Source organism: Lycium barbarum, chromosome 9 (assembly GCF_019175385.1).
Source record: "Lycium barbarum isolate Lr01 chromosome 9, ASM1917538v2, whole genome shotgun sequence".
NCBI lineage: Eukaryota > Viridiplantae > Streptophyta > Magnoliopsida > Solanales > Solanaceae > Lycium > Lycium barbarum.
In genome coordinates, this window is record NC_083345.1 from 26,713,719 (window position 1) to 26,785,807 (window position 72,089).

Below are 72,089 nucleotides of genomic sequence, written 5' to 3' on the forward strand. Positions count from 1 at the left end.
TGGAAGAAATACAAGGCAAGTCATCCGATACTCTCAAGAATGACTCGAGATATCCTTACGGTTCAAGTATTAACCGTGGCTTCGGAGAATGCATTTAGCCAAGGAAGACAACAAATTGGAGACCATAGACACTCATTATCCGGCTTTAGCTTACAAGTACTAGTGTGCATTCGCGATTGGATTAGATCGGAGCGACGCAACCAAAACTTAGAAGTGGAGGAAGGCGAAGAGGAAGAGATTGAAGATTTGATAGAAAGTGGACCGGACCAAATGGAAGACTTTGAAGATATCTCCATGGCCGAATATGATATGGGGGAAATTAACCAAATGATTGAGAATTGGTGATTTTATTATTCTACTATTTCTTTGCAACTCATGTATTATTTGCAAGTTAAAAAAAATTACAATTTGCAAATAAATGTTATCCAAGAATGAATAAAATATATGGCTCATTGAGCTTTCTTCTATTTACTTGTGTTCATATTTTTACTTATATTAAGTTAGGAATATACCTAAAATATACTAAGAATATACTTATAATATACATCTACTTAAATTAAAAACTAGAAAATTATATACTTGAAAAATAACTAAAATATACTAAGAATATACCTATAATATATAGTATACATATAACTTAAACCGGAACCGGTGGTCGGTTCCGGTTTTTTAACCGGAAACCGGCCGGTTTGTTAACCGGTTACCGGTCCGGTCCGGTTCAAACCGGTTAACACGTCTAGGGCGTAATGACATAAATTCACCCTCGGAAAGAACTTTATCAATTTAGGGCCTAATCAAATCAAAATCTGAAACAAAATATATTTCTTTTAAAATTGTTACTTGGCAAGAATTTTACTCCAGCTCGTATTCAACTTACCTCATGATTATTCATTTTCATTTTAACAAGCGAAAGACGGATTTTTGAGATATCTATACAATCTCACATTGGCATCCATCTGGAGAGATACTTCATAAATGCTAGAGTTATCAAATTAATTTTTGAAATAAGAAACTACTCAATTTTACTTAAATATCACAAGAGTCACTAAACTTTTTTTTATTTTAAAAATCACTCAAAATGGACCTATTATTTTATCCACTTTATTATCTCTAATAAAAATAGGATAAAAGAGGTAACACGAATTCAAATTAACTTTGACAAACTTAACATAGTGAAAACACCATGTAACTTAGGATGTTTATCTTCCGTTTAAGTTGCAGCTGACATTAGGTATTTGACTCTCATACTTCTATCATGATATTCAGTCCAATAAATTATTGAAATAAATTTTAATTTTGAATCTCTCGATTACACCTTCAATAAAAAATTAAATTCGAAATAAGTGCTCAAAATGACATAATCTTATTATAAATGAGCAAAAAAGCTAAGTTTGCCCCAAAAATATAGGAACAGAGGATACAATTAATCTACTTCGAATAATGGCAAAATTAGCTATTTTCATCCGAGTTAGGGTAATTATTAGCAACATGGGCATTTTTGAGTCAAAAAATTAACGAGGGTAGTTTGATGGAGGAGAAGACATATAACAAAAGGGTGGAGTAGGTTTATTCCTACGAGGCAGTCCATATCACCAATTAAATAAGCTTAAAATGGGTTAAAGAATGACATGGAGGTCTGTTAGTCTTTACGAGTAGATATGACTCAATTTATTAACGGAGGTATATTTGACCCCATTTCCAAACGGAGGGTAAAAATGGCCCTTTTTCTATAGTTTAGGGTATTTTTGGCCCTTTTTCCTTTATTGTATAAAAATCGAATAATCCATAAGCAAAGTTAGGCCTCATTTGTTTTCATTAAGATTAAGACGTCTGAATCTGAATGCACATCTGAATGATTAAGATGTTGACTCTAAATCTGAACACTGAATGATTAAGACTGTTTGTTTTTCAACATCTGAATGTGCATAACATTTTTTAAAACATAATAAATATATAATTTAATTTAAAAAGTAACAGAATATTAGAAAATAAAAACAAATTTTAATAAAATAAATATATTATATGACAAAAAATTGAAATATTTATATTCGCTAGTAATGGTGGAGATGCTTTGTAGTAGTAGTGGGTGGGGTTAGTGTGTGGTGGTGAGTGAGGCAGGGTGTAGGGGTGGTAGGTGGGTGGTGGTGGGAGGGTTAGGGGGCTGGGTTGTAGGTGGAGGGTTGTGGGGGGTGAGTGGTGGTGGTTTGGGGGGTCTTCGGTTAGAGTTGGGGTGGGTGGTGGTGAGGGGGTGGTTGGGGGTAAGGTAGGTGGGTGGTCGTGGTGTGGCGGGTCTGGGGTTAGGGTGGTGGTGGGTGGTGGTGAGGAGGGTGATTGGGGCTAACATTGGTGGGTGGTGGGGGTATGGTAAGGGTTAGGTGAAGGGGGTATGGCAAGGGTTAGGTGGTGGTGGTAAGTGGGTTGTTCGGGTGGTGGGTGATGGTGGGTAAGTAGGGGTGGGCTGTGGTGGTGGGTAGGTGGGGTTAGGGTGGTGTTAGTGGTGAGGGGGTAGGGTTGGGAAGTGGGTGGTGGGGGTTGGTATAGGGGGTGGGATAGAGCCGGTGGTAAAAATTATCCATACAAAATACATCTTAATGATATTCAGACTTTATTCAAGATCTTAATGATTAAGATCTATTCAGACCAAATAAGTAGTTAGATCTTAATGTAAACAAATACACTTAATGACTTAATATCTGAATCATTCAGATTCAGACTTCCATTAGTCAATTTTCCAATAATAAATATATATAAACAAATAAATAAAAGAAAGATAAGAGAATTTTAGTTTGAACACCTATTTTGGGATATTTTCAAGAATCTCGGTTTCCCATATATATACACACTAGTTATGTGAGGCCCGAGCTAACTCAATATATAAAAGTAAATATTTTAATTAAAGAAATATAATTTGTGTTAGTACAAGTGTACAACAATAATAACCATATACCCATTGTAGTCCCACGAGTGGGTAATTACATTAGTAATAATTAAATTTCATATAAGTATATTTTCAATATATGAAAGCAAAACTTTTATTCCACTCCTTTAATATTTTAACTTTCATTTTGATGAAATTATTTACTTCAAATCAAATGCGGAGCCAGAATTTGACATTCATAAGTTATGTATCCTAATTTTCTGAAGTTATTTAGTTCTAAATAAATGATCTATACATAGTTAATGAACTTTTAAGACAAATACATAATTTAACTTGTGCAGCGGATGGAGCTGCTCCTCCCTTAATTAGGGATTAGGGGTTTGAACATGGATATGGAAAAAATCTTTGGAGGGAGCGCTTCCCCCGAATGGGCGCGATACAGTGCGAATTATCTGGATTAATTGGGCTCAAATGCGGATATCGAGCACCAAACAGAAAACCAAAGAACATGAAAAATGAGGCAGGAGATTCAATAGCTTTTAAAAAGTAGACCTTGAAAATAAAATAAATAAATTTGACTTAAATAAATAAGATTAGGACCTAAAAGTAATTAATTAAAAAGTTTAAAAAAAATTGAAAATTCTTGTGAGAACTACAAAAGTCCATAAGTTTGCGCTATATATATATATATACACACACACTAGTGACTCTAGGCCGGTGCTAAGTCCGGGCCCAAATTTAACTTTAATTTGTTATATAAAAATAACTTATTATAAAATTTTCCTTTGCCCTTAATAAAATAATTTGTAGTCATACAAATATTTTAGACATCAAAATTTAAAACTCTTAATTTCTTCTAAACTTTATCCATAGTCTAACAATGTTATACATAACTTGAGACGAAGTGAATAATAAATGATTGGTGTACATGTACCCATTAGCCAAATTGGCAAGATCACTTGCACAAAATGGCCGTAAACATCACTCCCGACTCAATATATCAATAGTTCATTATATTGGTCAGTAAACTTCATTTAGACATCAGAATTATAACCTGTTCCAATTGAGCACATCACCTTATAAAGTGATCCTATTAGACACTTTCGATTCAAATTTTTAAAAAACTTTTGCGAGTGCTAGCATCTGTTAGGTAATTAACTACATAAAATATGACATCTCCTTTATTAAACACAACATTATGATTTGTTGAGGCTAATATGTATACTTACAGGAGGAGACATATTGACATTTGAAAACACACACAAAAGTATTTTTCAAAATTTGCCGTTATCACATATTCAGATGCTCAATTGGAATAACTCTTAGTTCAAATGTTTAAATGAAATTTAGCAACAATTTTAAAAGGCTATCGATGTATTAAATTTTTTTTAAAAAATAGTAAATTAAGGTAACACCATTAAAATTAAATGAGAAGTTACTTAGAGCCCGTTTGGATTGGCTTATAAGTTGCTTATAAGCTATTTTCAGCTTTTTTGAGTATTTAACTGGCCAGCTTATAAGCCATTTTGTGCTAAAATAAGCCCAAAAAAATAATTTAGCCCGTTTGGCTTAGTTTATCTAAAGCAGCTTATAAGCTGTGTTTTCAGCTTATAAGGCAAAATAAATAAATTGGGCTACACCAACTTATTTTTTTTTAGTTATAAGCTGTTTTAAATAAGCTAAGTCAAACGGACTTATAAACAGTTTTTTCTAAGCCCATCCAAACAGGCTCTTATGCGATTGTTCTAAACTTCTAATGGGTGTCAAGCCAATTTTTTTAGGCATTGGGTTTTTAAGAAAAGAAAAAAGGCTATTGGGACCCACTTCTTTGCTTGGAGGCGATAGATTTCACCGTGAAAGAAGAAAGAGGACAAACAAATTGGTTATCGGACCCACTACCATATGTCTAGAGAAGACAACTTCAGCAGCCATGTGTAGCCACTTCAGTGCATAAAAAATCCAATAAAATTACTATCCTACCCCTGTGAGGTCGACAAAAAAGCCAAGATGTGCGTTTATATATAGTAGTAAAGTAATCTGTGACCAAAAAAACACACCCAGCCATGGCTACATCCCTAAGCACACCAAAACTCAGCACAACAACTTTTCAGAGTCTCTACAAAACCAAATTCTCTTCCTTCTCTCTTCTCTCTCTCTCTAATAACAACCCCATCATCAAACCCCGTATTACCCCATCATCATCATTATCTTATGGCCGTCGATTCACTACCCCTCGTGCTGAGTCATCATCATCATCATCCACCAATGGCGACCCTCCACGTCACTACGACTTTGACTTGTTTACAATAGGCGCAGGTAGTGGTGGAGTTAGGGCTTCACGTTTTGCATCTAATTTTGGGGCTAATGTTGCTGTTTGTGAGATGCCTTTCTCTACTATTTCTTCTGATTCTACTGGTGGCGTTGGTGGCACGTGAGTTAACTATTTACTTGCCCCTTTTTTCACTTCCTAGTATAGGGTATATGTGAAGCAAAATCAAGAAAATTATAGACTAGTGGAATAGATGCGTGATTTTGAATCATTTTATCTGTCTCAATTTACTTTTTTACTTGGCAGTAGTAGAAAAAAATGCTATCTTTAGTTATTATTAGATAGGGAATTATGTGAAGGAGAATCAAGAAATTGCCTAATTATAGACTAGTTGAGAAGATGGGTGATTATGAATCATTTTATCTGTCTCAATATACTTTTTTACTTGGTAGTAAAAATTTGGATTTTTTTTTTCCATTTTTGGTCGTGTCCGTCAAAATTAGTAACGGGGTGCTAGCCGAAATATAGTACACTGATTGATTATGTATATTGTATGTATGTTTATACTTAAAAAACCTATACATTTGCTGGGTATTGTGTAAATTAGATACCGAAAGGCATTGGACTGTAATTATCTTTAGTTTTGTGCTATTATTAAATGGGGAAAAATCAAGAATTGTTTTAGTCTAGTTATAGAGTAGTGGAGAAGATGGGTGATTATGAACTATTTTAATCTGTCTCAAATATGTCTTGAGCTAAGTATACTGTTGTCTTATGATATTGTTGCTAATGCTTGAACTGGATGAACTATGTGATTCATAAATGAAGTGATGATTAGCTTGAGTAGGGAATTTTGTACCTCTACTATAGTTCCAGGATCACTTTATGAATATGGGTTAAAGGATCTATTCACGAAAGTTCCTGATACCAAAAGTCCTTCATAATGCTTTGGGGATAGTGAGGTTGTCTTTGGGTAACTAGACTATGATTGGCATGAATATAAGAAAATAGTATGTACAGTAACGTGGTAAATGCCTGTGTTGTTAAGAAAGCTGTAAATTGGAATGTAATAGTGGCGGTAAGTTTTCATCGACGTAAATCTTCTCAAAAAAAAAAAAAAAAGTAAAGAAAGGTGATAGAGGAACGAAAGGAATCGACTTAGGTGAAAGAATATGCATGTTGCATGTATGCTGGACAATGAATGGTATTCATTCTATGTACAAAATGTCCTATTTTTTTTATCTACGGGTCTAGCCTTTATGGGCCTAAACAACTTCCTATTGTACACCGATTTTTTCTCTAAAAGATCGGATGTTTTAGTTAATACTGTGGTAGTTGGTTGTCTCCTTTTCACGTCGACTGACCGCCTTAACTCTGAGAGGGGTGGGCGTTCGGTATTCAGCTCGGTATTTCCAAAGTTCGGTTCGGTAATTGAAAGTAGATACCAAATACCGAACCGGAAAAGTTCGATTCGGCTCGGTAAATCAAACTTCGGTTCGGTAAATCCCGATACGGTATTCGGGATTTACCATTCAAGAGAGCAACTATTAATAATAAAGCATCATTTACTTCAGGAGCCATGAAGTAAATTGAGACTGGTTAATGAAGTTTGGATGTGTCTAGGCTAAAAGGTTGTAGAAAGAGTAATCTGATGGTGTATCCGCAAATACATTGAGACTTGTAAATTTGACATTTAGTTTATTCTTTTGCTTTATGATCAAGCTTTTTGGCAACATTGTTTACCATGGTACATTTTAATCTGTCTGAAAGAATGTCGAGATGTGATCAGTCTGATCAAATGTATTAGCAAGTGAAAGTTGAACTTCTTTCTAGATAAATTATGGTCATGCGTGTAGTTTTAATATTTCTATTCCCAATTTGAACTGGATTGTCTAGAACTGCCTTCTTGATAGAACTCATGTTCTTATTACAGTTCAGTTATTGATTGTTACTCAACTAGTCAGCAATGCATCTTAAAAAGACAAGTGCTAACCAATGGTGATTGTTGCGTAATGCTTTCAACTGTCAAGTAGAGTTTCCTAGATTGACTTTCTTTTCTTTTCTTCTTCTTTGTTTTTTTTTTTGTGTGTGTGTGTGTGGGGGGGGGGGGGGGGGGGGAGATAAAGGTAGGTGTAAATTTTATTAGTGAAGTACCAAGCTGGTACAGAAATTACAACAGAAAGAAGAACTCAGACCAATCAACCATTACATGCTTCTCCCTAACAACTCTAGAAAATCAAGATATTGATCCCTATCCTCTAACAAACCCTCCTTACACCAATAGTACAAATACTGGATACACTTGTTTTTTACCACTGATATGTGACTCTTTTTGCCTTCAAAGCATCTCTTATTTCTCTCCAACCATAAAGTCCATAAAATACAGAGTGGGATTGTTTTCCAAATCTGCTTCAGCCTTTTCGTTGTCTTCTGATTCTGCCAGCATTCCAACAGGTTCTTAACATTGTGCGGCATCACCCAGGCTACACCGCATATACTCAAAAAGAGATTCCAGCACTGCCTTGAAAACTTACAATGGAGAAGAAGATGATTCACAGTCTCCTGGGCTTCCTCACATAAAAAGCATCTATTACCCAATGCAAAACCTCTCTTTTGTAGGTTGTCGGGTGTTAAACAGGCCTCCAAAGAAGCAATCCATCCAAAGCATGCAACCTTGGTTGGAGCCTTTGTCTTCCAGAGCATTTTCCATGGCCACATTACATCCCATTGCCCCTCTTGCTTCTGCAAGTTTTTATAACTACTTTTGACAGAAAATTTCTTGTCCTTGCTAGCAATCCAAATCAGAGTATCTGCTCTATTGTCCACCATAATAGTACTCCCTCCATTCCATAATAAGTGACTTTTTAGGCTTTTCATTTTTGTTTCAAAATAAGTGGTGCTTTAGGATTTCAAGAAGAAACTAATCTTCTTCTTCTTCCAAAATGACCCTTATTTACATAATCAAAAATCATTAAGTTTCTTTTTCTAGGCATTTAATTAGGGGTAAATTAGTAAAAACACTCCTAATTTTCTAGGAGTGAGTACTTTCTTAAGGGGTGTGCGTAAGCCTAAAAAGTCACTTATTATGGAATGGAGGGAGTAGTATTTAACTGCTGTAACAATTGACAGAACTCGTCTATCTCCCAGTCATTTAATCCTTCCCTAGAATTGATCTGCCATCCTGAATTTGAGTAAAATTCAGCCAGAAATCCTTCCTTGTTTGTTGAACAGTTATACATCACTGAAAATTTTGTTTTAAAGCATTCATTTCCTGCCCAGACATCTGTCAATCTTGCAACCATTGCCCACCTCTATTCTTATACACTTCTGGAATTCTGTCCATAATTTGCTTATATTCCTTCAAACTCCACCTCTATCCGAAACTGGGACTGGACCAGGGATCCAGATATCATGTGTCATATTTGGCATCGATTAAATTTTTCCACATGGCATTGGTTTCTGCATTGTACCTCCATAACCATTTGAACAATAGGCTCTTCTTGGCAATTTCAAATTTCTAACTCCCATTCCACCTCCCTCCTTATCTCTTGTTACCTTTTGCCATCTAACCAAATGCATCTTTTTATTCTTTGAGTTCCCTTCCCATAGAAATTGATTTCTCATCGAACTCAGCTTTTCTCCACAGCATAAGGAATTGGAAGTAATGACATTAAGTAGGTGGGAATTCCGTCCAAAGAGACAAGTATTTTTTCTTCCATGGAGTTAACTTGTTTGCACACTTATCCATGACTCCTTGCCATAAGCACTGGTCATTTTCCTAGATTGACTTTACAATTAGAAGTCAAATAGAAAGAGTTCAGTGAAGTTCTTTGCATCTCTAACGAAAGGTTCGTTGTGCCTTGTGGCTTCATACTGGAATGCTAATTGAGCCTTAATCTCGGTATTGGACCAACACCTAATTTTACTGCACTTATTAGGTGCTCAATACCAACTTGTTTGGGGATTTACTTGTATATAATTGGAAATGATGACATAACTTACACACAACCATCCATGGAAATGTCATCGCAAGTATTGACTACCAAATCTTAAGAAAACACCACTTTAAGCAAATATAACCGGATAATTTCACCAAAGATAGCAGAGAGTGCGTGTAACAGGGGCAAGCGGTATTTGGGATATCCCGGATACCGAACGGGCCTAATGTCTCGAACCGAACCTGAATACTGTAATTCTGAAATTTTATTCCTGAATACTGTACCGAATACCGAATTACCGAATCCCGGATTACCAGAATTCCCGGTTTGGGTCGGTAATTCGGTTTTCGTAATATATGGTCAGCCCTAACGGAGAGGCAGTTACTTGTATAATGACTTGGTCAGGCACAGTAATTATTCTATCTGGTCAGGCACGGTAATTATTCTATCTTATCCAATCCTTTGAAATGGATATTGGAATTAGTCCATTTAGGCCAGGTTGTCGTGAATGATACGAAAACCAGTGAGTTTTTGTCGGGCTTGTTTCGTATCTGACAGATCGAAAGGGCCATGGTCCAAATGAGCAGACGGAGGAGAAACTCAAATATTCCTAGTCTCAAAATTTGTGTTAACAGATGGAAGAGATTTAAAGGAAAAGCAAGAACTTTTCTTATTATTGTGGAGTAGAGAAGATAATATTGGGTAGCTGAGAGCACTTCTGTCCCCAAAAGAATGCTGAGTTTGATGGTCAAATACCTAGGCCGACAGAGTTATCCGGTACCTGGATGGTGGGAGGTAGCAGGTACCCGTGGAATTAGTTGGGGTGCGCGCAAGCTGGACTGGACACCACAGTTATCAAAAAGATAAAAAATAAAGGTGTTTCTAGTGGGAATGATAGCTTGGCTTGGATATTGGTGACTTTCTTAGTGCGTTTACATAACTTGTAATGGCTCATCTTTTGGTGGTAACCTCTCGCAGCATTCACTGGTATTTCAATAAAGTTACACTTCACCTATAAAAAGTAAGTGCTTTAAATCATAGTTTTCTATCTTAATGTATCCAAATAATTTTTAGAGAATCATAATTAAAAAAAAAAGAAAAGAATTGCTTGATTTCCTCAGTCTCCATTTTATTTTATATGACCGTTTGTACTAGGTATGTAGTTTAAAATATTAGTTGACTTCTGTATTGTATCAGTGACATTGGAAGAAAAATATCATCGTAATGGTTGAAAAACTAGTTTGATAGTGAAAAGTGAAAACATCACATCAAATTATAAAATCAGAATAGTTTAATATATTGAATTCTTGATAATTGTGAACGTTGTATAGAAATAGAATGGTGTCAAACATCTTGGGACATCCCAAAATGAAAAGAATATCATATGAATTGGAATTAAGGGATTATTAATTTTATATAAAGTGTAACATAAAGAATATTGTTTTTATTAAATTTAATCGTTTCTTGATTTCTCTAATAAAGGTGTGTGCTGCGTGGATGTGTACCCAAGAAATTACTCGTGTACGCATCAAAATATTCTCATGAGTTTGAGGAGAGTTGTGGTTTCGGATGGAGTTATGAGGCGGAACCTAAACATGATTGGAGCACCCTCATTGCTAATAAAAATGCCGAGTTGCAGCGCCTAACGGGTATTTACAAGAATATTCTGAAGAATGCCAATGTTACACTGATTGAAGGGCGAGGAAAGGTTGGGAAATGTTACAAGTTAAAGCATACTACCTTGTGTAAGGCTTCAGGTTAAAGCACATTACCTTGTGTTTGACTGTACTTTCAGGTTGTGGATCCTCATACGGTGGATGTGGATGGAAAACTCTACTCGGCTAAGAACATACTAATTTCAGTTGGGGGCCGTCCATTTATCCCAGACGTTCCTGGAAGCGAGTATGCTATAGATTCTGATGCTGCCCTTGATTTGCCAACGAAGCCTAACAAAATTGCCATTGTTGGAGGCGGTTACATTGCAGTTGAATTTGCTGGAATCTTCAATGGCTTGAAAAGTGAGGTCCATGTTTTTATAAGACAAAAGAAGGTTCTGAGAGGCTTTGATGAAGAAGTGAGTCATTTTTCCCCAACATGCAGAGTACTTTTTGTTAATTAACTTCTCTCATAATCCAAAATCTTGATGTTGCACTCAACTTCTTTTGTATATGCAGATCAGGGATTTTGTTGGTGAACAGATGTCATTGAGAGGAATTGAGTTCCATACCGAGGAGTCGCCTCAGGCTATTGTCAAGTCAGCAGATGGCTCACTGTCATTAAAGACTAACAGAGGAACAGTTGAAGGTTTCTCTCATATCATGTTTGCAACAGGACGAAGACCAAATACAAAGGTTTATTCTGCTTCCTGTTGGTAGCTTATCTCTGATAGACCTCATAGGTTAATGCAGTTAATTGCTAGGGTGGTTCTAGTTCAATACTGACCTCGATTGAAACCTTGTGGAGGAAGAGCATGGTAATTTTTCCTCATAGCAAACCACTCTCCCTCCCCCCAAAGTTGGCAAAATTCTTTGATATTGTTGATGATGTAATGGCATCATATTATCTCGAAGTATATCGTTTCTCTTATTACTGCTTTCATCATCGTTTTTCAACACGTGGTTTCTTTTATTGGATTTGATTGGATATTCAAGTTGTAACCATACCGAGGACATGACCTTAATTACGAAGATATTGAAGGTCGCGGATTAGGGTAGAAGGTTAGTGGGTAGTTGAGCGTTTTCTCACTCTCCCGTGGGATAGGCTTGGTGGGTAGATAGTATTAGCATTATTCAGGTAGTTTATTTTGCTCTGGATGCTATGTTGCTTTCTCTATTGTTGGTTATGTCTTACTTGCTATGCCTTTCTAATTCTGTATTGTGTTTTTCTAACTTCCTTGTTATGTGTCATTTGAGCCGGGGGTCTTTCGGAAACAGCCTCTCTATCTCCTCGAGGTAGGGGTAAGGTCTGCGAACACTCCACCCTCTCCAGACCCCACTTTTGGAAATTTACTGGGTATGTTATTGTTGTTCTATTCAAGTTGTAACCACCAGTTACTTAAGTTTCTTTTTGTTTGAACACGTTGCAGAATTTAGGATTAGATACAGTAGGAGTGAAAATGACAAAGAATGGAGCCATAGAGGTGACTGCCTTTCTCTACCTTTTTTTTATTCTAATTTGCTAGAACTATCTAGAGCATGTGTTCTTGAATGAGAGTTTCATTTCCGAATTGTTTTTACAGGTTGACGAGTATTCTCGTACATCAGTGCCATCAATTTGGGCAGTTGGAGATGTTACTGATAGAATTAATTTAACTCCAGTTGCTTTGATGGAGGGAGGAGCTTTGGCAAAAACTATTTTTGCTGATGAACCCACAAAACCCGATTATAGGTACGTCTCCTTTCTTCTGAGAATTCATGTGATGACTTAAAAGTTTGGCAAGGACTGTCAAAGATGCACATTGTCCAATTATTTTCGACTACAAATTGTTACAATGTGCTTCATGACGTGTCGTTCTACCATGTCAAATGCATAAGCTCTTACAGCTGAATTTTAGTTTGTTTTACAAGAAAATTCTATAACTGCTCTCTGATCTGAGTGTTCTGTTCTCCCAAATAGGAATGTACCATGTGCAGTATTTTCCCAACCACCTATTGGACTAGTTGGTCTGACGGAAGAAGAGGTATAATAGCGAGAGCTTGTGAGTTGACAATTAATTAATATGATTAATGATTTGGATTGTTTTTGCAGGCCATCAAAGAATATGGCGACATTGATGTTTATACAGCAAATTTTAGGCCATTAAAAGCTACTATTTCTGGTCTTCCAGATCGGGTCTTCATGAAACTAATAGTATGTGCAAAGTCAAGCAAAGTTCTGGGGTTGCACATGTGTGGAGATGATGCACCAGAAATTGTACAGGTTGCAATTTCTATTTAATTCATTGGTGCATATTTCAGATTCATTATAAAATATGCGAGTAATGTTTTTTGTCATCATGAAACTTCCAGGGATTTGCGGTTGCAGTAAAAGCCGGGTTGACCAAAGCGGACTTTGATGCCACTGTGGGTATTCACCCTACATCAGCAGAGGAGTTTGTCACCATGCGAACCCCTACAAGGAAGGTTCGAAGTAGTCCATCTGAGGTTAGTCATTTACCTGAGATTGTCGTGCTTTCCTCCTTGTAATTCTTTTGTTGTAGTATTTGTGAAGAAACAGCTTTCACTTCTCCGTCTCTCTCTCTCAGTGAAACTGAAGCCTGAAACGAGAAAATTGTATCAACCAGTATGCTCGTAATTAGGACACTACCTCGACTGAACTGAATATCTCCCTTTACTTAAGCGAATGATCGATCTTTCATCTCTTCTTCTTCTGATAAATAAGATCGATCTTTAAAATAATTATTACTTCATACTCTGGAAATTTTGATAGATTTTTTATGTCATAACTAGTATACGTACCCGTGCGATGCGCGGATCGTTTCAAAGAAAATAAATTATAATATGTTATGCGTGGAGAATAGTGTAACCACAAAGTTGTATGGCAAATTTATGGTTAGAACGAAAAGTGCTTGTTCGTGATGGCCTAGTGTATGGTTCCAAAAGAGCCAAGCAAATTTGAACAGATGGTATAACAGGCTGAATGGAACAATAGTACAGAAATCAAAGCTCTAATCGTCGAACTTCACTTCAATTCTTCAAGCTTTTATATGCTCCCCAAACTACATAACATACAGAAAACCCAACAATTCATCAAACTTACAAACACTGATATGTATGAAGAACAAATCAAACGTGCAAATTTCAAAATAGGTAATTACAAAGGTGAAATCCTCAACCAATTCTTTTTAAAGAGAAAGATCAAGAAAAGATTCGTTAAGTTGCGGAACTTCTCTTATCAACTGGTTAGTATGATGCTCACCGTCTTGACAGAGTAGCTTCTTCTTCAATTTCCCAGTTTTGAAGCCAACTACTAAAAATCAATAACTAAAGCCACAATTCTGCTTCAATAGTCCATACCTTTAGTATCTGATCTTCTTCTTTTTCCTCAACTTGGTACGATCCTGTTTCAGAAGAGGGAAAAATATAAGTATGAAATCACGACAAATGAATAGATCAAAAAACATGAACAGTGGATTTTTTTTTTTTTTTACTCAAATTAGGAGACTCTAAAAAACTCGTGTGCAACTTTAGCGTGTCATTCCAACAGGGAATGCACTGCAACTACGACCGAAGAACGATAAACCAAGCCTGGTGTAAATCAACATTTCGCCTCGGGTCATCCAACTCAGTACATTAAAGTATTCAGAAAGGTCAAAAATACCAAGACAATAAAGCCTCCGACACATTAACACCAGTGAGAAGGATGGAGGACTTGGCATTAGAGATCCCAAAATCCAAAACCAAAGCTTACTTATGAAGTGGTTATGGAGATATAACATGGAGGCCAATGCATTATGGAGGAGGTTTGTGCATGATAAATATGGCCAAGAAGAACAATAGTGCTCTAATACAGTGAATAGCCCCTTTGGAGTTGGGGTTTGGAAAGCTATTAGATCATTGTGGCCATCTCTGGCTGAAAATATCAGTTTAAAAGTGGGCAATGGAAGGAAAATTTTCTTTTGGCATGACAACTGGATTGGGCATGGTTCTTTAAAAGATTTGTTCCCCGAGTTCTATAATATTGTTACTCTACCAGATGCAAAACTTGCATGGATGGAATATTACTTTCAGAAGATTATTACATGACTGGGAATTGGAAAGATCGGCGGATTTGTTCAAGACCTTGGAACCATTTCAAGGTTTTTAAGAATTTGAGGACTCTTTGTGCTGGAAACTTGGCAATAATGGTGTCTTTACTGTCAAATCAGCATATAATTATCAGCTTATTAGGCAATATACACAATCTGATCAGTGGCCATGGAAATTGGAAATTCATTTGGAAGACTAAGGCTCCTTAAAGGTTTCGTGTTTCTCTTGGCTGGTAGCAAGAGAAGCATGTCTCACCCAGGAAAACTTAAGGAGAAGAGGTTTTCATCTATGCACTAGATGCGTTCTGTGTGATGCAGCCAGAGAAAGTAACTCTCATTTATTTCTATATTGTCCTTTCACTGTACAATTGTGGCAACTCTTCTTGAACATGGTAGGACTAAGTTGGACTATGCCGGCAACCAGCTGTGAGCTATTGAAGTGCTGGAACTATAATGGGGGAGCAGTAAGACAAAAGAGTTGGTGGAAACTTGTTCCAGCTGTTATTTGGTGGATAATTTGGAAGGAGAGGAACAATAGAGTTTTTGAAGACAAATGCAATTCTGTGCAGAAAATCAATGGATGGATTAAGGGATATGGAGGAGAAGAGCCAGTACGTATCAGTTCCTAAGCACTCACTTTTTTAGATCAGAACTCACTTTTTTAGGTCAACTGCATAACTTATTTTTGATCAAGTAAGTAAGATCAATTGCAGAATTTTCAACTTAAACTATATTTTATATATAAAAAAAACAATGCTTAACCGTTTAATGAATTTATTTATGTCCCGCCCACCTTTTCTGATAAAAGATGCCCCTGCCACCTTCCACCACAAAATACTGATAAAAAGTATTTCATTCTTCTCATATACCCGTGTGCATATTTCCATTCTTATTCTCTTGTTCAGTTTATACCCTTCATATTTATTCTTTACCATTTAACATCCGCTACTTACATTACGCAATGTGAGTTACCAATACAAAGAGGTCATCATTTAGCAAAGAGAAAGACTATCTGGCTGTAATTGAACACAAAGAAACGAACATTCAGCAGTAGGTTTTAGCCAGCATAAGAGAATGAATTATCAGTGCTACTCATCTAACTAAGGCTAACCAAAAATCTAATATAAAATGGAAATGTACTCCCTCTATTCTCTGTTTGTCCTTCCTTGACGGCATTTCTAGTTTCATTTTAATTCAGTGTTCCTCAATCCCGCCCCTTTATTGAATTCTCAAGCTTAGTTAGACAATCCAGACATAATAAGAAAGAGGAAAGGAACTAAAATGAAGAAAGAGAGAGTAAAAGTGAACTCACCTGGAACTCCAATGTCTTTCCAACTGACTTGTTAAAGTGCTGAGCTTGTTGAATTCATATACTTACAGCGATAACGGAAAATGTGGAAGGGAAAGCTTCAATACGGGAAAGCGCTAATTTTATTGTAAAAATAGGTTTGGTAATTCCAACACCAAAAAAATGTCACCTAACTCAATATAGCACACAACTTTTTCTCTCACATCCTGTAACTAATAAGTAGTAACATTAAGTCACCAGGTAAACCCAACATCTAATGGAAGTCAGCATGCAATTAAGCAAAACAAAGTCTAAAGGAAGGAGGAACCAAAGTGTGCATTACTCTCAACCTAATTTGCCTTGACTAATTATGGAGCATTCTTGAAAAAGTTCACATATGTACCAAGATCTTCAGCAGATTAGGGAAGATCAACATACAGCTCCAACAATTGACTGATGAAGGTGTCACAATGTTATAAAACACCTACAAAAACAGTGTAAACCTAGAAATTGCTGATCGAAAATTGAAAAACTAAATTAAAAGAATAAATTGTCAATAAAACTTAAAGATGCTAAACCAAAAGAATGAAAGTTCCATGAACAGAGTGCATAGAGAAGGATATGTTTCCACAAAGACCAATAAACACAACACGACAAATAACTAAGGTGATAATCCTTGAATTCGCAGAATGTTCATTGCATGCCATTCTGTCCTTTTTGTTATACCAAATAATTTTTTTTGAACCGGACCAGCTTGATTGTATTGAACATTATATATATATATATATATCATTTGGAATAGCTAGCTAAACGGGTAAGTTCACATGAAATGCCTTTTTGTATAGGTAAAAGATGTGCAACAGAAATTCACATGAAGTGCGTCTTCTGATAAGGTAAATCAAATGAAATACATAGAAAGGATATTAGTGTGATTCTGAAAGTGAATGAATGAGAAAACTTTCATAAATACTTAAATAGTCAGTTATATTAGTGATACAAAGTAAAAATTACTCAACAACCCTATTATCATAACTTCAACACAAGTTCTATAGATGTATGATCAGACACATGAGACATGAGACAGATGATCACTGTTATTAACTTACTTTCTCTAAAGCTTTTACTGCCTCGGACTCAAGTTAATCCACACCATAATTTATTGTCCTATTCACTGAACTTAGCAACTTATTTTTTTCCAAAAAATAAATAAAATTCAAAGTGGGGTCATTCAAACCACATTCAGCAAATTTTCTTAAGTCGTTAGTTCCTGCTATCCTTATTTGTGTGGATTTGAATCGTAATCGTTTTGGAGATTTAACATAGGTGAACAAAGTTTAACTGAGTTTGCTATTAAGAATTTGATTTCATTACCCCTTCCCCAAAACCCACACCGCCCCCAAAAGGAAAAATTGACATAGAAACCTAAATGGTAGAAACTCAGAAATAGAAGATTAAAAGAATATGTTGAATCCAATAGCTTAAGACTAAAATATTAGCGATCACATAAAAGTTTCTACTTCTCCCAAAAAATTGAGAAATCACTCAAAAAGGTATCTTTACTCTTGAAATTCCTATAATAACAACAAATCGCCGGCTGATCCAACAGTTGTGCAACACTTCAAATTAGCAACAAACATAGACGATCTTTTTGCCGCACTCGGCACTGTTGATAAATTATTGAACGTGTGCAACAAACCACTAAAATAAATAAAACAAACAATAAACGAACTGAGTAAGATTGTAAGAAGAAAATCACATTATCTGATCATTGTGTAGACATTTCTAATATATATTCTTTTGTTCCCAGTGCGTTGGTGATGTTCAGATAATTTTTATTTTTTTTAAATGTAGTCCGCAACGTGGGTCGGATTTTGGCTGCACGATTACCACAGAGATAAGAAACTTTCATTCTGTTAGATAAGGAGAGGGAAGAAAGCAGTTGTTCACCGGTAGAGAGAAAACCTCCTGCGGTTTTTTCTTCTATCAGTTGTAGGAGTCTGCAGTAAAACACGTTATTCTTTTTTAATTAAATTAAATCGTAGGAGAGTTTTTAAAAATTACTACGGTTACCCATAAGTTTCTGAAGCATTTTTTTCAGTTAGTTAATTAGTTATTAGTTAATAGTTAAGTAGTTAATAAGTACATGTGGCTAATTTTAAGTCTGCCACTTGGCTTAAGATGAGGCTTTTTCCTCTGCTTTTAATAATAGATAGATGTTGCGTCATGCTCTTTTGTGCTACTCAATAGGCTGTGCATTTTGTCATTTTTCCAGGGTAAGGCAGAGCACGACATTAAAGCTGCCGCCGGAGTTTGATGTGCGGCGATAAAGGCTCAATTTGTTGAATGACATTGAAGAATACATGTGGGTAAGAAAGGGTTCCTTCTGTGATGCACAAATAGGAAACTGTTCGTAATTTAACATGTCTTGTGTCTCATAACCTGTTGTTTCCTAAGGTGCTTCTTGTTTATGCCACTTAGATTGTACTGTTAGCCACCGTCCTCTTGTTGCCGTGCGTCACGTAATCAAAGGCTGAGTGCAATAATAGTTACCTCTGTCTCTCATGTGAAGGAGGAAACTTCTTGTTTATGCCACTTAGATTGTACTGTTAGCCACCGTCCTCTTGTTGCCATGCGTCATGTAATCAAAGGTTGAGTGCAATAATAGTTACCTCTGTCTCTCATGTGAAGGAGGAACATGGAGACCACTACATGATGACGGTAGTTTGTATTTATTTTGCCTCCAACATTCTTAGCTATATTCAATTAGCATACTAGTCTCAGTTGTGAAGTCTGAACTGAGATCACAATTTAGAAATTTTAGTTTTGTGATTAATATTCATTGGCAAATAGAAAATCCAATAACATAATTCCTGACAGAAGTAACTCTTCTGAAACTACGGTATTGAACATGACGGAAAACCATAATCAGATTCAACATGGCGCAAAGTCATTGACATTGTCCATACATAGTAAGATCTATCAAATTGTGAATGATCAAATAAAATGTGAGACTTAGATGGGTAACTGTGGGATTAATTAGTTTTTCCATAACCTTAGTAGGTTCACCTATGGATTATGGCTGAAGCAAACAGATTTCAAGTCTCTAATGACTAACGGATATGCATATGCAGAGCTAGAAGCTTGAGATGTTTGAAGTGGTGGATGGAGGAATATACTGCCTATGGTAATTTGCCAGTTTGTAGTGTTGCAATCAGGGATAATGGTTTTATGAGGATAGGGCTGCAAAGTTCAGAGGACTGGATATGGGATATTGCAACTGCACAACTCTATCATGACATATCTAATTTAATATTCAAGTTTTTGGTATCTTTTCTATTCTCTTACAACTGAGGTGATTGGTGGTGTCCAAAATGATTGCTACTCCCTCTGTTCCAGTTTATGTGACATTGTTTCCTTATTAGTATGTTTCAAAAAGGACATATTTATATATTTGGAAACAAATTAACTTTTTCTTCCTTTTTTATCCTCAATGAGAAGCTTTATAGCCATACAAATGATATGTCATGTTTTAAACCACAAGTTTCAAAAGTTTTATAGCCACACAAATTTATGGCATGTTTAAGTTTAAGACCACTAGTTTCAAAAGTCTTTTTTCTAAACTCCGGGCGGAGTCAAACTGTCACATAAATTGGAATGGAAGGAGTACATCATTCCAATTCTGTACGACCTTAGGAATTAGACTTGCAACTTGATTGCACTCATTGTCATTTAGCTGTAGCAAGTTCTTTTACGATTTCCTTATCTATTCAACTGGCTTTGCGCCATATATGAGATGGACTACGTGGTGTCCCAAAGTTTGAAATGCTCAATATATTGACGGCTGGTATCATTATGATGAAAACATTTGTACCAAAACCCCATATGTGAAGATTGTGTATTCCACCCTTCCTCAACCAATTCAGTATGTAGTATCTTGTTCTTTAACCAGTATATATATTGTCCATTTATCATGTGCAACAACTGTTTATATTGTGCGGACAATACATTTGCAGGTACAATTTTGAAAGAGGTTTTAGACTGATTGGGAGCTTATGGAACATCAGTTATGGACTCACACATGCAAAAAACTATCTCAACAGCGAGTCGCTAATACTTGTCGGAACAAATGCTAACTTTACTACTTGAAAAAGTGCCTTCAAGGTGGTTGTGCTGATGCTAGATATGCATTCATCCATTGGCTTGCATCTTGTCAACAATATTTCCTTTTATCAAAGTAACAGGTTTAAACATTTTCTGTCCAAATTTTCCTTAGGGGGGTCCAGAGGGATTGACTACTAATATCTCGATAATGTTTTCTCTATTATTGTACTTTTCTGCTGGGGTTTGAGGCCACATTTGGGCAGTGTAATTATAACATTGCTTATTAGATATTGTTTCCGTGTAACGATAAAATTAGTTGATATTCTGCAATAAAAGCAGTTAAGCAGATTGCTCAATGGCTTTTATATACAATATGTAGCAGGTACAGGAAATATTCATTTGCTTAAAACAACTACTATCAGTGAACACCTCTTTCATTACTTGTCAGGTGTTTGATATTGTAAAAAATTAGCTTATACACGCTAGCTAATGGAGACAATTTGTTGAGAAAGTGAGCGAAAAGTGACACGCTGGGATTGCAACTGTGAGATGGCTATGATAGTTAGTAACTGACAGGCAAAAGTTAGTTAGACAATCAGTTAGACTGTTAGTTTGTTAAGTGGACAATTAGTAGACTTAACAGTGCATGCATGTAGCTAGATGTAGTTGGACATTTTCATTTTGAGTCGGTTCGTTTCCCAGTCAATTCTTATTTCTTGTTAGTTTAATTGTCCTTGAGCAGTTAAGGTAACTAGAGTTTGTGAAGTACAGCTCAAATAAACTGTCAATGGTGATTGAAGAAGGATTGAGTAATGAGACATCAATTGAGCAAAATCACCCTTTGTCTTTTTTTTTTTTTAATTATTTTTTATCAAATGGTCGTGAAAGGACACTCTTTGCGTCTTCAACCTGCTGAGACACCAGGTAATTTGTTAATCTACTCAATAACTATGCACTGTGGAGTAGATCTAGTACTTGGCAAAAACTAGTTAGATTTTGTCGATGGTCAGATCACTCAGGATAGGTTTTGACCTGAACTGCATGAATAGTGGGAGAAGATTAATATTGTAGTCCTCTCCTGGATTATGGATATTTGTGAGTGTCTATGCTTTTAATGCTCGCAAAATGTGGAATGATTTGAAGGAGAGTTTTGACAATGTGAACTGACTCTCGAATCTTCTACTTGTATAAAGAGATTGCTACCTTATGACAGGGTACCATGTTTGTATCAAATTATTTTTCTAAACTGAAAGGTGTTTGGTATGTGTTTGATGCCCTCATGCTCTATCTTGAATGTGCACGTCCAGAATCTAACAACTACAAGAAGTACAGAACATCTTGAAAAATAAAGACCTCTACAATTCCTAATGTCCTTTAATGAGTATTATTCTCAATCTAGAAGTCAAATACTGGTTATGCCACTACTTTCTACTATTAACTTGGTATACTCGATAGTTTCAGAGGTTACTTAGACATCTTTTGGCAAACTTTTGTAGAGGTAAGAGGGGTGGTATGCTTCAGCTCTTTTAACTTTTTCATGTATCAAAAGGTATACTACATCTTAATGAGTTATTTTTCCTCTCTTCAAGTTGACAATAAACGCAGTTAACGGCATGTCAAACTGTGTGATTTTGCTTATATTTTCTTAAGTCCTCGTGGGTCACGATATGTCTGAAGTGAACTTTCAAGAAGTCGCATGTCATTCACCAATTAGAGGTCCCCTCCATGTTAGTGACTAATTAAATTTAAATGTCATGCATTTGAAATTGTGAGAGTAAGCATACGAAATCGTAAGACTAAGTTCTGCAATGCTTAATAAACTTTATATTATATATACTCCTCCCGTTCCATTTCAATTGTCGTTTTAGCTGAAAATTTTGTTTCAAAATAATTTTCCCTCAAGGAATTTAAGACTAAAGTCGATATTTATTTTTAACTATATCTTTAACATTAAAGAAGTATGCATAATATTTAAAAGAAAAAATCAATCTACCTTTATTAAATAGGGATAAGTTAGTAAGTTAAGCTGTGCATTTATTATTTACTTAAAAAAGGACGTGAAAGTTGCTAAAGTGACCGTTAAAATGAGATGGTCGGATTATTTAGTTTTTGTGTATATACCCACGAACTCATGGTTGAGTCTAGAAACCGCCTCGTGATGTCTGTCCACATAGAGCCAAATCAAATGTCAATGATCCCTACTTTATCATATGCAAGTGCTTTGTGCGCACTTTTCTAATACCTGGATATCAATGAAACCTAGGAAATAAGAAATCTTACATAATTGGCCAAGTGTTGGAAGTTGGAACAACGAAAAATATGTTCAATAGTGATTGATTTGAAAGAACCAGGCTGGATCCTTTAGCAAGTCAATTAGTACTCTGTATGGTGGTTGAGGTAATGATGCTGGGGATATGTATTCTTCCACTTCCCAATAGATTCAAACAGTTGTCCACGTTTTCTCTAATCTATATATAATATAAAGCTAGGCATAAAAATGGTGATGTGACTCTCTAAAGTCAAGAAACCTATTTATCTTTTTTCTCCTTTTTTTACAATTTTTTCCTCTTCATTCTATTAATTTAGCTTATTTAAAACAGCCACAATCATTTTTTTTTTTTTAATTAACCTGAACATTTAATTCATGTCTATGCCTTTTCATGTCATCCGTTTTGCTCTTTTCTTGGTTCATGGATCAACATTCAACAACCATTTTAATCTCCAATTAAATTGAGCAATTAATGCAGTCTAATGTCTATTCTTTTTGTCTTCTTCCATATTAGTTTCTCCTCAATTTTTTCATTCATGTGGTGTGACACCATCCCAAAAGTAACGTTTTATATTTTAATGTTTTCTTGATTTGAAATTGTGAAGAAGATTGAGGTGTTGAATTGTGATGTATTGAAGAAGGAAAAGATTATGTTTGAGGGTAAAAGTAGAGAGAGTTTCGGACAAGAGTGAGTAATGGAGCTGCATGGCTGCCAAATGGGAAAACAAAAAGTGCAATATGAAGTTTAGTAGTCTTTTTTTTGTTCTTCTTCTTCTTCTTCAGTTTGATCAAGTGAAGGTTTAAGCCTTTTTTCAAGTTTAGTTTTGTAATAAGTTCACTCTATATTATTATGTATGATAAATTATATGTAGTCGTTTCAATAAATTATTTGATTTGTTATTATTTTGTGTTAGATTGAGATAAGATTATGTATTATGTACAAGAAGATAGAGAAGTCAAAGGAATTAGAATGTAGATCTTTACTTTGCATGGTCAATGTATTTTACTTTTTATTTTGCATAATCACAATTTGATTTGTGAGATTCATGTGTTATTAGATATTCTATCTTGGTTGAACATATTTGTATCTATCATCTTCCAGCATATTCAAATGGACCCATTTCTTTACAGTGAAAGGTATGCAACGTTTTAGTTGAAAACTTTACTCTTTTGAATCTCATAATTAATCTTACTCAACATTTGTTAAATTTTAGAAATTTGTGTTATGTCATCTACACCGAGGAGCCTGCTCGATGGCATCTACCTCAACATTGGATGCATTTCTTCTAAGGTAATTATATACTCTTCAAATTCATGATTTTTTTCTACTTCTTAGTTTGCTTTAATTTCTTTTACAAATAACAATTTTTTTTGATTAGATATGTTGTGGATATGATTAATTAGATATGTTCAAAAATTGAAAGTTGTTTTGAAACTTAGTATATGAAAAAAGAGGCAAAAATCTAATTTCTTAACAAGAAATGATGATTTGCCTAATATTAATGTGTGGCTCTCAACAATCATCAACCAAACATAAGTCACAATTGTATAGCAATTAAAAAGACCAAAGCTTATGGTAAATCAAAAAATTTAAAAAGAAGGAAACGGCTACCAACACGAAGAAGACCTCCGGATTAATGTTAGAATTTAAAGAGAATTTGTTATATTAATATTTAGTGATCAAAAAGAAAATTATTAAACTAATCTCATATTTTTTTGGGTTCTTTTCGTATTCTTAATGATTTGTTCACCAATTAAATTATTTATTCTTTTTCCTTTTCCTAAGTATATCGGTTATTTTCATATACTCTAATTAAATTGAATAAATAGTGCGTAATAATATCTATGGTTATCAATATTTTATAATATATTTTTATGCACTATTATTTAATATATTTTCTTATAGTTCATGTTGAGATTTGAGAATAATATTTTAATTACTTGTTTTTTATTGTTAGGATGTTAAAAGAGAAAGAAAATAAAATTTGATATTTTTTAAAAGAAAATGAGTGATTGTGTAGGGAAGTAAAAAGGTCAAAAAGAAAAAAGAAAAAAAGATATAAAGGTTAGAAATGGGAAAAGAAAAGAAAAAAAAGGAATTACAGAAGAGATTCATATAATTAGATACTTAAATACATGCAACAAATGTACAAAGAACTAACTGTATTTTAAAGTTTGAATATATATGCACAAAAATAGATTGGTTTTTTGAATACTTTATTTCTTTACTTTGCTTTAAGAAAAACAAAAAAAATTGTTTCACTTGCACGTAGACTATACAAGTAATTATAGAAGACTAAAAATTCTTAAGTGACGGAAATCACAGAAAAATATATAAATTAAGCACTTATAATATAATTGGTTAAAATTTAAATTATTTTACTTTGAAAATTAAAAATTTAAGAACTTTAATATTTGAAAGTCAAATTCGTGCGAAGCGCGGATAAATTCACTAGTTATAGAATAATGCTGGATATGTAAGGTGGTTGTCCATTACTTCTTGTCCGGTATATTAAAAATAAATGTCAATTTTTACTTATTTAATTTGGAAAATTAAAAGATAATTTATCATTTCATATTTATTTTATCCTTGTTATTAATTATTGGGTTGAAACTTCAAAAAATTATTAGTAGCTGCATAATTTTTAAAATATTTTGATTGATTTCAACTATTAGATGAGTTAGTAATAATAACGGATGATATAGTAAAATTATTATTCTATTTATGACTCCTTAAGGGATGTGCCAAGTCAATATAGGATAAGTAAAATGGAGGGAAGGTGTAATTTTCTCTCTGTCACTACCCTTTTATATTTGGGTGATTTAAGCATAGACATAGCTTTTTAGATAATGCTTGTGTAATTATAACAGTTGTTGATATTATTCACCAATGCAATCTACGTCCCAAATTGACAAGTCTACCTTCACTAATTAAGTTGTAAGTAAGGGGAATTTTAGTAAGCTTATAATCTACTGACAGAGGATAAGGACAGTTTCGTCTCTTTTCTTATCAATCATCAGCGTTTCACACTAAGTGTCACGTCCTTAGTCTTCAACTAAGCGCATATGCGACACTTGATAACTCGCTCACGTTCTTGCACAATTTGCTCACGATTTTGCTATGCCAAGTTAGCCTAGATTACTACACTCAAGATCGCTAAGGGAATAGTAGGTGAATAAGACAAGAAAAATTTGCTAGAAAGAAGTTTTTTATTAAAGAAAACTTGATTGATTTTTTTGCTTGATGATTTATAAATTAATGACCCTCCTATTTATACTACTCACCTAGGGACTAGTATGTAAATAATAATTATTGTACAAGTCCCTACATATTTACAAATAAGCTCCTATTCTAAAAATCTCTACACAATTTGATTATTTCAAAGACTTTTCATGCAATTTCATAAAATTCTAATGTCTTCCATGAGAAATCTCCATATTTCTCTAGAACCTTCTCACATAAGCTAGTTTCCTTTTCATATAAGCATCTACATAAGCTTCCCATACCAAAAATAGTTTCATGTGACGCCTAGATGGCATGATGATGTGGCAAGTCATCACAATATTCTTTATAGATTTCATGGGAGTTAGTAAGTAAGATTTGTCAAGATAATCCAAAACAACAAGATAATTTGCCGATTAAACAAATGGATGACTCATCTATTTTTCTCATTATATTTAAAAAAAAAAAAAAAAAAAAAACGATGGTGCCTGCGTACTTGCCTTTTGATCACTTTCTAGTTCTGTTGGTCTCGAGTATAAAAAATTACAGATATTGTCAATCTGACAGCTACCTTTACTCTATGATATATGCCCATCCAACTATATTCTGTTATGACTTAAATGCATAGGCAGCTCTCCGAACTTTTTTAAATTTTTTTTTAATTTTGACATCTTAATTAACGAAATATTGTTTTCATTAAAGTCCTGAACTCATCCTTAAATGTGTCTATCAAATACAATTTGACTTATATAGTATTTTATCTTCGACGTAGCAACATGTTAATATATATTCTAATTTAATTATGCTATCTTTTAACTAAGATTAGCAACATTTGAGAGGGAAAAAAAAAAAGTAAGCTCTTAATTAAGCTGGCAGTGGAAGAGCAGAACCAGCAGAAACCGATACATCCATGACCTAAAGAATAGTTTACCACACGTCTAAATATTACTTCATCTTCATTATCACAATTTAATTTTTGCTTCTAATAAAAATTAGATTTAGAGGGTTTGATAGACACACTTGAGGACGAGTTTAGAAATTTAATAGGAACAACACTTAGTTGAGGTGCTAAAATAAAAAAAAATAAAAAAACAAGTTTAGGTGGCTGCATATGCATTAAGCCTTCTGATATTTACAAGCTTTTTAAGATGATCTCATCTCAACCTCCTAACTAGTCCGACCCGACGTGGTATTTGATTCAAATTCTTGAACTAATGTTAATTTGTTCTAAGAAATGCCAAGTTCTTTTTAATACTTACTGTAGTTAATTATGTTAGGGTGTTTGACTAAGCTTATGAACTTACCAAATTGATTTATAAGTTCTTTTTAGTTTATCTTAGGTTTGGTAAGCAACTATAGCTTTTCAGCAAGTATTATATTATTTTATCCTCAATAAATTTCCTAATTTTCAAAATATCTTTTGCAACAACAAAATTTATAACTTGCTTTTCACGCCGTATCTGTCGTTCCTTTTTATATATATATATATATATATTTATATTTTTTTTGCAACAAATTTAAGGGTATTCTAGTTATTCTAACAAAAGAACAATTTGTACACATTGTTTTTATCAAACACATTAACTTCTTATTACCAGTTTCAACATTTATATCCAAACACATAACTATTTATTTAGTATAAAAGCAGTTTCAGATCCTAAAAATACTTTTAAGCACTTAAAGCTTGTCAACTACTTATTTACAATAAACTAATTCAAACCGTCTCTAAGAAAGCTCAAATTTAATAAGGAAAACAAGAAACGGAAAACATTGAATTAAATAGTACTACTCCCTCTATCCCAATTTGTGTGACATTTTTTCCTTTTAAGTCATTCAAAAAAGAATGATACGTTTTATATTTAGTAATGACAATTCAACTTTATAAGCTTTTTATTTTATGCTTAATGAGATGATTTATATATAGAGTAGTACTCCCTCTATCACAATTTATAATTATTTGCACAAAGAAAAAAAATCATAGAAAGAAGTTTTATTAAGTGCCTTTGAATGGCTAAATTCTTGGACGATGCTATGATTTTCTGGAAGCTACATGCATATGTAACTTGATTATATACATAGTTCTTTCTTTGCTTAAGGAATAATTGGTTCGGTAGTGTTATGATGCAATATGGTCAATCCAGTCTGTCTTTGAAAGTATATTGTCATATTCAAAAAAAAAAATCAATTAACCGAAAAATTAGACAAACCGAAGCATTAAAAACCCGATCGAAACCGACCCATGAACAACCATACTCTTGTGAATTGTTCAAATATCAAAAGCCAAACGACTTGCAACTTAGTGACTTTTTCCTCTCCATGCCCGTTGAATGTAGCCATATGTTTAATCTCCAAACATTACTCGTTACCATAACATATATACGTTGAGATTTACAACCTATATAATTTGATCGAAATCATGAAATCCCATGTGCACTGGCAGTTCATGGTACATGATCAAACTGTGTAGTTTGCATATATTAAATCCTCCATGAGCCTTTGTGGGTTACCAATATTTCTAAACGAGTGCGCTCTGAGTGGTGTTTTATTTTCGCCTTCATTATCAAGAAGATGAAAGGCCTAGATGTTGAAGGTGAAGGTGAATATCAGAAGGGTGATCATCCAATCTGGGACGTTCAGGCTGAATCCAACGGCCATCCTTATCTCTAATCATGCCTTTGTTTTCATCCTGTCTCCAACTGGGAGGAACACAGTAGTGATCTTTCAAGAAATCACATGCTTTATTTACCAATGCTATATCCCTTCCCGTTGTAAGCACGAACCTTCTCCCTTTTCCATGATATCTGTCCACATAAAATGCCAAATCAACAGTCAACTACATTAATCCTTTATTAAAATATTAAAATATAGGTACATTGCAAAGGGATCTTACACTATTTGTATAATTAATTTGTTCTAGCAAGTACAATTTATACTTATTTTCTAAGTTATTACTATATTCCACTTCTTATAAACATGTAGTTATCATTTGATGTAATAAAGTATGTGATCATCTAGGACACTTTTAATATTTAATTATATTTTCAGTACGTTCCGTCACGTGCAAGTTAGATTTTTTATGAGCTAAGCAGGTACATATTCCTTCGGATAGTCGAGGCAATGACATCAAAATCATTGCATGTTTTAATATTATGTTGAAGTGTGTGATCATTTTATCTAAAAGTTTAAGTTTTTAGATAGAGCGTACTTCTTCAATATAAAGAATTGATAGTGTAAAATTTTGAAAAACTAACGGCATTATAAAAATTAATTTTATACCATTCGTGCATAGAAGTTAAAACTCTAGGAATGAAGTACTAATGTTTTGCAGGAACGAGCAACGGGTCCCCTAAGCAAATTGTTTACTCGGAGGGAAAGGATTATTTTTCTTTGAAAATTTTCTGTTTTTGTTATCAGAGTTTACACACGGTGGATTCGTGTGAATAAGATTTGAATGTCTATAAACTCCGGAACAATATGATTATTCTGATTAAACAAATGGATGATTGATGACTCATAATCTTTTCCTATTGATAGAAAAAAAAGGTGATAAGATTTGTCTGCGCACTTGCCTTTGTTTACTACTTCTATCATTTTCCATTTTGAAGTCTTCGTCCACGCATCTGTTCAAGATATGTGCTGAACTTTAATTAATTAGAGATCCCCAGTTGTCTACTTCAAAAGTCACAACTACCTTTAATATGATTCATATATGCACTACAATATATTTTCTCTTATGCAGAAGATTTTAAGATGATCTCTCTCCATTAATTATTTCGTACCAGAATCCACTAATGCGTAGACTTCTTTCAGACGTGAACTTATTTATTAACTTATGGTGTTTGAAGTTTTCATATGTCCACCGCAACTTGATTAATTATTATCCGGGTAGGTAACTTTGATATTTATTTATTTTGAACAGAACTTTGGATTAGCTCTTGAATTATGGGTCGTTTTATATTCTACGTCAGATAGTAGACTATTTAACCATTTTTTACTCGTACTAATGCCCTTAATGCATTAAAAATTGTAAGAAATATTAAAGTAAAAATAAAACTTGAACTTTATAGGTTTGGCTAAGATCGATTAGCTCTTAGTATTTTGTTTGATGCGAACTCAAGCTAAGTTAAGCTATAGCTCCAACGGATTATGCATTCTCTTTTTCAAGTTATACATTTCATACTTTAATGCGAATACAAAACATATATAAACCTAGAATTATTTTTTCTACCGAATTAATTGTGTAAATAGTTCTTATACCTTCATTTGATAAATTTAAACTCTTTTGTAATCATTAGTGAAATCCATTTTCTCCAATTACCCTGAATGTTTATAGCCGTCACTGGTGTATATTCAGTGTATAACAAGTATATGATGTATATACAAATTGATTATATAGTAATCATACTGCTAAAATTTGTAAAAACAAAAATTAGTAATTTTTTTATTGTGAATTTTGTTGGATTGCTGTGAAGTTTAAAAATCTCGTAGTTAATTATATGCAAAAAGTGCAAATTTTGTACTCCCTCCCTTCAATTTTTGTGACACTTTTTTTTAGTCAGTTAAAAAAATAATGCACCTGTGTATATTTAATAACTATTTAAACTTCTCATTTTACCCTTAATGTGATGATCTATAATTACACAAATATTTATGACTTATCTTAAACCATATCATATTTAATCTCCGTGCCCGAGTCAAACACCTTTCCCATGACTTGGCACCGAAGGAGTAATAAGAATTTAAAAAAAAAAAATGCAGTAAATGTGAGTATAGTTAAAGGCAAAATTAAGTACATTCAAGAAGTAGACTAACCCGTCAAGCAAGTGCAAATGAGCCTCCAAATTGTGAGCACAAACAGGATCATTTATAGGTTTCAAGAAAGGTGAATTCTTATGATCCAATGCTAGTTCTACTCCAACATGAGAATAACTCCATGGCAACCCTTCACATATCTTCATAACCATAGCCGGAGAGTGCTCGTTAAAAACCAAACCAGGTGACTTTGGAACAATGTCATGAACGTTCACAACTCTAAGCACTTTAACACCTAGCTCTTCAATTCTTTCTTTGAATCTTATGTTACCAACTCTTGGCCCTGAAAATGAGAAAACACAAATAGGCACAGCACTTGTATCTGCCCTTACATTTGAACCCGTTTCCACTATATCATACGCACTCAACATTGCTAGAGCACTGCCTAAGCTGTGTCCGGTAACTGTTATGCTCATTTCTTCATTTGGGTACATTTCTAATAATCTTTTTACTTCCGTTAGTATCTGTTCTCTTGCTGAGAACTTGCAGTACCTGTAGAGGAACATGTGTAGCATATAATCAATGAATGCAATCGTAGAGCCAGGATTGAAGTTTAATTATGGGTTTTAGATTTTAATACTTTCTAATTTATTAGGTTCAAAATTAATAATATGTACATATTCAATGATTTCTTAAAATATAAAGTATAAATCAAAGCTACTAGATCCTTCCGAACCCATAGCCAAGACACTCTCCCTTGCTCCTAAGTACACCTAAATTAATATTTTGATATTCTCAACGTGGAACATAGATAAACGTGCAAAAAATCATTAAAGTTGTAACGAATATTAAATTTCCTAAATTCTACACCCGATATTTAAGAGCATAATGAGTTAAATTAGATCAATATTTTTGACGCGAAAGATAGATATATACTAAATATTTCTGAACCCATCATAATTGTAAAAATATAATGGATTCAACTGAATTAAAAAAATCTATTCGGAGCATAGATATATATGTGAAAATCATTAAAATTTTAACAAATATTAAATTCTGGACTCATAAGTTTTAAAGTGTAATGGGCTCAATTAAATTAAAATTTTCAACTAGGAGCATAGAAATATATGTGAAAAAGTGATGAATTCAGTGTTGAAAAACAAAAAAAAAATTGAACCTATCAAATTAAAATTTTGGATCGTACCTGCAATTCTCGTCTTTATCAATGTAAAGTTCAAGAAACCCAGATTCCACCTTGACATAAGGATCAGGGCAAGGTATATTGTCTGCCGAAATTGGACGGAGGTAATCCATTAAATCAGCAATCCATTCCAAACGAGTCACAGTACCTCTCCATGCAATTGTTATGTCACGGCGACCTAATCGTTTCGACGTTTCGTCATTTGAAACAGCCACATAACCGATCCAATTCGCATTTTTGCTCCATACCTGTTGAGACATAATATAATTAAATAATATAAAATATATTTTCTCTAACCATTTGATTTTTTGGATGAAATAGACACATGAGGTTATGATTTCAAAATTCCCCATACCTTAGGCCAACGAGCTTGCATGAAGAAATTTGGCAGGTTTATATTTGAAGTTGCATAAAGGTAACGTGTGATATCGTAGCCATAGTTGGCCATGTCTAGTCCATCAAAAAACCTGTGCCGTGGAAATTTGCAACTCCCACAATACTTAGAATATGGATCAAAATCGAAAGCATCGTAGCAAGCTTGAGCCATTTCACCATATCGAATTAATTCAGTACGTAAAAGTGGATCCATTGGATCAAGCATGCCAACCCAATCATCTTGTCCGTGGATATCTTGCCATCGATCTGCTAATTCTGGTTCTTGAATTTTCGTCATTGTAGTAGAACTAGTACTAGTACTTTCACCTTCTTCAAATTGATCAATCGTCGTGTTGTCCCTTTCTTTTTCAAGCTCACTAATGATAGATGTGAGTGATTGGCTAGTTTTAGATGACAAGGAAGGTGTTCTTGTTGATAACTTGACTCTTTGGATAGGAAAATAAGAGGAAGAAAGCAATGCATCGGGTCTAAGAGTAGTACCTTCGCGTTGATGGGGTGTACTTGTTTGGAATGTAAGAATTGAGTTGGTGAGAGAAGCCATTGATATGTGGAAGATTGTGAAACTAGCTACAGATGAATAAGAGAGGTCAATGATGGGGCTAATATGAGGATGAAGAAATGATGGTGCATCTCGCGCTTTTATATAATTCAAAAAAGAAAAATGAAAGTCCGTAGAATAATAAAAATTAAGACCGCATGTATCACATGGAAGACTTATATGGTATTTAGTCTTCGAAGAGATTGACCTGAAGGCTTTCTCAAGAAGGTTCCGAATAATGACTTCCTTTATTTTTTTTATTAACTTTGTTAATATGTTTCTCCATTCGTTTCAATTATGGAGTTCAAAAAAGAATTTTTAAAATTGAAATTTATGATCTAAAATAAGTCCTAAATATTTGTGTGACTATAAATCATTTTATTAGAAATTAAAATATGTTCTTTTAAAATTAGATTATTTTTAAATATAAAAATGAAAAGAAGTGTGAGGCACATAAGATATTATTTCTCCACTTTTTCAAGAGAGCCTCCAAAAAAATGGAAAAAGTGTTCACTTATCAAATCAAGAAAGAATTAACCTTATTTTTTCATAAGTGTTATGTGATCAAATCGCAATACTTATTTAATTAGGAACAGTTTAATCAAAGCACCTATTTTTGTCTACGTGTTAATATTTTTTCAAGGGATGTGGGAATGACTAATTAGTCACTCTTTTTTATCCGGAGAGAGCACTAATTAATAAGTGGAGTACATCATATGTCCTATTCCTTTATATAAACTTTTACCACTTAGCGAGAGTACTTATTAAGACTCATTATAACATAATATTAAATAAAAATCGTACAATAATTATTCACGTATTACAGCTTTATGCTCGGCATAAACATAGTGGCATGATTATGTATCCGGTACCACTTATGAAAAACAAGAAACTTCAATTCATTAAAACACACCAAACTCATTTAACTTCAATTTGTAACTAGTAATCCTAAAATGAAATTAATCGATTTAATATAATGTATAGACCCGTAAAATCTCGTAAATTATGCAAACTAAGTTAGGCTTAACGAGAACCTTGAATAGAAAAGGAAGGGACAGTAAGTGCTGAAAGAAACATCTAAAATCAAAAAATAAAATAAAACTGAGAGGTGGGCATGTCATGGGAGGTATGTCACGCCTAGCTGAGCTTTGGAAGCTGAGAGCCACCTCGATAATATATGTAATTTCAATATTTAGAGTAGATTGTGTAAATGACACTATAGGTGATGTAGTTATGCTGTTTCAGAAAAGGGTCGCGACAAGACAAAGATCAACATCTTTTTTTCGAAGAGATTTTCTGACGAATTGAAGGGTCATTTGCACTTTTGCCTTACCTTCAAATGGGCTGGTATTTAATTTTGTCCTTCAAAATCGAATTTATACCTAGAGAAACATAAATTACGTATTATAATATTCACAAGTTATGTCAACATCCTTAAAGAACTTCTATCACGCTAGACATAAGTTCGATTCTGAAGGGCAGGAATTAAAGACCAACCCATTTGAAGGGCAGAATTAAAGGCCAATCCATTTGAAGGACAAATCGTGTAATTACTTCCGAATTGACCCTTGCTTAAAGGCCCACCCAAAAGCATTAATGACTATGACGCAAAAGGTATGGCTGCTCATGGCCTCTATATTTGGTTTGGTTGTTATATTGTTTACGTGTCTCCTTGCAAGTGGTGACCCAAAAATAAAGGAAAAATCTAGTAAGTCTTGATCTTCATATTTTAAAATTCGTTTACATTTTAATGATGCCTTGCATTGAATATGGTATAACTAGTTAACTTACCCGCGCGTAGGGCGGTCCACAAATTTATCTTTTTTTTCTCATAAATTTAATCAATATAGATGACAAAATTCTTATAGAACTAAAAAAAAAAAAAAAATTGAAAACTTCTAGCAGAAAACTAATTGTAAGACACTCTGACAAAGGTTTCTATACTAATCTCGCCTCTCACACAATCACACACAAAATATCAAACAAAATGGGAAGGAGAATTGAATATAAAACTCGCAAAAACTTTCATATTCTTAAAAAGCAATAGAAAAATAGACAATAATAAATTAACTTCTACAAGTCATTAACATTTAATGTGATTGTTACCTTGTCGGAAGTTGGAGTAATTGTATCTCGAGGCTTTTAGACTGAAAATAAATTTAAAACAAATAAAATAAAAAAAGACACAAAGATAAGCAAATGCTATCGAAAACCACAAAACTAATATCGTGCATTAAAATGTTTATTCAAGTAAAAGATTCAATTATATTTTCAGTCTTAATTTTATTTTTTATTTTAAAAAAAAAAAACTATATAAGAAGAACAAATGAGAGCTAATATGATGTTTGCCCCACATTTTTGGAAACCTGCAAGTAGCATCTGAAAAATTATCAAAATTAACCAACAAAAATTGCAAAGGCAATGAAAACTAAAAGAAAGTAAAGCAAATGAATACAGCCTACCTTTCTCATACAAACTTTTAAACAACTATTGCTGATAGGTAAGGAGAAGAGGACAGAAAAAAATACATTGGCGATTATATATACTTTCTGTATTTTAAGTTTTTTTATTAGATGCACTACTACCAAAGAGCACAGCCATTGTTCCATCTCCTTTTCTAAGTAATTTGTCCATCTAATTACTCATTCTTTCACGCAATGCATTTCCCTCTTGCCATTACCTGCTAGCACGCTTATTTTTGGGATTTTTCTCTACTTCATTTACTTGCTTTTAGCGATTTTCAATAACAGAAAAGACGTTAACTTCATAACACTCCCTAAAGTTGCTGGTGCGTGACCTCTAATTAGCTATCTCCGCCTTTCTGGTGGCTCTCTGCCTCCTAAAATTTTCGAGCTCATGGGCAGATAGATCTCTTGGGTTTTATCATGAATTAAATTTATAGGGTTTTCTAGAGTATTTTTTGGTGAGAATTAAAAGGGTTATAAATGTGTTGAGGACCTCTTCATGTTTTACGTTTCAGTTTTTCACACACTATCCATGTTTCCACACAAATTGATAACTAATCATGGAGGAAGAGGTTGAAAACAGTTACAATTATAATTAGATATAAATATTACAAAAAAATGGGTTTAGACTTTACTGGAAACAGATTCAATGTATGACAAACATATTGGTCCTGAGTTAATGTGCTTTATTGCAAAGTTTACGTGGGCTGAACATTTTTACTTCACCATTTACTTTATGAGGTTTGTATTAATTCAATTAATTAGTAGATTTTGTTAAGAAAAAATGGCAAAAAAAGGAGCAAAAAGATAAATATGAATGCTAGACATAGAGAGGTGCCACATCACCTTGTTTATGCCTAGCTTTATAGATTAGGGCTGCAGGACCACCTACTACCACCCTCTATATATGGATGGATTCAATGAATAGACCATCCCTACAAAGGCAAGGCCTATCCAAATGAACCACGAGTTAATGGAAACTTGCAAAAATGAAATCAATGATCTTTTACAAAAAAAAAGATAATAAGACCCTCTAGATCCCCTTGGAGCTGTTCAGCATTTTATGTAAATAAAAATGCCGAAAAAGAAAGAGAATCTCCCAGATTAGTTATAAATTACAAACCTTTAAATAAGGTACTACAATGGATTAGGTACCCGATACCTAATAAAAAAGATTTATTAAAAAGAACTTACAAAACAAACATCTATAGTAAGTTTGATATGAAATCAGGATTTTGGCAAATACAAGTTGCTGAAAAAGATAAATACAAAACTGCATTCAATGTCCCTTTTGGGCAATATGAATGGAATATTATGCCTTTTGGGTTAAAAGATGCCCCGTCTGAATTTTACTAGAAGAAGATGAAGTGTTGTCATTTTCTAAAATAGTATAGAGTTCATTTTTTATCTTATCATCAACTTCGAGAAGATTTATCTTCTTTTTCTTTCTATTATTGACTCGACACTCATTAGACTTGTGGCCTGTTTTGCCACATGTCCAGCATGTATCTCCAGAATTCTTTTTTGGTGATCTTTTAAATCTTTTCTTTTTATAAGAATTATCTACATTCTTGTTTTTCCTATAATGAGGTTTTGAAGTAGTAGATTTCTTTGCTATTTTACTCTATTTTTTGGATGGAGCAGAGATTTTTTCAAAACCAAAGTCTTGACAAAAGCTTCTTAAATCCTTTCGAGATTGTTGTTGATCTTTTTTCAAGAAATGTTTTAGTTTTAAATCTGTGCATAGATCTAATCCAGTTACATTAATATAACTAATTATATCTCCATAGGTAAGGTTTTCATATGAGATTCTTCCATTGAACCTATCCTTGATTTTGGTTCTAACCTTTTCGGCGAATAATGAAGGTAGACCGCTAATAAATCTCTCTTTCCAAAAATCATTACCACAGTCTTCTCTTATCATAACTTTTTCTAAGAACATATCTTTATACCACCTAAAATCATCTAATTTGGGGCATTTAAGATTGTTTAATAATTTTAAAACTTCTATCTTGGAAAAGTTTTGGTTCTCCAATGAAGTGTTTAGCAATACTGTAAATTAGTGTTGCTGAAGCATCTTCCATTGCTTCCTCAACGACTACTTGGTTATTTCCTTCCATTTTTAATACAGAACCTATGGTTATGGCTCCTAAAATTTGGGCTCTATTATCTTCAGAGAGATAATTATCCCACCAATTTTTTAACATTCCTGTGAAACCAAAAATAATTAGAGAAGCAGCATATCTATCTCCAGCATGCTTAATTTTGTAAGTTGTGATAGCCATACCCATTTCGTGTAATATTTTATAGATTTTGCTTTCTGCTAATCCATCTATGTTCCATTCAGATATATCGTTTCCACTATGTGACGTACTAGTGCGAAACTGATCTTCTTCAAATTGGACATCTGGGAAGGAGGGTTTTTTGTAATAATTATTTTTCGTAGAATATCTTGGGTTAATAGTTAACTTACGAATTTCTTTGTCATTAGTACTTAAAGTTTTAACCCCACTAGTGCCAGTTTTCTTTGAAGTCTTTGCTTCAGATATTTTTAACTGTTTATTAATTTTGTCAAGAAAATCTTCCTCAAGATTAAACTTATCAGGTAATTGTGGGAATTTTTCTTTAGAAAATTCTGGGAGTTTAAATATTGGATGTTTCTCCAAATTAGTACTAGTTGTAGTTTTTGAATGAGCTACTTGTTTACTAGTATCTTTTAATAATTGGTTTGATACTACATGTAATAACTGGTTTGTATAATTACTTTGCTGAATCAATTTGTTGATGTCCTTAGTTTTAGGATCACTATCAATATTGGTTCCTTCTCTTTTAAAAGGAGTTGCAGTAATTATTTCTTTTCCTACTGGAATAAAGATTTCCTCTAATGGTGGAATAGTTGATTCGACTATCCCTTTGGCCATTGTGTGCCATTTGTTGACTAACATGGACAAAGATTCCTTTTGGTTTGGAATTTGCCTTGTTAATTCAAACCATTTGAAGAATTTTATATTACTCTTACACCTAGTTAGGTCACTAATCCAATTAGCTTTGAAATCTATCCTAGCTTCAAAGCTATAGGTATCCATGTACCAATCTAATTTCTTTTTGTTCCTTGGACTTTTCATTTCTTTGTCTAAGGCTAAAAGATCTGGTTTAAAGTTGTTGGCCCTAATCATTCCTAGGGAATCTCCTTTTACTTCTTTTTGTAAATCCATATCACTAGCAGTTGGGCTTCCTGAGTTAACTTCAAATTGTTGTGAATGGTAATAAACTTTAGGGATAGTATTTGTAAAATCTACTCCTTTAAGTTTTCTATTAATCTCATCTATAAAATTATCATGGCGATAACAGCTGCCAAGTCATTTAGGTTCATTTATACGCAAGTAACTCACATGCATTGGCAAAAGGTGGGAACAGGGATATTTTCCAGTGATACTGGTGACTTAGGTGGTAAAGTGAATTAGATGATACGTACCTTGTCCAAGTATGAATCCAGGCATGGAATTCGGCGCCTGGACATTACAAGCTGGGAAAAAAAAGCAGTTCTTCTATAAGAAAAGATTCCAGCAATAATTAAGAGCCAAAAAGCCACACATTTGATGTCAAGTTATTTAACATGCTATAGGACCATCATACACGTGTATTAAGCACATGATTCCTCAATAAATTTCCAAATAATCAAATATTTATATAAGCTTTAAAAAAACTAAAAGGAAAATGTAAAAAGAATATCTGACATAATTCATTTGCTTTTTTTCTTTGAGATATTCCCAAGTCGCGAAGCATTTTTACCTCAGTCCATTTCTATTATCTTTTCATTTTTATATTTCTTTTTTTTTAAATGAATATTTTAAATTTCTTTTGAGCTAAAGACTAAAACTTCATTAAAATTCTTTGATGCATTACAGGATTTTAATACTACCTGCGTTTATTCTGAAAGGTAATACCAGAAAAGAAGCTTAGGGGTATACCTGGTGCTGGTGAATGATGCGAATCATTAGCATTAAGCCAATTGCATCAAAACTATTGGGAAGAACTGTACCGAAATGCTCATCAATTACTGAAAGCGGGCCTGAAATCACACAAATGTTTATCATTAATCTCATTGAAAATCCAAGAATTTGCATTATTCCTATCAAAATTAGCAATTGCAGATTTCAGCATGTGCTGAAGGTGTTTGAAAATTATCATAATACAGATTGGGAGAAGGAGATCTCAACTTAATTTAACAGATTAAAGGCAACATGAGATAGTCCTAAGAACTGCATATACAACTTTGGTTAAACATCTCGATCTGGAATTGACAGGATACTTTTGAAATCTGATTTATTTAAGATAAATACTCTAAGAAGCACAATCAGGATATTTATCTGCAGCAAGGTACATGACAACGAAAGTTTACTCTTAACTCACTACTTCCCATACCAGTAAAAATATCATAAAACATGGTCTGTTCTCCAAAGAAATCATCACAGAAAAGGTACCTAATCAAATAAAAGGAAAAAGTAAGTTAAATCATATTTAACAAGGAAAGTTAACCACTCTATTATCAGTAGGAAAGCTATACTGTTTCAAAGTGAGTTACAAATCAAAAGCTTGGTATTCAAATAGGGAAGTCGTAGAGTACTCAGAAGAAGCAGTATCCATGAGCAGCTTGTGCTAACTCCTGAAAAGGACCTCATATGGATATTTTTTTGAGCTGGCTTCAGCAATATGTGGAATTAATGGAGGCTCATCAATCTCCTGAACACAGTGGAAAGTATATGCCATAAATACTACATCTAATCAACATGAACATTGCTACAACATTTTTCGTATCTCCCTATCAATGGGATGGACCAGACTAAATCATGAGTTAACAGAAAATCGAATAAGCACATAGTTGATTCTTTTTCTTTTTCTTTTTCTTTTTTTTTTAATCAAGTGAAAGTATTTTCATTCATAAACATGGCCAAGAACGACCGTATGCAAGGGATATACTAAAAGATAAATAATCTACAAAAATATGATTCTCTACAAACTCCACCCAATCCTCTATACAACTAGGAACTTTCTGATTACACCAAAAGAAAATAAGGGAGCGAAGACTACTACTCAATTGAGAAAAACTTGACTCTCTTCCTCCAAAAGCTCTCTTGTTTCTCTCATTCCAAACTACCCACATCAATGCAAGCGGAACCATGTTCCGAGCCCTTTGTCTTCTCGTCGTTCTCTCGCTCTTCCAACTAACCATCAACTCTTTCACAATTCTTGACATTGCCCAATGAACCACCCAAACATGCCCCACCACAGTCTCATGGTAAACCTAAAATGTAGAAGAAGATGGTTCACGTCCTTTCCCGTCTCCTTGCACATGTAGCACCAACTGACTCAAACAACCTTCCTCTTTCTAAGATTTTCCGCCGTCAAAATCACTCCTCTAGTGGCTAGCCAATTGAAGAAACACACCTTCCTTGGCACACTTGGAACCCATATTGCATTACATGGGAAATCAACTTCCTCCCTAACCAAAAGTTTCTCATAAAAAGACTTCACCAAGAACACTCCGTTATTTCCCTTGGCCCACCACGACACACCGGGATTATCCACCCGATTGACTTGCCTATAAAGCAAATCTATCAATCTTTGAAACTCGTCCACTTCCCAATCTTGAAAACACCTTCCAAGTCGGGCCATGAGCTAAGGTTTGGTAAGAAGGGTAAGTTGAGCCCTCGATATATTGGACCATATAAGATCATTCGTATAGTGGGTACAGTAGCATATGAGCTGGAATTGCCTTCGGAGTTAGAGTCTGTGCATCCAGTATTTCATGTATCTATGCTTCGTAAGTGTGTTGGAGACCCTTCAAGAGTTGTGCTAGTGAATGATACCCAGGTGACCGAGCAGTTATCGTACGAAGAGACTCCAATGGCTATATTGGACAGACAGGTCCGTCGGTTGCGAACCAAGGATGTAGCCTCCGTTAAAGTCTTGTGGAGGAATAAGAATGTTGAAGAAATGACTTGGGAAGCGGAAGAAGCGATGAAGATTAAGTACCCGCATTTGTTCCCAGCAGTACGGGAGGTGCAGCCAGAGGCATCACTTTTCTCAGGTATTATTTCATTTCAGTTATCGTGATTAGTCGTGTGGGGCCATAGTATTGTATGTTATAGTATGTGTCCCTGTGAGGCATTATTTTGGGTTGTTGCGTACAGGATGGATTGATATAAGTACAGGGGAAACTATGCTGAAATTTTTATAACCCAGGATTGTTCGAACATTCGAGGACGAATGTTCCTAAGGGGGAAAGAATATTACACCCCTCGTCTTCGTAGTGGTAGAACTTATGATTTCCTAGTTGGGTATGCCTTGGGAATTGAGACTCGAGCCCGAGTTTTGGAGATAGAAAGTGTCCTACCCCGTGTGCAATGGTACCAGCAGGAATTCCTGGTGAACTACGGGGTTAGAAGTTGAACGAATCGACCCGACGCGATCTGAACTGAATTGGAAAAGTCTGCAGACACCAGTCAAGATCGACGAGTCGTCGAACCTGTCGACGGGCCGTCGTTGTGCGGCGTCGACAGGGTTCCGCAGCCTTGCATTCTGCAGACCCAGGTCGACTCGTCGAACCGGACCACTGAAGCATTTAATTCTCCGAGTATAAATACGTGGTCCACGACTTTATGTCTTATTTCTCTCATTCCCAGATCAGAAAACCCTAATATTTTGCTCCCCCAACATTTATGGCATAGTAGTGAAGATTTGACAAGACCCGAACCCTGTAAACCCGAGCTTGTGAAGAAGAAGGTTGTTTCTAGGGTTTCTCCCAGAATGGGAAGCTTAGGGAGTTGAAGTTAAAGTGATTCTTGGGATTCTTGACCCCTCAAGGTATGTAAATGATTCCTACCCCTGTATTTGAGTTTGCTATCAAGAGCTTTAGTGATTTTAGGTAAAGAAACGGTATTTGTGGAAGTGATAGATTGATGAAGGGTAAGGTAGTGGCATGAGACTATTTTAAAGAAATGATTAGGGATGGATTTACGTGTATTTGGATATATATAGGCGCTATCATTGTAAGCTTATAAAGGAGATGGTCGTCTATGATTCGTTAAGCTTTATACGTGCTTGGGGATGATTAGTAAGCAAAGCAAGTAGCCTAATTAAGGCTTATGTTGTCTTAATTGTAGATTTACAAGTTCAAGAAGTAGAAGTTGGGCGATTTGATATACGTCAAGGTATGTTAAGGTTATTCCCTTTTTTTTTTGGCATGATCCTATGATATGAACCGATAAACGAGTAAGAGAGTTTCCATATTACTCTATTCTTACAAGTACTAAGAGAAATACAGTTTTGATGTTCCCGTACCCCGGCTATGGTATTTTCCCCATATACAGATCTTATGATTTCCTGTCCTAGTAGTATGAGTTCAGTAAGGCCCATGAGAGGCAAACCATCATTTTATTGTTTGAGAATCATGTCGTTCAGTTTTACTTGTACTACGCATTTACTTCCAATTCTCAGGGGTATGAGTGAAAGGCGCACTTGATAGGGGGTGAAGGTGTGACCTATGATATTACGTTCTATGTGAGACCCTGATTCTGGCAGTGGAGACCCTCTAATAAGTTCATAGATTGCGGCGCCCAAGGAGAATATGTCAACTTTGTCGAGATGATCATAGTACTCGTTAAGTATTTCTTGGGGCATATAACGTGCATCGCCCTCTTCAATTGGCTGGCTCTTATCCAGAAGAGTTGCACATCCAAAATCACCAAGCTTATATACACCACTTTTCACATAAATATTATCTGGCTTTACATCTAAATGAGCTACCCCTCTGTGATGTATATATTGCAATGCCTTGGCTACCTGCATATCAGAAAACATCTTAAGAATCAATATTTTTACCTTAATTTGAACAACCATTTCCCTCAGCCTTCCCATCCCACAATTAAAACACACACAGACTCAAGAACAAAATACAAGCAAAGGAAAGTTAAAAGTAAAACGAGTCAGTAGACAATAGAAGAACTCAAAGCATTTCAAAGAAGATCACTCAGAGACTCAGACTAGGACCAATACCTCAAAAGATTTTACTATACAGGTCTTCTGCCTCTCAAAATTGGAATACAGTTCCAGTTGTGTTTCAAGCTAGAGAGTAGTAATAATCCTAAGATACGTGATATAAAACAACTTCCCTACCAACTAAAAAGGAGTTATTTGGACACAAACAATCAATGGTATCAACTTCCATACCAGATATAAGGTTGATTTTTTCTTCTTCTTCAATTTTTTTTGACAACCATGGACTGATCCTCTTTTCTCATGAGAGATTCAAAAAGCACTAAACCTAGTACAGGTTTTTTGGGCTATATGATGCATTTGAATGAGAATTAAGTTATAAAAGTAACACCGTTCCAGTAGAAACAATAATGGTACTAAATTTGGATATTGTATTTTCATGAAACACCTTAAAAACATTACGAAATATAGTATGTTGGAAGTATTAAGAGGGTAGATTAGGTGCTAACTTTACTACAGTTGCTTCCCCTAAATATCATATGGAAATCACAGTTATTTTAGCAGGTGAAATTTTGTGATTGGTGATATGATCATTGGTTATGTACATAGTCGAAAATCATCTCTTTGGTAGAGATAAATTATCATTGTTTACAAGATATATCTCTTCCTTTTAACTTTTTCCAGACTTATAAGACAGTCAGACTCTGTACATGCCACGAAACAGCTCTTTACGATTCCAACAAGAGACGCACCTGATACATTGCTTCCAAAAGTTCTACCTCCGAATATAGTTTAGAATATTTTTTGTTGGATAAGCTGTGGCCACAGAGCTCCATTTGGATGTAAAGGTGTTCATTTTCAAACCAAGAAGAATAATAGCCAACTACATTCTCATGAGGTCCTGTAAGTATGAATAAGAAAGATGTTGAAATAATTATCTCTGGGGTAGCTTAAATGATAATATTGGCAACAGAAGTAGATCAGCATGCTACCTAAAGCAGCTAAAGCTTGCACTTCCATCAAAGCCTTTCTCCTGGAAGAACACAATCAAAATGCATAAATATGACTGAACTACATCGAATAAGATTTGTCAAGAAAAATACACTGTGGAAAATATTTTATGTCATATCCAGAGTGTTAAAAGAAAGGAAAGATCACCTATCTGTGTCTTGACGTAACTGTTTAGTGCTATGTTTCACTGCATACATACATCCATCAATTCTCTTAAAGACTTTGAAAACGCGGCAGAAGTTCCCGCTACCAATTTGCTGAAAGAATAAAAAGGGTTTTAGATAGGTTGAAAAAAAAAATTAAGAAAGTATTAGTAGGAGTCTAGAATACAAGCATCAAACGTACCTCAATTTCATGGAAATCAGTCCGATACCATGACAGACCATCATTACCAAAAATTGCAGGGTTAAAACCTACAGATCAAAGAACTAGTACCATTAGGAATTTAACAGAAAACAAAACAATGATTCTGCCACAAAGAACAGGAGATCACACTCTAATTTTCTTTTGAAGTACTAAGCTGTTACAAGGAAAATAGAATCCACCAATTATTCAAACTCAATGACCAGTACCTGGGCACTTGGATCTCCGGTTTCCAAAAGGATCAAAATCTATCTCGGAAGCATCCCCGAGATAAGGGTTTCTAATGCAAGGAGGAGGCATGACTCGATATCTTAAAGCAATAGCAGATTGTGACACATAACTGGGACCCTTTTCTGGCTCACTTATCTTTTCTGATTCTATTTCGTCTGTCCAAAAGTATCTGTCGGGATATCTGCCATATCTGCTAGCTGTTGTTGGTCAGGTAAATCGGAAGTAAGAGACATTACCGATGCAACATCTGCAAAGATGAGCACCATGAAAAGAGACCATAAGAAAGTCAATTTACAATTTTACAATTAATTATGGAAGATAATTGTGCATACAACAAACTTCAAAACATGCTAAAGTGGAAAGAGAGAGAGAGATCTCCAGATTCAAAAGGTGTACGACAGTAACAAGGATAAAGGCTAAAAATAGAGGCTTCAGGTTTCAGCTGCTCGGATCATAAAGCACTATGATCACGTAAGGGATATTCATACTGTACAATACGGTATCTTAAACTTTCAAAGATTATATTCTGTTCTAATTTTCTTCAATATCATCAGAATGAGTTATTAGTTTGTCACTTATATGTTATCCATCTATCTTCATTCTTAGATTTCTAATAACCTTACCTTACTCAACGCATTCGTCATGCCTCAATAGTAGAACAAAAACAAGAAAATGGAAGAAGAGAGTTTTGCATGAAAAAAAATTAAATCTTGATAGAGCTGGTAATGATTCCACATATGAAAAGTGAAGTGAAACGGACAACAAAGTATGAGAGTATGTCATACCCAGTCGCTGCCTCTTTTTGCTACAGTGAAAAGCTTCTCAGGTGACTTGGGACAAGGCGTATAATCATCCTGAAAAAAAAGGGGGAAACCACAATATGACATATCGAAACTACAGCCCGTAATTAGGGAAAAAATCACAACTTTTAAAACTCCGGTATGGAAATTACCTTATCAAGATCAAGCCCATTACAAATTGCAGGCGTATCAGGTGTTATGTAGTCCGGAGTACTGCATCCTAAATTTAATTAATTGAAGAAAAACACTAGATGATATAATGTGAAAACCAAAGATCGGGAATTCGGTGTAAGAGTTTAAAAATCAAACCCCTAGCCAACATAAAATTGGACAGCAAATCAATCAATCAACTTCACATTAATAAGTCCCCAATTAACATCCAGGGACCAAAGGTCAAAATTGGAACGAGTTCGAATCTCAGTGGCTACTCTATGAGTTGATTTCTCAGATGGTCACTCAACTACTCACTCCGTTCCAATTTATATGACACTCTTTACTTTTTAGTCAGTCCCAAAAAGATTTAGCAACAATTTAACTCTAAATTTCTCATTTTAACCTTAATAAAATGATTTCTAGTTTTTTAGGCCACAAGATTCAAAAGTTAACTTTCTTTCTTAAATTTCGTGACCACTCAACCCCTAATCTACGTCTGATTCATTCAAACCCATTTCCTTGAAACCAAAAAATTTTAAGGGATGAGATTTTACCAGAAGAAGTCTTGGCTGAGAATGAAATCCTTTTCAGCCACATCATCAGCATCAGCTTTATCATCAAAATTCAACGGCGAGATTGAAGGGAAATGAGATTGAGCTGCTTCTTCAGAATCTAGAAGCTTCTGGAATCGAGAAGGATTTTGTAAAGGAACATTAGAAAATGTGGATTGCAGCTGTTGTTGATTAGGTAGTGGAGGTAGGGAAACAGTGAAGTGTCTGGAAAGCTTCTTGCCTTTTTTGTTGCTTCTTCTCTGTCTAGTGCTAGTTCTATTTAGGGATTTCCTCTCCGTCAGCTGGAAATGCAGTTTCTTGTAGAGAGATTGTGTGTCAGTGTTTTGCTAATGGGATTTAGCAGATTGGGGAGATTTCAAATTTGAGCGGGTTTAATATATTTTGGGCTGGTGGAAATGGAGCCAGGCGTTTTTTGTTGGGGTGCTCTTTAAATTTTGCCTCTCTCATAATATTTGTGTTCTTTAAGTTTTGTTCTTCGTTTGGATACCTGAGATTCTAGATTCAAACTCCGCTCATGTATAAAATAAAAAAAAAAAATCACAAGGTAGGGCTGGGGGAGTGTATGCCAGATCCGGCATACAATCCTTAAGTAAAACCTAAAGTTATGCCGGAGGGGGCAGACTTTGCTTTGAGACATATATTATACTTTTTTTACTTTTCAAGGCAAACTTTTAATTATGCCTTAAGGAAAAGTTCCGCCTTATGGGGCATACTTTTAATTATGCCTTAACTAAAAGTGTGCCCCATAAAATATAACTAAAAGTATGCCCCATAAGGCAGAACTTTTCATTAAGAGCCCGTTTGGATTGGCTTATAAGTTGCTTATAAGTTGTTTTCAGCTTTTTTGAATGTTTGGTTGGCCAGCTTAAAGTCACTTTGTGCTTAAAATAAGCTCAAAAAAATAATTGGGCCCATTTGACTTAGCTTATCTAAAGCAGCTTATAAGTTGAAAACAGCTTATAAGCCAAAAAAAATAAGTTAAACTACCCCAACTTATTTTTTTTAGCTTATAGGTTGTTTGCAGCTTATAGGCATAAGCCCATCCAAATAGGCTACTAAAAGTCATTTTTTTGCGCGGATTGCCCTTCTTTTGGGGTGGTCTTTAAATTTTGCCCCTCATATTGCTGGTCTTTAATTTTTGCCCTTCGCATTGCAACACTGAGCGTTCATGCAGAAATCATGAGGTTCTGAGTTCGAACCCCCGCTCAAGCATAAATTAAAAAAGAAAACTACAAGGGAAGGTTTGGGTCGCGTGTATGCCGGACCCGGCATAAACTTATGAAGGAATTACCAAAGTTATGCCGGACCCGGCATACTCATGCCTTATGGGCAGACTTGGCATAAATATGCCGGGTCCAGCATAACTTTGGTAATTCCTTCATAAGTTTATGCCGGGTCCGGCATAACTTTGAGATCTTATGTCTAACTTTTTACAGATTTTTAGTGACATCAAAATGCTCTATTAAAATTCAAGTGGTTTTTGTGTCAATGTGGCCTAAAGACTTTCTTTGCTACATTTCCTGTATTGGATATATTATAACTGCTCTTGTTAATATATTATGGGGTAGTGTTAGAAAAGAGTAGTTGTCGTGATTTTGTTCCATTATATCTAAGCCTAGTTTTTCATGAGTATTAACACTATGATAATTATTGACAGCATTTGCATGACGATGAGTTGAAGAGGCCACGCACAAAGTTTTTACCATGAAGCCTTTTAGTTCTGTAATAATATTGGAAGGAGGACAATGAGATTCTTCCTAGGTACCCTCATCCGGTGGGGGTATACTTTTAATGGGCAAACTTTGATGCCGGACCCGGCATAAACTTGTGAAGGAATTACCAAAGTTATGCCGGACCCGACATACTTATGCCAAGTCTGCCCATAAGGCATAAGTATGCCGGGACCGGCATAAGTTTGGTAATTCCTTAACAAGTTTATGCCGTTGGGGGCATACTTTTAATGGGCAAACTTTTATGCCGGATCCGGCATAAACTTGTGAAGGAATTATCAAAGTTATGCCGGACCCGACATACTTATGCCAAGTCTGCCCATAAGGCATAAGTATGCCGGGTCCAGCATAACTTTGGTAATTCCTTCACAAGTGTATGCCGTTGGGGGCATAGCGAATTTAAACTCTGCCTTGCGAATTTTTTTAAAAATTTTGACTGTGTGGGGGTTTGAACCTGGAACCCATGGAATTTAGGCGAAGGGCAAAACTTAAAGATTTCAAATATGAGGGGCAAAATTTAAAGATCACCCCAAAAGAAGGGCAATTCTGCGAATTGCCCACTAAAAGTTTGCCTTAAGGAAAAATTTTGTCTTATGAGGCATACTTTTGGTTATGCTTTAATTAAAAGTCTGCCCCATAAGGCATAGTTCCTTATGAAAAATTTTTGCTCCATAAGGCATAACTAAAACTATGCCTTGAGGAAAAGTTATGCCCCCTCCGGCATAACTTTAGTTTTTCCTTAAGGACTTTATGTCGGATCCGGCATACAATCCTTAAGGAAAAACTAAAGTTATGCCGGAGGGGGCAGACTTTGCTTTGAGACATATATTTTATTTTTTTTACTTTTCAAGGCAAACTTTTAATTATGCCTTAAGGAAAAGTTTCGCCTTATATAACTAAAAGTATGCCCCATAAAATATAACTAAAAGTATGCCCCATAAGGCGGAACTTTTCATTAAGGCAACACTAAAAGTTTGCCTTAAGGAAAAATTCTGCCTTATGAGGCATACTTTTGGTTATGCCTTAATTAAAAGTCTGCCCCATGAGGCATAGTTCCTTATGGAAAAGTTTTGTCCCATAAGGCATAACTAAAACTATGTCTTGAGGAAAAGTTATGCGCCCTCCGGCATAACTTTAGTTTTTCCTTAAGGGTTTTATGCCGGATCCGGCATACAATCCTTAAGGAAAAACTAAAGTTATGCCGGAGGGGGTAGACTTTGCTTTGAGACATATATTTTAGTTTTTTTACTTTTCAAGGCAGACTTTTAATTATGCCTTAAGGAAAAGTTCCGTCTTATGGGGCATACTTTTAGTTATGCCTTAACTAAAAGTGTGCCCCATAAAATATAACTAAAAGTATGCCCATAAGGCGGAACTTTTCATTAAGGCAACACTAAAAGTTTGTCTTAAGGAAAAATTCTGCCTTATGAGGCATACTTTTGGTTATGCCTTAATTAAAAGTCTGCCCCATAAGGCATAGTTCCTTATGGAAAAGTTTTGTCCCATAAGGCATAACTAAAACTATGCCTTGAGGAAAAGTTATGCCCCCTCTGGCATAATTTTAGTTTTTCCTTAAGGACTTTATGCCGGATCCGGCATACAATCCTTAAGGAAAAACTAAAGTTATGCCGGAGGGGGTAGACTTTGCTTTGAGACATATATTTTATTTTTTTTACTTTTCAAGGCAAACTTTTAATTATGCCTTAAGGAAAAGTTCCGCCTTATGGGGCATACTTTTAGTTATGCCTTAACTAAAAGTGTGCCCCATAAAATATAACTAAAAGTATGCCCCATAAGGCGGAACTTTTCATTAAGGCAACACTAAAAGTTTGCCTTAAGGAAAAATTCTGCCTTATGAGGCATACTTTTGGTTATGCCTTAATTAAAAGTCTGCCCCATAAGGCATAGTTCCTTATGGAAAAGTTTTGTCCCATAAGGCATAACTAAAACTCTGCCTTGAGGAAAAGTTATGCCCCCTCCAGCGTAACTTTAGTTTTTCCTTAAGGACTTTATGCCGGATCCGGCATACACTCCCTCCAACCCTGCCTTGCGAAATTATTTTTTATTTTATGCCTGAGCGGGGGTTCGAACCCAGAACCTCAGGTATCTAAGCTAAGGACAAAACTTAAAGACCACAAATATGAGGGGCAAAATTTAAAGACCGCAAATATGAGGGGCAAAATTTAAAGACCACCCCAAAAGAAGGGCAATTTTGCGAATTGCCCGTGCTGTGAAAGCTTCTACTTGGCCCAGTAGTCACTATGTCTTGTTTTTTATCGAATGGAACCGGTAGCCGCTTGCAATTGGTGATTTGCATAAATAGGCTAGTTGCGCGTTGTTGTTTAGATTTTGTTCCTTATTTTGAAAACTGATTGAACACTTACTTGTAGTTGTTTACAACATGGTTTAATTACCCTGCAGTTCTATTAGATTGAAAAGATTTTCTGAGCTATTCAATTATTCACAAGACATGTCGGATCTTCAACGCTTACTTGTAACTATTTACAACGTGTGTTATGCAAGTACTTTGGAGTCCTAGCATATTGTCATGACTTATGTGTGTTGAGTTGTTTTCAAATCATATCGGGTTGTCAAAACTTACTTGTAACCATTTACAATATGTCTTGTTGAATTAACCTGAAATCCTACCTAATTGGTAAGACTTGGTGCTTGTTCATTATGTTCACAAAAATTTGGATTGGTATGACTTTGTGTTATCTGCATACTACATGTCTTGTTAATTGTTCACAAATCTCGTCAGATAGTCATGATTTATCGTATTGTTCAACAAATTATTCTTTAAGTCTTCAATTCCAAATATGATATATATAAAAATAAAACTCACCCATAATCTACTTCAAATGACCTGAAATTTGAAACAAAACATCCACACACCGACATAAATGATTCTTGATAACCAATAGTAAAAAAAAACAAAAAAAAAAAACAAATCAAGTAGATTGATCTTGTCATCTTTCACATTTTTAATGGCCGACAATGAAGTTTTGAGATTTTTAAAGCATATCACTAAATTTGTGCTTGAAGTAGGTTCAAATACGGACACGAGATTTGAAGTTAGAAACTTCAGACTCGCGTGTCTGATCCGAAGGCGGCAATATTTTAAATTTTTCACAATTTCGGCTAATCGTAAAAAAAAAAAAAATCCCAGAATGGTTACTTGTGTATTTGTCAACTTGATTTTGGTTGATTTCTCAAATAGCCTTTTCTCTGGCTACTCTTTGTATTGTGCCCATATTATTATGTTTTTTTTTCTTCATTTTTTAAACAACTTTTTGAAATATAATCTATACATTTCACAGCAGAAAAGAACGAAAAATTTATAGCTTATCCATTGTTGACAACTTTAGCCGGTAAAAGATTTGGTCATAAATTCTTTTTATCGGTAACTCGAAATTTAAGAAATCATGAAAATTAAAAAGAAAACCAAGGACTTTATAGATACGTTTCAAGATTAAATTTTATCTTCACTAACCAAATTTGATAATTTTTATTAGTGAAGATTTGTAGGGCATTCAAAGAGATGTTGTTGTTTGTCATGTTTAAAAATAAGTTTTTGTTAAAAATAAAATGCAGTAGAAAAATGTTGAAAATTTATTTTCAAATGAAGTAGCACTTTAGTCAAATTTCTAAAACAAAATTATTCATTACTGCCAAATTGGTCTCATCTAAAATAAACTAGCCTTGAGGTGTCGATAACCTTGCTCTGATACCACTACCATGTAATGTTTCGCAGATGACATTTCACAACTAGTTACGTGACTTTTGTAAATCTTAAAACTTTTGTAAACTCCTTTCCCATCTCATTCAAGATTATGAGATATGAATCAATGACTCTCATAAAAGAAACATAATTCTTATCATATACTAGTTGAGGTTTCCTAATCCATTCACCCTCACGGTGAAACAAAAGATTAACATACAGATCTTTCATATTGAATTGTCTAGAAAACACACAAAAACAGACATAAAGGGCCGCACATCAATAAAATAAGCACTTTAGAGAATCTATACGAAAAGAAAGCAAAAACATAAAGGGGGCCACATGTTATTTACAACATAAAAAATAGGGGTTATGGACTTCTCAACTGCTAAGATAATACTAAACAATAGAAAAGTGGACATAAAACACACACATTCATATTCACATAATGCAATACACCTTCACATGTAAAAAACCAAGATAACACTCACATAAATTATTCACATTGCAATTAAAATATTCAATAAAGGCCACAAAACAATAGAATTGGACCCCGAAACACAAGACAAAATCCACAAAATAAAAAATAAAAAAACTAACTCATCCCCATGTAGAAATACTAGTAGTGTTTTAACTCAAGTAAAAAAGAAATATCAATCCCTATATCAATCATTTAACGGAAATATACAAATCCTAAATCCTAACCACACAGCTCAACTAAATACGAAAATACTTAGAATCCTAGTAAAACAAAACAAATAATGATTTAGATGCTAAAATAGGAAAGAACTTACGTAATGGAGACAAAATCCAATGACCAAACTCCAAAAATCTTCGAAACCGTAGCCCAATCAAACCCAACTTTTGAAATCTCTCTTCCCGTAATTTTCTAAGTTTAAAAAGTGTGAAATGAGGGTCTTTAACTCTACCATGGGTCAAGCGGATGAGTTTTTTTTTTTTTTTGGCACGACGGACTGCTTAGTCAATTTTCGTGGCAGTCGGTTAAACCTGAGGGTATTGTGGTCCCTTTGTTAGAAGGCAAGGGATCGTTTGGTACCAATATGGAACAGAGTATACGTGCTCTGTTTTAAATAGTTTGAGGCTACTTTTGGCCATTTTGGCGTTCTCAATAAAATTTCTTTCACTAGTTGGCTTTAACACACCACACAGTAAAAAAAAAAAAAAAAAAAAAATGCTACCACACTAGATTGTATAGTTCAGCTCTACTCCTCAGTCTTAACTTCCCGCCACCCTGCCCCAATTAGCTCCGCAAAATTGCGTCTTTGCCAGTTACCAGCTATGGAAAAGGAAGGCTCAGCTGCGACTAGGGTTTATATTCAGGTATTCCACATTTCTTCCAACCTTAATTTAATCCTTTGCTTCTATTTCCGCTATTCAGCTCAAAATCGGTGATTATTGTAATTTACGTATGCCAATTTTGTGTTACTGTTTAATGATTCATTTTTTTTTTTCTCCATAAATTTAAACTGATTTGCCCCAATCATAATTTAGGAAAAGCAAGACTCGGACCAGAGTTTTTCCGGTATCTCCTCCTCCTTGAAACAAATCTTCCTAATAATAAAGGCATAATAATACATAGAATAGACACCTTAACTTGGCCTCAACTGGCAAGTAAACGCCCCAACTTTCAGAAATGCACATCTAAACACCTCAACTTAGTTTAAGCTGGCACTGTAAACACACGTGGAATGCCATGTGTAACTCACGTGAAATGCCACATAGTATGGCTGGTGTTTACGGGGCCAACTTAAATCAAGTGCAGGCATTCTCAAAGTTGGGGTGTTTACCTGCGAGTTGAGGCCAAGTTAAGGTGTCTATTCTATGTCTTATGCCCAATAATAAACCTAGCTTAGATTGTTTGTTCTAATTGAATCTGTTTTGCTTTGTTTGAAATTACCAGAAGAGGAAGATATGGATGACAAATGGCTGACAAATGACGATTGTCTTAGTGGACCCTCAGGAAACAAGGTACATGCCTCTTGAATTTTGTTACTTACATTTTCACATTTCTATCATTTTTTCTAGTTAAAACACCAGCTGCCTTCTGCGATTTTTCTAAAGAACCCCTGCGTTATCTTTAATTTAGGACAATTTGCTTAGTATTATAGTGAAAATGGGCCTGAAGTAGAGGAATGGGTATAGAGGAGTCATATACCTAACCCGAACTAATCTAGTTGGCTGATTGATTGTTAAAGTACTGCTTCCTCTTATAATGTTTTGACAGATTTGTCTTGTATATTATATGGTGAAAAACAAAATTGATAATTCCTTGGAGGGGTAAGATTTATGTTTGGGCTTAGATAGCTAGCAATTAAATAGTAGTTGTGAGATAAACTGTAAAGTGTTTATTCACAATTTCGGGCATGTTTACTGCACAAATTTTCTAGTTATGGCAATTTGCCCCCTTATTTTGTACATATGAATTTGCTCATGGATTCTTTAAGTCTGACGTTTCTTGTTTGTCAGGGACGTATAGGAGTCCTTTCCCAGCTCGAAATGCTCACAGGTAAGCTCAATGAAACTTTTATCTGGCGGCCGACTCCTCCACTTGAATTTTCCCTCCAACAGACACACACAAAGGAGAAAGAGATAAGGACATTTGGAAGTTATCCATGTTAATCTTCTGCAGATGTCAAAAGACTTCATCATGCAACTGACAAAATGAATTCTCATCAGCTGGTATTGGTTTGAATCCACCTCCTTTTTTCTCACTCTACCTTCATTTCTTCTTTCTGTTGTTCCTTTGGTCCTTTTCTTTTCCTCTTTTTCCTCTTTTTTTTTTTTGTTGGGCTAAATATTTCTCAAAGAGTTCCTAGTTGACTTTAATGGGTCATGGTGGTTAAGAATTCAACATGGAAATTGCCTTTTTGATGGGGAGTTCAAGAAGAAGCTTCTCCTCCTGTTTATCTGGAATCCTCCAGTTTAAGGAACAGAGCCTAGTAACTGGGGGGTTTTTGGGGAGGGGGGGGGGGGCATGTACTGTCGCAATGTTTATCCCATCCGCAAAAGCCATAAATTACTAAGTAGCTGTACACAAAAGTAATAAACAATAGGAGGTCCAAGTGACAAACTCCTCTTACAGTTCCGGTTGCATTTTTGTCAGCAGAGGCAAACAGACTTATGCAAAGACGAGGACGATGAAGTTCCTTTTTTTAAGAGTCAGAATGGTGACTTCATCAACAAAAATGATCATTGGATGACGTTGTCCTTAGATGATGAATTTTGTCACGTTACTAGAATGACATCCACTTGTAATTCAGAAGAGGAAATTATCTCTGATGATGAGGTATGACTGCAGAACTCTATGCCTACAAAATCAATGTCACTAAACTTGAATACCTAATGTTGTGTTCAACGAAACTAAGTGCTCTTTGGAGGTTAAACTATCTAGCAGATGGGGCCTTCTACTGACGGAAATTTAAAAAGAGATGGTAAAAGCACAATGCCTAAAGTAAGCGCAGATCTCAAATCAGGAGTTTGCTTGAATAGAGAAGCTGGGTGTTCATCGTTGTACGGTGTTTCATCAAATTTGAACAGATCATATAAAGGTATTAGTACATCTGTTGACTTCATTCCCCTATTTTGCATCCTTTGTCTTGATACTGATGATGCCATGCCGTCAACTCAACTGTGAGATGAATGGTCTTAATCAAGCCTCGTTCATTGTAGCTGGTTTAGTTGTCTCGGACTAGGCTGTCACTAACTAGCATAACATGTGTATAATGGTGCTTCTCAGGAACAAGAGCTCATGGACTCCAAGTAAAATAGAAAAGAAATGGATTCCTCAATATTGAATCCTCAAATCTTACATCTCTTATGGCTCTTTTTCTTTATTTGAGATCTGTGATTGAGTTTTCAAGCTGTAATTTTGAAATGATTTTTGCTATCTACTGCAGGAAGCCGGGGCAAAGCTAAGCCCAAGTTTTTGTTCCAATCCCGGCCACAGAAGAAAGATTTTGCTTTGGTTGTCCATGAAAGTTGTGAAACCAGCACTCCCTTATCGGTTCTTCCCCTAAACGTAGAATTAGACATGCAAAGAAAAAATATGGAGTCACTGGATGACTTATTGGAGAATTTTGGTGAAAATGAAATACAACATTTTGAGGAGAGTTTGGTGCCATCTGAAGTAGCAGTTGTACCTGATCCAAATGAGCATTCCATGGCTGAGTTTCTGGATCACTTTCAGCATACAAGTTCCCTACCACGAGGCAATTCTAAAATGGTTTGCTTTCTTCTTCTCCAGATCTCTTTTCTTAAAGATCTTAGTAGCACTTCTGTATTACCATTTTTACGATTTCAGTTATGCTTTGAATGTAAGAATCATTCTTTATCCAGCAGCTGCAAACAAGAAAACAAGGATCACGGTTACGGAAGAGCAACTTATTGCTTCTCGGTGACAGAAACATGATCAATGGTGATCAACCTGAGGCACTAGATAGTGACCCATCTAGTGATGAGGATGTAATAAGTAGTTAATCTTTTACTGTTTTATCATAGCAATCAGTTGCCATAGGTAGTTCTCTCAATGCCTTTGTTTTTGCTTCAGAAAATTTCCCAGATTCAGAAGTCTGCTATACCTCAGAGGAGCATGGCTGACCAATTTCATCTAGCATTAGGAGCTGTACCTACGAATGAGAGGCTATCTATTGCAAGGCCTAAGCAATTCGGGTTAGTTATGGAACTAGAATGTGTCAGTTATGAGCATATTCTGCATGTTTTCTAGGAACAGAAGAAACAGAAAAATAGTCTTGAAATTTCATCTTTTCTCATATTGGCAAGCCATGCAGGTTATCTGGAAGGTTGCAGCATGTGATGCAATGTGAAAAAGACAGAGATACATATTTCTTGGAGAAGTTACAAACACATGATGCTTCAAGTGGTAAAAGTCCAAACTCTGTATCTTCTGTCCTCTTGCTTGTTTCTGACCCTCTCCTCTGCTGTTATTTCAGGTGCAGAAAGCTTCATTGATGTGAGAATTTTGTCAAGTTCTTTCGAGGCCAAGCTGAGTGTTTGTTTTTGTGCTTTACATGGAGATGAAGAGGTACTTGAACTAATTATTGTATGTATGCTAAACAGAGGTTAAGAATATGAGTACGTCTACTTTATTGAGGATACAATGCTCCTTTCAACTTTTGAAGGTCTGTCTACTCAAAATTTCATTTTGGAAATCATATAAACATAACATGATATATAAAGAAGTGATTAATTTATAAACTCCAATAAGAAGAGGTGAAAATCCTTTTGGGATGAGGGAGTATATATTTAGATCATTGGTGTTTTGACACTTAAAAATTTAAGTTCACAAAGAAGCATGCAAATTTAGGGTCAGAACATGCCCATGATCCAAATGTCTAACCATGAGTTTAGCATTCACTGGTCGCTTACAATCCATGGACATTGTTTGTAGTGGAAGAATATCTGTATGCAGATTGAATAAATTGAAATATATAGGTTTACGTTTGTGTTTAAATACATTAGAAGAAAGGAAAAAAGTGAACTCAACTAATCAGTACCCATTCCCCGAGCGCGTAGGGTCTAGAAGGGAAAGAAAGAAGTTCATACCATCTGGTTAGTCATTTCTTTGTATGGGAATTTTTAAGAATGATAAGTGGGTTCAAATATTTTATTAACTGTTTATTCCTAGACTGGCTGGTTTGAAGGTTTCATTGGTTAAATAGAATAGATTTGTGGTGTTGGGTGAATGCTATCTACAATTTTATGTTTCTTTGCAGGGTTCTGAGTGCCTGAGCAATCCTCAAAAAAGAAAGGGTACTGGTGGAAGGAAGTTAACTATCATTTTTAGCTCAAGAGTCTGTAAAGATGTCGAGCTTGAAATAGGCAATGTTATCCGCATACATCAGCCTTGGTAGGAGCAGCTTAAATATTTTTTTTGTCCCTGATATTTGTTACTGGAGTACTATATTTGTATGGTTGGCATAATTCAATTTTTTTGATACCGGTTTGAGTAAGATGGCCTTTGGCACCCAACCTAAACTATTATGGTTGAAATGCCTATAACACCTTTTTGGTAGTAGCGAAGCAAACCAAAACAAACAAGCAGACAAAGCTAGATTGATTTTGGCCCCTCCTAGTTCGGAGGAAAGTTCTGGCTTTGTCCTTGTAAATTATTCCTTTAACCATTGTGGATGTGCATATGCCAATGTCTTCAAGTTGGTAAAAGCTGTACCTTTTACTAAACTTTCTTGCATTGCTTAATTGATGCTAAGTGGGTTTTTTCACGGTTACTTTTGCTGGTGCAGGAAGGAGGTACATGTGAATGAGAAAGATGAGGCCATCATTTTATGTGCATATTTCTCTCAGATTTAGTCTTTGGATCACATTTTATACCAAGGTAATGGCAAGGTTTCTAGAGATAACTTTATTGTTGTACTTTGCGCTTGCCCTGTATTTTCCAAATAGAGTATAATATAGACGTATATTTTAGCCTTTTTTGCCACGAATTTCACCCAAAACTACTGCTGAATGTATGAATGTAATCAGGTCACTTTACCAATTTGAAAATGCGGGCTCATGACATATCTTACCCGATAAATTTCCCACACGTATGTAGAAAGGTAAATAAAATGGCCATCATGTCTCTGTGGATGGTGTTTGAGTCAACAGAAATTGATCCTGTTGCTTCCAGACAGCGACAGACAATGCTGCTCGAGCAGAAAATGAAGACAAACTTGGAAGGATTATTGATGTATACTAGGTGAGACTGAGGGAACGAAAATACTCGGGAGGAGACAGCTTCACCCTGGCAATGTTGCACCATGTCCAAGTTATACACTGCTTGATGGGAACTAAATCCAAGGATGTCTTTAATTCTTGTCCTCATTTAAGAGCTTGCTGTGCGGATATCCGGGCAAGACCAGCTTGGTCTAAGGGCCTTGAGTTGCATAAACAGTAAAATCAAGTAAATTTGGCCTGTGATTAACACCAGGATATTCTATTATCTAATTTCCAATGAGGAGGAATAAGCAAGCAGCAGGTCAAAATGCATCTTGGCATTTGGAGGACATTCTGGCTTTACTTTTGTGCATTGTTACTTGTTCTGTTGGTTTGAACAATACTGTCAGCCAGTTAGTTTATATAGATAGCATAGAATTGATTATTACACTTCTAAGAGGAACGAACTAATAAGTGTTGAAGTTTCCACACCTCCCATACTTGTTGCAGTTGGAGTTATTACCCAATCTCAGTCTCACACAAAATTTTAGCAAATTACAGTGGCTAGCTCGAATTATAGCCTGTAGCAAATTAAGTGTTGAAGTTTCCCCACCTTCACTTCTATTCTGTATAACTAAAATCTTCTACGTGTTATAGTTTGAAGTAGTCAATCTGTAATATCCAACTTGTTTGTCAACTTTAAAATAAACTTCATTATACTAATTTTCTGCCATAAACTAGTTTGCAACTTCATTAAAATAAACTCTTTTTGTTCCTTGGACTTTTCATTTCTTTATCTAAGGCTAAAAGATCTGGTTTTGGCACATGGATACCTATAGCTTTGAAGCTAGGATAGATTTCAAAACTAATTGGATTAGTGACATAACTAGGTATAAGAGTAATATAAAATTCTTCAAATGATTTGAATTAACAGGACAAATTCCAAATCAAAAGGAATCTTTGTCTATGTTAGTCAACAAATGGCACACAAAGGCCAAAGGGATAGTCGAATCAACTATTCTACTATTAGAGGAAATCTTTATTCAAGTAGGAAAAGAAATAATTACTGCAACCCCTTTTAAAAGAGAAGGAACCAATATTAATAGTGATCCTAAAACTAAGGACATTAACAAATTGATTCAGCAAAGTAGTTATACAAATAAGTTATTACATGTAGTATCAAATCAATTAGTAAAAGATACTAATAAACAAGTAGCTCCTTCAAAAACTACAACTAGTACTAATTTGGAGAAACATTCAATATTTAAACTCCCAGAATTTTCTAAAGAAAAATTCCCACAATTACCTGATAAGTTTAATCTTGAAGAAGATTTTCTTGATAAAATTAATAAACAGTTAAAAATATCTGAAGCAAAGACTTCAAAGAAAACTAGTACTAGTGGAGTTAAAACTTTAAGTACTAATGACAAAGAAATTCATAAGTTAACTATTAACCCAAGATATTCTACGAAAAAGAATTATTACAAAAGACCCTCCTTCCCAGATGTCCAATTTGAAGAAGATTAGTTTCGCACTAGTACGTCACATAGTGGAAACTGTCACACCCCATTTTTACCCGGAGGTTAAAGTAGAAGTATGACGTATTGGAGATTCCTGTTTTTGTTTTGTTTAAGGAGTCGCCACCTAATTATTTACGGTGAATTAGGACACCTAAAGTTTATTAAAGTTATGTTTAAAGTTAACTCTGTTTAAGGTCTGCGAAACTTAAGATTCTAGGTAAGGGTTCAATTAGTCTAAAGGGAAGGTATTAGGCATCCTTTAAGACCCATTAACAATGGTTAACCGACCGGACTTATGTTATTTAATTAAGGCTAAATGTAGATGTAAATATTTAAATATTTAAGAAAATACCTTGTAAGTATTGCTAAAGTTATTTAAAGTGAAACTTGTAGAAAATAATAGTTGCAAAAAAGAGTTTAGTAACAAATGAACTAAAAAAACACAGAATGTGTAATGTTTATATGTTTTGGAGAAAATGACTAACAAATTTAAAAGAGTTATTTAATAAAGTTTTATAGAAAGACTATTAGTTCAGCGTATATTGTGCGAAGGTTTTTTTTTTTAAAAACAAATATGTATTTCAAGTGCTGGACAGGAACTAAAGTGAAAAAAGTTATCCGTTGAAACTAATTTGCTTTTTATTTCTTAGAAGGAGGACTCAACGTTTTCGAAGAAAAAGGAATCCCTACTCTCTGTTTTTTTTAATATCTGGTTTGATTCATCAAAAAAAGGGATACTTTACTACCCTCAACATTTCTGCTTTACCTACTCTAAATCTGGGATTTTTGTTTAAATTCCGTTCTGTTTTCGGGTTCGTTCGAGTTCAAGTGTAGATTCGAGGCCTCGACGCCCCATTCACTGTACCACAAAAAGGTAAACCTTCCTCCTTAGCATCACGCTTTTAATTCAGTGCCTGTGTTCGTATGTTTGTATATTTGTGTTTGTTTAGATTAATATACAGTCAGTCTTAATAAGTTTGTTTTAGGTTTAATTATTATTGTTAAGTTATTGGTGGTTGACGATTGCATAGATTAACCTGGGCTCGGATTAGATATTTTAATTGCTCAAGTCTGTTGTGGGTTAGCATAACCCTTGGGAGTTCATTGACACTCGCTTATGCTCAGTTTTAATTGGTTCAGACACCTATAACTTGTTTACATGAAGTTAGTACGATTTAACACGCTATTGGTATAGTCCATAGATCTTGTTGGATATTGGAGTAGCTTAGAAATGTTATGTTGGTTCTGTTAGCTGAATCATAATTCTATATCGACTCGTAATTATGAAAACATGACTAGTTTAAACTTCAATAATGTGGAGGTATTGCTTAGTCCAGTCCAGTTTGCCGAGATACCGGAACTGTATCATATAGTTAGTTTGCCTTAATGGGATTGTATGTGCTAGAGTAGTTGGTTACTAAGCATGTTGATTATTACCGGGTGGATAAAGTTTCCTTCTTTTGTGTAAGTTTATGGATAATGTGTTGGTTGTTGAGGGCCACCAGTATCAAGTTTTAATGATAATACCCCTTCATGTTCCTGTCTATATGAGAAGGTCAGCTGATATTGGTCTGAATGTCTTGAGATAGGAGCATCAATAGTGTAAAGAATTTATGTGGAGAAGAATTTGGCTTCGTTGGTTTTTGCCTGCACTCATCCGTATGTTAGTTTGCAATGAAATAATCAGATCATGACCCCCAGCTTTCGACTAAACTGTTTTTAGTTCTTGTTTCTTTGTTTCGAATAACTTGAACCTTTGGAATCCTGAAAGGATTGAATGTTTGTTAAGAATATTGAGGTTTAATATTTATTTGTTTTTAAGGTTATTGTTTCTTTCTTAAAAATAGGTTCTCTTTTAATAACATGGGCATGAAACGATTTGTTTTCCTTTCTCGATTTCCTCTTTGTTTAAACAGACTAGTTCTTTCTTTTCATCTAAGTTTGGCCTGAAATATGACTCTATTCTCAGTTCTGCCTCTTTTTGTTACTTGGAATAGATTAGCTAAAGCCGATTTGAACTATGGAACTAGTTTATCCTTTTCTTATTTATATGAAAACGAGTCTTGCTGTTAATATATGGTATCCTGTTTCTTGATGTCTAAACTGGTAACTTTGACTGTTGTATACATCTCCTACTGCGCTGCTTCTTTTGGTTCTGGTCTGATTTTTATTATTCCTAGTTTTCTAGTGCATAACATGCCTAATATAAACCCTCTAGGACAGTTGGTTGATTGCTTTTTGGTGAGTATAAAGCCCCTTTGTTCTTTTCTTTCCATTAACTGCATATGATATGCTGAGGAGAACTAAAATATATACGCTGTTTCTTGCCTCTTATTATGTTCAGTGTTCTTCAGCTGCTTCCTTTTAGACACAAAACAGAGAAATCATCTGAAGCTAGAAAAAATAAATTTCAAGGCTAGATTAATTCGAAGTTATGACGGATACCTATGCTAAATAAATTTGAAAGATGTCTATTGTTGCTTAAGAATGAATTTCCAGGACTTAAGACATATTTGAAACCGCATATACATAGGATATACAGTGGGTTATCAAGACAAGGAAAAGATATACATTCGATATACATCTGATATACACACCACTGTGTGTATATCTTAGGTATATTACTTATATGATTAGAACAGGCCAGCATTGTCTCTCTTTTACTCTATTTGTTCAAGTAATATACACCGATATGTATGTATCTGCTTGGGTTAGATACGATGAAATGGTTATATGACATGTCGATTGTTTTTTTCTCTGATTTGATTTTGTCGCTGTTATGTATTAGTAGTATAATATGGCTGTATTCAGGGTTCATTTTGGGGTTTAGATCTTGTATATAGGAATTCGACAACAAAAAATATTGTCTTACAGTTTGTCCATGTTCAGTCCTATTTGCTTAATTCCCTATCTGTGGCTAACAGTATCTATTAACACATCTCGCATTGCCTACGATGACAAATATACTATGCATTATCACATGTCTGTTTGCTTGTTCGAAACAATGATGAATTTGATCTAGCTTCAACTATGGGTCCATGGACTGTTGGGATTGTCTGTACAATATAGTTTGCTGCATTTTGCTGGGTTGGCTAAATGGGGGTTTAAAGAAATCAAGAATTCGAAGTATGTATTATCATTCGTCACTGTTTTGCGATAAATTAAACTAGCTTGACAAGGTAGGTATTAAGATAAATCAGTGCTATGCATCCTAAATATGAAAGGATCTAGTGACTATTGTCCCTATGCTTGCATTACAAAATGATTTGTGTGTTGTTGCCTGTTGACTCCTGTGGGCAATTAAACTGAAATATTGATTAGGTATCGTCGTATGCTATGAAACTGGTAGGTGTTTATTACAGGAATAGGAGACATCATGTATGCATTATGATATATACAGTAGAATATACCTGATAAGCGTAAGTTACTGAAACTGTTTTACTCGTTTCTTCTGTTATTTGGTCTTGCTGCCCCCTGTTATTTTGAAAGAAATTGATGCTACATTAGCTTAAGTATCTCCTCTCCCATGGACCATCTTTGTTGCGCGCTGTTATTGACTATCTACCTGTTTGACAAAAGCCTGAATCAAAACTCAGTCCCTATATTGTGACGGGTATTTGATAGAAGCGAGAATTTTTTATGCAGATTACATTTTAGTTTCGGTTGGTTGTTGTCGTTTTTTTTTAGCTGGTTTAGTTTATCTCTTGTGCTAAAACTGTTCAGCCCATTATAGAAACATAATGCCTCCCCTTCAACACATTGAGTTTCATTATTTGTTTTTCATTAAAAATGTTTAGTTTGGACTTCCAGCATGTTTGTTTTGCCTTTCAGTGTTTTGTTATCTAGTTTTGGTTGATTCATCTGAATGGATGCTAATTCTTTTCCTTCATTTTAATGCATGACTATCGAGCACGAGTCCAAGGGATTCGTCATCTTCCGCATCCGATGTTGGGTTAAAGGCCCAACGTAACATTCCTCGAGTCAGCCCCCATATAGTAGCAGCCAAACCAGGAAATAAAATCTGGGCCGAAGCCCAATAGGCGCGACAACAGCAACAACACATAAAAACTGTTACTGGGCTGAAGCCCAGCTGCAAACGGATCGCAGCAATCCAAATGGGCCAAGCCCATTTATATTATATCTATCCTTCTATTTTTATTTCTGTGTACATTTAACATGTAGTGTATGACTAACATTTGTGCTTGTTAATTAAGATAAACTTTAGTAACATTAAGGGTTTTAGTTTAGTAATGGGTAGTTAATTCCACAAATTACATTTACTTCTATTTTTAAAACTATTTATAGTATCTATAACATTTATTTGAGTAATTGATTTTTCAAAATAGCATGACTACATCTTGTGGCTAAGGGAATCATAATTTATGCTTACTATTTTAGAAGTTTAAAGCGTCACAAATTTTACACTAACGTTAGTTTATTCTAAGAAATAAAAAGCAAATTAGTTTCAACGGATAACTTTTTTCACTTTAGTTCCTGTCCAGCACTTGAAATACATATTTGTTTTTAAAAAAAAACCTTCGCACAATATACGCTGAACTAATAGTCTTTCTATAAAACTTTATTAAACAACTCTTTTAAATTTGTTAGTCATTTTCTCCAAAACATATAAACATTACACATTCTGTTTTTTTTTAGTTCATTTGTAACTAAACTCTTTTATGCAACTATTATTTTCTACAAGTTTCACTTTAAATAACTTTAGCAATACTTAGAAGGTATTTTCTTAAATATTTAAATATTTACATCTACATTTAGGCTTAATTAAATAACATAAGTCCGGTCGGTTAACCATTGTTAATGGGTCTTAAAGGATGCCTAATACCTTCCCTTTAGATTAATTGAACCCTTACCTAGAATCTTAAGTTTCGCAGACCTTAAACAGAGTTAACTTTAAACATAACTTTAATAAACTTTAGGTGTCCTAATTCACCGTAAATAATTAGGTGGCAACTCCTTAAACAAAACAAAAACAGGAATCTCCAATACGTCATACTTCTACTTTAACCTCCGGGTAAAAATGGGGTGTAACAGCTTGGCGACTCTGCTGGGGAACCTACCTAGGTTCTAACCATAACGGACTTAGTTTAAATAGGCTTTGTGTGCTTATTTTGATTACTTTATTTATTTGTTAACTGTTTTTTACATGCTATTAATTGTTTGTTTGATATAAACTGTTTGTTCGATATAAACTGTTTACGTGTTACTGCTTTGATAAATTGTCATTCCGTTCATATTTTTTCCACTTCTGGAAACTCACACTATCACACGTACACGCGAGGTGTGTTTTGCGCACCCGCAAATTTCTTTCGTAGAATCCAAATTTTAAGAGAGTTGGCGTATGCGCGGGGTGCTCGAATAACGGGGACCGCGTAGCCTTCTCACTCGAGTTGTCCGCTCGGGAACTTTGCGTCTAGTAAACCCACTCCTAGTCAACCTAGGATAGAGCTAAACAAACACCTTTTATTAAGAGCATACATTTCATGTCCTAGGAGGTTTAATACCCTTGGTGTATTAAGCCCATTAGATGACTTTACCCAAACGTCTAAGCGGGTTCACAACCCCGAGTGACACCAACCATACTTTATGTGCATATTTGAAGGATAACTGTGCCTAAATATTGACTATTTGCTCTAATTAATTAAACTTTAGGAAGGAGGGAATGACTAACGTTTCTATGACAGGTATGCATTTGCATCAGAGTACAATAAATGACGAAGATCAAGGGCACCGCAAATGGAGCTGGAAGTTAGGCATAGGAATTTTATTTATTTTATTTAAATTAGGAAACACTTTATGTTGTATTCATTTGACATGTAATAAATATTACATTATTTTGTACTTTATTTTTGAGAAATAGAACCTGTTTAATTAATCAAAGCAACGGGATGACATATTATGGCACACTTTACCCTTCAAACAACGTTAGGCCCACCTCTGGCACAAAGAGGTCACATGCATATTAGGGCGCGTTATTATATGATCGCTTACATTTGTTTGACAACTTGTTGACTCTACTTGATAAATTATTTGCTACATGCCTTACTTGACTTTACGTGATCATGACTTTACCTAGATATGTTCGTGAGACTAACATCGTTTATACTGTATGTTTCTTTTATCTTATTCCCAAAAAAAGAGAGTTGATTCGTGTTGACACTCAATGGCCGACCATCCTTACATCACAAGATCAAAAACATCATCGTTACCTCAACGCAGCTGGGTTGTTCAAGGAAAGGCAAATGTTACGTCTGATCCAGCCGCACCTATTTCAACTGGTCCGGAAAACATCATGGTTTCTAATGATCCCCCTGAGACTTCTGAACATAGCACTACTATCCAACGGGATGAACATATCGCCCGCCTAACTCAAGAAATTGAGGGTCTACGCAGAGAACTGAATCAGGTTAAAAACATGACCAACTCATCTGTTACACTCCAAAGTTCGCCTCCTGAACCTAGGAACGTCGCATCAAACCCGCCTCATTTTCCATCACTTGAACCTTCAGTTCCTGAACATTTTCCTCCACAAAACAATGCACCTATCAACAACAACTTACCTCCAATCACCCTCGCAAATCCACCAAATCCATCGCCCATCTACACCCCTCCACAAAATCAACCACCCACCTACACTACCTATGCTACTCCTGACCCACCACCCGTCAACCCACCAAATCAATCACTAGGTCATACTCCTTACATTCCTTTACCCATCAACACTAACCCACCACCTACAATTACTCCTCTAAACCAAGCCATTACATACTCTGACCATCCACAACAGCTTTTCTATCCTTACCACTACGCCGAACCCTACCAAGTTCCACTATTCCCTTACCCTGTCTACAACGCCCAAGCAAACTACTACCAACCTCGAGTACCTCACTATCAAAACCCGCCTGTTCAAGCTCCCACTTACCAAAATCGACCACATACCACACATAAAGTCCGTCCAAACCCTGTTCCAAAAAACACCCGTAATTACACTCGGTTCGCTGAACCTTTGGCTCAACTATTTGAAAGACTGAAAGTGGCAGGCGTGGTACAACCTATAGAAGGGAAAATTCTCAATCCTATTCCAAAATGGTTTGATAGTTCCAAGCATTGTGCATATCATTCTGGAGTTCCTGGGCATGCCACTGAGGATTGCTATGGCCTCAAAAACAAAATCGAAACCTTGATTAAGGAAGGAGCGATCCAGCTCACTGGAGCTCGACCCGATATGGATCCCCATCCCTTTGCCTACTCACGAAAACACCAACGTGAACATGATAATTATCGAAAAGTTAAGAATCGGAAGGAGGCCGTTGCGCCAATTGGAAAAGATGGAGAGAGGCATGTCATCAACGTTCGTTGCGCCTGTGGGAATGATCCAAAAACAAGTGCTAGTGAAGATTGCTGCTACAACTACTCACAACACTGAGACACCAACCACCCAGGGTGCAAAACCAGGAGAGACTTTGAAGAATTGGATTCTTACTCTAGGAGTCTTGGTAGTTTGAACATATAGAAAACTTTTGAAATAGCACGATTTTAAAATTGAGGTTTGAATCATGCTCAAGACTTTTGTTGCTTTGCCTCATCTTTTGAAACTTAATTGCAAAATCTATAAATGCATTTCTGATCTTTCTTAATCATCTATTGCTATTTTGTACTTTATTTATCAAATCTGCCAACTCTAGGATTATGACATGAGATGAAGACAATATACATCCTGAGAGAGTAACAAAGAAAACTAGGGGACAAGACAAGATTCCATTCGAAAGAAATTGAAATAGCCGATAGGTGATGACATAAGCCTAAAAGCTAGCAAGTCAAGAAGACATTGAAAGACAATATTAGATTAGACAGCCTAGTTTGCAACCCTTCCTTTAACAACCGTACGAACTACGCTGATCTGATTCCCGTGGCGGGATACGTAGGCAGCCCACATAGGGTTCGGTTGCGCTATAACAGAAAATCCTTGTACAAAGAAAACTACATAGGGCCTGATTCCCTCGGCGGGATTCGTAGACTATCAACATACAGGTCAATCATATTTAGATGGAAATCCTACAAACCTTTAGCCATTTACATAACCGAACTACGCTGACCTGATTCCCATGGCGGGATACATAGGAAATCCAGATCAGGTTCGGTCCCTTATTAGAAAATTTTAAACCATTCTTATATACCTTACGAACTACGTTCTGACCTGATTCCCTGGAAGGATACGTAGGCAACCTATATAAGGTTCGGTCACACCACAACATAAGTTTAGCATACCCTTTTGAACCCAAAACTGGGGCATATTTTGAAAAGATATAGACGAAAGAACGGTTGGACATCGACAATATTTAGGCTATCAGACAGGAAGTATTATAGACCAATTACTTTAGAAGTGTCACAATCTGAAGTTGGCAGAATATTTTACAACTTACATATATATACATTTACATATATATCTTTCCTTACATACATACATCTACACAACTTATATATATATAGTTACATTTCCTTATACATATACTTACATACCTACCTTTCAAATGAAATACTTTCTTTCAATTATTTCACTACTGTCCATCTACCGAGGCTTGAACGGAGATCACAAGATCCAAACAAACAAGACAAATGGAGCGCCGACAACGTCAAGCTTCGAGTCAACACGAATCAACTTCCCCCCTCCCAAACTAAGAATTTTTCTTTGAGTGCAGGAACCTAAAACCGCGAGATCAACAGTCAAGTCTATCAATCACGACCGAAAAGCATCATCTGGCCCATTATGGCCTCGCCTTAAAAGCCAAACGGCTTTATTTCTAACTCTATCTTCAATTTTATTTTTATCACGACAACTTTATGACTTCATCAACAAATATACCTGTTTGCAGGTTAAAGACGAATCAAATCAGGATTACGTGCCATCAATTCAGCCTGTCACGATACCGTCAAACATCATCAGCCAAACGACTATTCTATCACTCTAATCCATACTTTATCAATTACTTTATCATATGCTTTACCAGCTTTAACCATTTTACTCTGAACTTTGCAGGAATCATTGTTAAGTCTCCGAAGACAGCTGGAGGCATCAATATCACACTCCGAGGATAACTACACACTTTAGGCTCGCCCGCCTTTAATAGGACATTTTAGGCTCGTCCGCCTTTAATAGGACATCATTTCTTCAAAGGCACCGCACTGCATATGCACTACTGCTTTCAAATGCCCGCACTGCAAAGGCACCGCATCACATTGCATTATTATTTTCAAATGCCCTGCAAAGGGACAATATTATTATTCACAAATGCACAGCATTTAGGATCGTCCGCCTTTAATAGGACACTTTAGGCTCGTCCGCGTCCGCCTTTAATAGGACACTTTAGGCTCGTCCGCCTTTAATAGGACATTTTAGGCTCGTCCGCCTTTAATATGATATCATTTCTTTAAATGCCTCACACGGCATATGCATCATGTCCTCGAAAACAATCGGGACCTATTGGGTTCTTCCACCCTAAAATAAGATATTTGGGTTCGTCCACCCTAAAATAGGACATATTGGGTTCTTCCACCCTAAAATAGGATACTTGGGTTCGTCCACCCTAAAATAGGACATATTGGGTTCTTCCACCCTAAAATAGGATATCGGGTTCTTCCACCCTAAAATAGGATACTTGGGTTCGTCCACCCTAAAATAGGACATATTGGGTCATTCTACCCTAAAATAAGAATTCACATTTTTATCTTGAATTTTACAGACGTAGCATCAAGTCCCCAAAAACAACCGGAGACGTAGCATCAAGTCCCCGAAGACAACCGGAGACATAGCATCAAGTCCCCGAAAACAACCGGAGACGTAGCATCAAGTCCCCGAAAACAACCGGAGACATATCATTAAGCCTCCGAAAACAACCGGAGACATATCATCAAGTCCCCGAAGACAACCGGAGACATAGCATCAAGTCCCCGAAGACAACCGGAGACATATCATCAAGTCCCCGAAGACAACCGGAGACATCGCATGGCTACACGGCCTCACCTGCATAAAGCCAAACGGCTATACACTTATTTTACTCCTTACTTCATTCCTTTATTTCATCATCTACTTTACCACTTTAATGAATTTACCTTAAAATTCGCAGATATCAGTTATCATCGAGTCCCGGAAGACAGCCGGAGACCTTATCACTATCATCTTCAAATGCAACTAGAGATATTATCACATCCTCAGCATACGCATCGCGCATTCATTCAAGTCCCTGAAGACAACCAGAGACAACATTAGCCACACGGCTTCATTTTTCATTTCCCCAATCATATTTACTATCATTTCACACTTTTTAGTTTTACATTTTTTAACTTTATTACAAATTTTGACATGAATTTCAGTTTCGGCAGAAAGTACAACCTGCATAGACGCAACACAACGTGGAACTTTATCTTACGCAGTGAACTGGGGCAAATTTGCTGAAGAGGAATATCAAACTCACAAGCAAAGGTCACGGATCTACTCTCGAACTCAATTCCGCCTATGTCCACAACCACGTGATACGTAGGTTAACTTCTCTTTCACATCCTCCGCTAAAACTCTATTAAATCTACTCTTTTCACAATCTCATATTCCTATCTACATCCCCAGTGTGTCCATAACTCAACACTGGGGCATTTTTTGAAGAATTTACATCGTGTCTAGTAGAGTCCTACTTATGGGTGTGTTGTGCACCACATTTATAATTAGGAGGCTATAAGCATATGTTCCATTCTCGTCACCTGTCCCCAACCCTTGCAAAGTTATAAATTCATAAATAACATTCGCTCAACAGGTTCGACCACAATTCCTTCTGCCTTCATAATATTTTCCACCAATTCTCCTAACCCATATTTTCTAAAATTCATATTTGTCGGTCGGAACAAAATTGGCTACTACGTCAACTTCTTCGCCCGAAGATTCTTACATCATCTCCGGTCGAAGAGGGGCATCTGTTGACACCCAATTTTGTCCCTCTTTTATTTAATTTACTCGGTTTTTTTTTTAAATTTACTGACGAGCTAAATACTTTATTTTTTCACAATATTTTATTGCTACTACTATTAATATCATTACTTTTATTTTCAACATTATGAGCATTACTTTATCATAAATTTTAAACGGTTAGTCATCATTTCGTTTTCGGGTTTGGAATCGTTAAATTAATTACAAGACAACACTTTGTAAAATATTTATTTTTCTACATATAAATTATTTATTGTCTTTACACAGTCTATGTTGTACTACTTACTAAATTAGAAACCCAAAAATAATTAAAATAGCGGAGGAAGGAACAATTTCTTTTCAGCTAAATTATTAGCCCATACTCTAATTAATTTACCCCAATATTTCAGACCAGCCCACGTCATTCCCCTACCCAAAATAATGCAGCCCACTACCCTTTTACCCGGTCCAGCAAAAAAAAAAATTACCATGACCCGACCCGGTCCAAGCCAATCCCTTATTTTTACCCTAAATCCTTTCTCTTTCTTTTCTTTTCTTTCTCTTTCCTTTTCCCTTTCCCTCTCTCCCTTTCATCAGCATCATCGCCACCACGCTCCTCCCCACTCACCGACGACCCCACTCCTTCGTCTCCCTCCTCACGCTCCTCTCCACTTCCCCTTGTTCCCCCACGCCTCTGTCTTCTCTGTCTCCTTTGTCCCCCACGCCTATACGCTCCCCTCTCTTTTCTATAAAAGGGGATTTTTGAAACAGATTTTGCGGGGGGGGGGGGGGGGGGATTATTCAGTTTTGGGGGAGGACTCAACGTTTTCGAAGAAAAAGGAATCCCTACTCTCTGTTTTTTTTAATATCTGGTTTGATTCATCAAAAAAAGGGATACTTTACTACCCTCAACATTTCTGCTTTACCTACTCTAAATCTGGGATTTTTGTTTAAATTCCGTTCTGTTTTCGGGTTCGTTCGAGTTCAAGTGTAGATTCGAGGCCTCGACGCCCCATTCACTGTACCACAAAAAGGTAAACCTTCCTCCTTAGCATCACGCTTTTAATTCAGTGCCTGTGTTCGTATGTTTGTATATTTGTGTTTGTTTAGATTAATATACAGTCAGTCTTAATAAGTTTGTTTTAGGTTTAATTATTATTGTTAAGTTATTGGTGGTTGACGATTGCATAGATTAACCTGGGCTCGGATTAGATATTTTAATTGCTCAAGTCTGTTGTGGGTTAGCATAACCCTTGGGAGT

General features: G+C 35.2%; 3 protein-coding genes and 1 pseudogene across 17 annotated transcripts; 2 read left to right on the forward strand and 2 right to left on the reverse strand.

The window, feature by feature from the left end:
- Positions 1-4,905: 4,905 nt before the first annotated feature.
- Positions 4,906-20,576, forward strand: LOC132610689 (glutathione reductase, chloroplastic). 7 transcript variants are annotated; one of them, XR_009571267.1, is made up of 13 exons: positions 4,906-5,309; positions 10,568-10,793; positions 10,881-11,159; positions 11,260-11,436; positions 12,171-12,224; positions 12,324-12,472; positions 12,701-12,764; positions 12,833-13,003; positions 13,093-13,227; positions 16,965-17,012; positions 18,392-18,485; positions 19,251-19,303; positions 20,133-20,576. XR_009571267.1 is itself a non-coding variant. In XM_060325040.1 (11 exons), exons 1-10 carry the CDS (start codon positions 4,942-4,944, stop codon positions 18,431-18,433), a joined length of 1,665 nt encoding a protein of 554 aa, XP_060181023.1. In that variant the 5' UTR covers positions 4,907-4,941; the 3' UTR covers positions 18,434-18,481; positions 20,133-20,576. The 7 variants fall into 7 exon arrangements, 1 of the variants encoding a protein (XP_060181023.1); XR_009571268.1 differs by lacking the exon at positions 19,251-19,303; XR_009571269.1 differs by lacking the exon at positions 19,251-19,303 and having other exon boundaries at positions 18,392-18,481.
- A 7,111-nt stretch (positions 20,577-27,687) lies between these two features.
- On the reverse strand, positions 27,688-39,807 carry LOC132610691 (phospholipase A1-Igamma2, chloroplastic-like). Of its 2 annotated transcripts, XM_060325041.1 has the most exons (9): positions 39,692-39,807; positions 39,490-39,548; positions 39,036-39,136; positions 38,540-38,590; positions 34,706-34,746; positions 32,021-32,624; positions 31,669-31,913; positions 30,525-31,016; positions 27,688-28,513 (listed from the first exon to the last, which is right to left on the reverse strand). In XM_060325041.1, the coding sequence occupies exons 1-9, from the start codon at positions 39,709-39,711 to the stop codon at positions 28,273-28,275; spliced, it is 1,854 nt and encodes a 617-aa protein (XP_060181024.1). In that variant the 5' UTR covers positions 39,712-39,807; the 3' UTR covers positions 27,688-28,272. The 2 variants fall into 2 exon arrangements, with proteins under 2 accessions (XP_060181024.1, XP_060181025.1); XM_060325042.1 differs by lacking the exons at positions 39,036-39,136; positions 39,490-39,548; positions 39,692-39,807 and having other exon boundaries at positions 32,021-32,628.
- LOC132611796 (wee1-like protein kinase) lies at positions 39,688-46,639 on the reverse strand (annotated as a pseudogene).
- Positions 46,640-52,585: 5,946 nt separating this feature from the next.
- LOC132610692 (uncharacterized) lies at positions 52,586-58,834 on the forward strand. 8 transcript variants are annotated; one of them, XR_009571270.1, is made up of 16 exons: positions 52,593-52,984; positions 53,156-53,186; positions 53,565-53,632; positions 54,131-54,170; positions 54,294-54,343; positions 54,768-54,950; positions 55,056-55,212; positions 55,561-55,886; positions 56,000-56,125; positions 56,211-56,332; positions 56,452-56,543; positions 56,614-56,705; positions 57,397-57,530; positions 57,925-58,016; positions 58,166-58,239; positions 58,311-58,834. XR_009571270.1 is itself a non-coding variant. In XM_060325047.1 (15 exons), the coding sequence occupies exons 1-14, from the start codon at positions 52,943-52,945 to the stop codon at positions 57,989-57,991; spliced, it is 1,527 nt and encodes a 508-aa protein (XP_060181030.1). In that variant the 5' UTR covers positions 52,590-52,942; the 3' UTR covers positions 57,992-58,016; positions 58,166-58,834. The 8 variants fall into 8 exon arrangements, 7 of the variants coding, with proteins under 7 accessions (XP_060181031.1, XP_060181030.1, XP_060181032.1 ...); XM_060325047.1 differs by having other exon boundaries at positions 52,590-52,984; positions 56,452-56,540; positions 58,166-58,834; XM_060325043.1 differs by having other exon boundaries at positions 52,594-52,984; positions 58,166-58,834.
- Positions 58,835-72,089: the final 13,255 nt, after the last annotated feature.

Coding starts and splice junctions, on each gene's coding strand:
- LOC132610692 (XM_060325043.1), top strand. CDS start 52,943: ATGGAAAAGGAAGGCTCAGCTGCGACTAGGGTTTATATTCAG. Junction 54,951..55,055: donor AAATTATCTCTGATGATGAG/GTATGACTGCAG, acceptor TAAACTATCTAG/CAGATGGGGCCTTCTACTGA. Junction 56,333..56,451: donor GCAAGGCCTAAGCAATTCGG/GTTAGTTATGGA, acceptor CAAGCCATGCAG/GTTATCTGGAAGGTTGCAGC.
- LOC132610689 (XM_060325040.1), top strand. CDS start 4,942: ATGGCTACATCCCTAAGCACACCAAAACTCAGCACAACAACTTTTCAG. Junction 11,437..12,170: donor GACGAAGACCAAATACAAAG/GTTTATTCTGCT, acceptor AACACGTTGCAG/AATTTAGGATTAGATACAGT. Junction 12,225..12,323: donor CAAAGAATGGAGCCATAGAG/GTGACTGCCTTT, acceptor TTGTTTTTACAG/GTTGACGAGTATTCTCGTAC.
- LOC132610691 (XM_060325041.1), bottom strand. CDS start 39,711: ATGGATACTGCTTCTTCTGA. Junction 39,137..39,489: donor GTTTTATGATATTTTTACTG/GTATGGGAAGTA, acceptor GTGTGATTTCAG/GCCCGCTTTCAGTAATTGAT. Junction 31,914..32,020: donor TGCAAGCTCGTTGGCCTAAG/GTATGGGGAATT, acceptor ATGTCTCAACAG/GTATGGAGCAAAAATGCGAA.